Genomic DNA, 72,089 nt, shown 5'->3' with positions numbered 1-72,089 from the left:
TACAAGATTCATACATACTAAGGTCAGAAGGGACCATTATGATCATCTAGTCCGACCTCCTGCACAACGCAGGCCACAGAATCTCACCCACCCACTCTGCAAAAAACCTCTCACCTATGTCTGAGCTATTGAAGTCCTCAAATCGTGGTTTAAAGACTTCAAGGAGAAGAGAATCCTCCAGCAAGTGACCCGTGCCCCATGCTACAGAGGAAGGCGAAAAACCTCCAGAGCCTCTTCCAATCTGCCCTGGAGGAAAATTCCTTCCCGACCCCAAATATGGCGATCAGCTAAACCCTGAGCATATGGGCAAGATTCACCAGCCAGATACCCAGGAAATAATTCTCATTAGTAACTCAGATCCCACCCCATCTAACATCCCATCACAGGCCATTAGGCCTATTTACCATGAATATTTAAAGATCAATTAATTACCAAAATCATGTTATCCCATCATACCATCTCCTCCATAAACTTATCGAGTTTAATCTTAAAGCCAGATAGATCTTTTGCCCCCACTACTTCCCTTGGAAGGCTATTCCAAAACTTCACTCCTCTGATGGTTAAAAACCTTCGTCTAATTTCAAGTCTAAACTTCCCAATGACCAGTTTATATCCATTTGTTCTTGTGTCCACATTGGTACTGAGCTTAAATAATTCCTCTCCCTCTCCAGTATTTATCCCTCTGATGTATCTATAGAGAGCAATCATATCTCCCCTCAACCTTCTTTTAGTTAGGTTAAACAAGCCAAGCTCCTTGAGTCTCCTTTCATAAGACAAGTTTTCCATTCCTCGGATCATCCTAGTAGCCCTTCTCTGTACCTGTTCCAGTTTGAATTCATCCTTCTTAAACATGGGAGACCAGAACTGCACACAGTATTCCAGGTGAGGTCTCACCAGTGCCTTGTATAACGGTACTAACACCTCCTTATCTCTACTGGCAATACCTCGCCTGATGCATCCCAAGACCGCATTAGCTTTTTTCATGGCCATATTACATTGGCGGCTCATAGTCATCCTGTGATCAACCAATACTCAAAGGTCCTTCTCCTCCTCCATTACTTCTAATTGATGCGTCCCCAGCTTATAACTAAAATTCTTGTTATTAATCCCTAAATGCATAACCTTACACTTCTCACTATCAAATTTCATCCTATTACTATTACTCCAGTTTACAAGGTCATCCAGATCCTCCTGTATGATATCCCGGTCCTCCTCTAAGTTGGCAATACCTCCCAGCTTTGTATCATCCGCAAACTTTATTAGCACACTCCCACTTTTTGTGTCGAGGTCAGTAATAAAAAGATTAAATAAAATTGGTCCTAAAACCGATCCCTGAGGAACTCCACTGGTAACCTCCCTCCAGCCTGACAGTTCACCTTTCAGTAGGACCCGATGTAGTCTCCCTTTTAACCAATTCCTTATCTACCTTTAAATTTTTGTATTGATCCCCATCTTTTCCAATTTAACTAATAATTCCACATGTGGCACCGTATCAAACGCCTTACTGAAATCTACGTAAGTTAGAACCACTGCGTTTCCTTTGTCTAAAAAATCTGTTACTTTCTCAAAGAAGGAGATCAGGTTGGTTTGGCATGATCTACCTTTTGTAAAACCATGTTGTATTTTGTCCCATTTGCCATTGACCTCAATGTCCTTAACTACTTTCTCCTTCAAAATTTTTTCCAAGACCTTGCATACTACAGATGTCAAACTAACAGGCCTGTAGTTACCCAGATCACTTTTTCTCCCTTTCTTAAAAATAGGAACTATGTTAGCAATTCTCCAATCATACAGTACAATCCCTGAGTTTACAGATTCATTAAAAATTCTTGCTAATGGGCTTGCAATTTCATGTGCCAATTCCTTTAATATTCTTGGATGAAGATTATCTGGGTCCCCTGATTTAGTCCCATTAAGCTGTTGGAGTTTTGCTTCTACCTCAGATATGGTAATATCTACCTCCATATCCTCATTCCCATTTGTCATGCTACATTATCCCTAAGATCCTCTTTAGCTTTGTTAAAGACTGAGGCAAAGTATTTGTTTAGATATTGGGCCATGCCTAGATTATCCTTGACCCCCACTCCATCCTCAGTGTTTAGCGGTCCCACTTCTTCTTTCTTTGTTTTCTTCTTATTTATATGGCCATAGAACCTTTTACTATTGGTTTTAATTCCCTTTGCAAGGTCCAACTCTACTTGACTTTTAGCCTTTCTCACTTTATCCCTACATGTTCTGACCTCAAACAGGTAGCTTTCTTTGCTGATCCCTCCCATCTTCCACTCCCTGTAAGCTTTCTGCTTTTTCTTAATCACCTCTCTGAGATGCTTGCTCATCCAGCTTGGTCTACAACTCCTGCCTATGAATTTTTTCCCCTTTCTTGGGATGCAGGCTTCCGATAGCTTCTGCAGCTTTGATTTAAAGTAATCCCAGGCCTCCTCTGCCTTTAGATCCATAAATTCTTCAGTCCAATCCACTTCTCTAACTAATTTCCTTAATTTTTGAAAGTCAGCCCTTTTGAAATCAAAAACCCTAGTTGCAGATTTATTTTTGTTAATCCTTCCATTCAGTTTGAACTGAATTAGCTCATGATCACTTGAACCAAGATTATCCCCTACAACCATTTCTTCTATGAGGTCCTCACTACTCACCAAAACCAAATCTAAAATGGCATCCCCTCTAGTCAGTTCAGCAACTACTTGATGAAGGAATCCATCAGCTATCGCATCGAGGAAAATCTGAGCCCTATTATTATTACTAGCACTCGTCCTCTAGTCTATATCTGGGAAGTTAAAGTCTCCCATGATCATGCAGTTTCCATTAGTATTTACTTTATTAAAAACATTGAACAGGGCTTTTATTAGATATCCAAATTAGATCCCGGTGGTCTATAGCACACCCCAAGCACTATCCCAGGGGAGGCTCTAATAGTTTTCTTTCCAAATGTAATTTTTACCCAGACGGACTCTGTCTTATCCATTCCATCACTTCTTATTTCTTTACATTCTATCTCATCATTGATATACAATGCTACTCCACCACCTTTACCTTTATTTCGGTCTTTCCTAAACAGCACATACCCTTCAATAGCTGTAGTCCAGTCATGACTACTATTCCACCACGTTTCTGTTATCCCTATAATATCTGGTTTCACTTCCTGCACCAGTAGCTCTAGTTCCTCCATTTTGTTACTAGGCTCCTCGCATTGGTGTACAAACATCTTAATTTTTGCTGTTTGGCCTCGCTCACATTCTGTACCCTATTAGGCACGGTCATTCCACAGCCAGTATAATCTATTAGACTGGTATCCACACTGCCCTTCCTCCTTATATACATTCTCCTACCCATGGCTGTATCCTTTCTTACTTCATTTTCTTCTCTCTCAATGCTAAAATCCGGAGTGGAGATTACCTGGACATCTCCCCCAAATTCCTAGTTTAAAGCTCTCTTAATCAGTTGTGCCAGCCTCCATTCTAGAAGTCTATTTCCTTCCCTACTCAGATGAAGTCCATCCTGAGAGAACTGTCCTCTGTCCATGAATGCCTCCCAGTGGCCATACATCCCAAAGCCCTCCTTATAGCACCACTGCCTAAGCCATCTGTTGATAGTCATAATCTTGTCACACCTTTGTTGCCCTTCTCTAGGAACAGGCAGAATCCCACTAAAGATTACCTGAGCCTCGATTTCCTTAAGCATCTTCCCCAGCCTCGCATAGTCTCTCTTAATACTTTCCAGAGAGAATCTAGCCGTATCATTTGTTCCCACATGAAGGATAATTAGGGGATTCTTTCCTGCTCCCTTTAGGATCCTTTTCAACCTCAGGTCTACATCCCATATCTTAGCACCTGGAAGACAGCATACCCTTCTATTCTTTGGATCAGGTCTGGTTACAGGCCTGTCTATTCTTCTCAGTAAAGAGTCCCCGATCACATAGACCTACCTTTTCCTGGTGACGGTGCTATTCTCCAGTCTATCCCCTGTTCCCTCTGGCTGCAAGTTCTTTCCATTCCTATTCTCCCTTGTAATCCTCTTCAACCTATCCTGTATCCTCCTGGGGCTCATATTTGGTGTAGTCTCCATTGACTCTTCCCCTTTTCCTATAGGACTAGCCGCTCTTCTCTTCTTCCTTGCCCTTCCACCTTCAGTGACTACCTGCTGAGCCCCTTCTTCGTTTTCCAACTCTTCAAACCTGTTCTTGAGCTCTATTTCTCCTTCACTGGCCCGTCTTTTCCTCTGCCTGGTTCTTTTAGTCACATGCTTCCACTGACCACTTTCCTCACCCAGTCTCCCCTCAGAATTCCTCAGTCCTGATTCCACTTGCAAGTCTGAGCTTTTCCCTTCAGATACCTCATGTCTTTGCTCCATAATCTGCTCAAACCCTTCCTAAACTCAACCAGACTTTCCACCTGCATCTCCAAACCTTGGATCTTTTCCTCCATCAGCTCTATCAGACGGCATTTCATGCAGACAACACTCTTACCAGGTACCCCCTCCAGGATCATGTACATACCGCAGCTTCCACATCCAGTCATCTTCATTGTGTCTTCCACTACATGGGTCACTCCCACTGCTGCCTCTGTATCTGCCATTGCCTTCCCACCTAAATCCTGTTAATCTGGGAAACACAAACCACACCAAAACACCACCACCCACAGCAAACACAAACCCCAAACAAGCACCAGAATACAAACTCCCCTTACAAACTCCCACTGAAACTCCCCTGTTTACAGCTCTGTTTGCTGGCTCCTGTGCCGCTGCAGCTGTCTGCAGAAGATGGATGCTTTACAGTGCTCCAGCAGCAAAAAGCAGTCCTAAACCAGCTTAACCTGGCCAATTAAGAAGTCACCCAGGGTACTGGTATCCCTGGGTGGCATAGCGATGCTGTAGTGGCTCCTCAGGTGCCTTATCACAGCTAATGGGACAGGAGGTATGGCTAGGGAACTGGGGGCATGGCTGGGGTGTCCCTAGGCCCCTGCTATCCGAAAACTGCCAGAACAACCCCTTAAGGCCATGAGCGGCTGAGGTAAAACACAGCAGCCCAAAGTCTGCTCTAATTTACATCAGGAGCTGACTCAGCATCTGGAGGACCCAGGGTCAGGGAACACAAAAGTAGTTAAAGCCCTATTTCTTTAAACCCATTCTGAACTGTGCTGAGCTCATCTCAGCCACAGTTCAGCATCTGGACCTTTACTCTTGAATAATGTAGCTTGAACGTTCCCCCTACTATCACTGAAAGATACTGTTGAGCTATCAGAGGGGTAGCAGTGTTAGTCTGTATCCACAAAAACAACGAGGAGTCTGGTGGCACCTTAAAGACTAACAGATTTATTTGGGCATAAGCTTTCGTGGGTAAAAAACCCACTTCTTCGTGCATTGAAGAAGTGGGGTTTTACCTATGAAAGCTTATGCCCAAATAAATCTGTAAGTCTTTAAGGTGCCACCGGACTCCTTGTTGTTTTTGGTGAGCGATGTAGTTTTAGCCATAGCAGGCTGTCACCATGCCACCCTGGGTCACAACTGAGAATACCAAATTCAAGACAAGCTGCTGAGAAATAGGGCAGACACACCCCAAAACTGGTGGTTATTCTTCCATGAGCTATACCAAACCAGCAAAAATTCTGTCTCAGCACACTGGCTAACAAGAAGTCAGAAATGCAGCCGCCTCAGATATTCCAGTCCTGGATTCAACACCCAGACACTAGACTTAATGTTGGGTGGTTATTTAAAACTAATTTCATTAAATCAAAGGGTTCTTCTGATCCCAAAGGACCAGCCACATACCCAGGTCAATATATAACTCAGATCTTACCCAATAAACATACTCTTGCCAATCCTTTAGTATCTAATATCTAAAAGGTTTATTTATAAAAAGAAAGAAAGGAAAAGGAAGGTGAGAGTTAAAATTGGTTAAAGGAATCAAATATATACAATAAATGCAAAGTTCTTGGTTCAGGCTTGTAGCAGTGATGGCTTGTTAAGTCTCTGGTTGCTTCCAAATCATTTGAAGGTCCTCAGTCCTTTGGTTAGAATGCTCCCATTAGTATAAGTTCATAGTCCAGAGGTTTGAGCGGGAAAGAGGCAAAATGGAGATGTTTCCAGGGTCTTTTATAGCTTCTGCCAAGTAAAGGGAAACCCATTGTCTCACTGTGGAAAATTACAGGTAACAAGATGGTGTCTGGAGTCACATGGGCAAGTCACATGTCCATGCATGCTTTGCGTAGTCATAATAGAGGCCATTAGCCATGCTCTAGTTAGAGCGTTCACAGGAAAGTCCATTAGGTGTGGTTGGGCATCTTCCCTTGTCCATTGTGAGTTAAGTATTCCTTGATGGGCCATTTAACTTGAATAGTCCCTTCAAGATGTGCAGGCTAAATACCTTGTGGTGTTACGTAGAAGCAAACACATTTGAGATACAGGTACATAGTTAATATTCATAACGTCAGATACAAAAATGATACATGCATACAAATAGGATAATCATATTAGGCAAATCATAACTTTTCCATAGACACCTTACTTGACACACTTTACAAGATTTGTTGTGATTATATAACAGTGGTAGCAACAATGATCTACATAGTCATTTTAATCAGATAATGTCATTCCTAGTGTAACTCTGCTGGAGTTGCATTTACAGCAATGATTAATTTAGCCCAGTGGTTTTAGCTAAGGAGTAGGGATATGAGACTCAAATAAGAAACTTGCTGAATTTAAATATCAGTGAAGAAGAATACTCAGCCACCCATCCCTGATCCGGGCTGTTGTATTAAGATGGAATAAATGGGACAAAGCTGTTAACCTAACCTAGTCACTCTCCACCATTAAACTGTGTTAAACAAGGTTCGGGGTCTGGTATGCAGAGACATCTACCTGCTTAGTACCATGGCAAACATACCATTAAATGCCCTTTTAACCTTTTATTAAAGATGCAGAAAAGAAGGAAATACAGTTAAAACATTTGAAATGTAAAGTATTAAATAAGGCTTTCATGTTAATAACAGCCCTCGTTCCCTTTCCCTTTAGCTGGAGAGAGTTTTTTAGAAAAAAAAGTCCCTTCTCTGATGGTGTGTTAGAGAATATCAAAGGTGGTAATAACAGTCTTTTTGGGGAAATGGGAAGAAGATAGTTGAGATGGATTGTTGCTGTTAAAGTCCAGTCCTGTTTCATCCCAGGTGGTGTTTGTGATGCAGCTGGGGCTGATAGAAGTGGTGATATTTTAAAGAAGCCTTATTGAGGACTCAGGAACAAACTATCCTGATGTGCAGAAAGAACAGCAAATATGGGTTACCTAGGGAGGTGGTGGAATCTCCATCCTTAAAGGTTTTTAAGGCCTGGTTTGACAAAGCCCTGGCTGGGATGATTTAGTTGGGGTTGGTCCTGCTTTGAGCAGGGGGGTTGGACTAGATGACCGCCTGAGGTCTCTTCCAATCCTAATCTTCTATGATTCTATGTCATCTGGGTCCCTCTTTCTAGCCCAGGCTGACTGGGACATTCTCAGGATTAGGACCAAGAAGGTCCAGGAGACAGTGGGGGTGACAGCCATGATAGTGAAGCTTGCTCTACTAGTCAATTTTTGATCCCCAACATCTTTTTCTTTCAGGAGTGATGGGTAGAATAACGCAGTGATGAGCTGCCAAAATCTTAACAACTGGTTCCCTATAAAAAGTTCTGATTTAAGGGATGTACCTCTGTCCTGCCCCTCCCACGCCCCACCAGGCTCCATCCTGCCCTCCGGGCTCTGCCTTGCCCCCCCATCCCCCCAGGCTCTGTCCTACCCCCTCCCGCCCCCTCCCCAGGCTCCGTCCTGCCCCCCTGCCCTCCCCAGGCCCGTTCTCCATCCCAGGTGCCTGCTGGTGGTGCAGGAGTCTTGCAGCCCTTGCATCAGTGGGGTCGCTCCTGGTATGTGGGGCAGCGGCTCCCTGCAGGCAAAGGCTGCCATCTGCCCGATTCCCCACCGCAGGATGTGAGTGTCCCCGAGCAGCGGAGGCCGGACAGCCCCACAGCACAGGAGCGGGCGAGACTCGGGGGGGGGGGGGGAGCTCACCCAGCATGCCCAAGGCAGCCCCCAGCCATGGCAACAGCTGGCCCTGCCCTGCTCCTGGGGCAGAGGAGGCTGCACCCAGTCACATGGTGCCTGATCTCCCTGCCCAGTGCAGCTGGTCACGCTTCCTGGGCCGGGCAGGAAGCAGCATGGAGCTCGGCCACGGCTGCTGAGCAAGGCAGCATCAGATCGGCCTCTGTGTTGCTTCCCCTGGGCCCAAAATACTCCAGAGGGGACAGAGAGAAAGCAGGTACATAGCCCGTTCCCCAGACACTGGCCAGCAAAGCTTTCTGGGTGCATGGAGATGGGAGAAGAAGGGGAACATAGTGCATTGAGAGGTAGACCCCTTGCAGAGCCCTACACCATGCACCCTCCCTAGCGCTGCGAGTCGGGGCCCCCTTGGCCTGGGGAGCTGCCCCAGCCAAGGCCCCGCCTGGCTGGGACTTTCTGGGGTGGCGACTGTCTACCCAATCCCCCGTTCCCCGTGACCTGACTGCCCCCTAGAACCTCCGCCCCCTCCAACCGCTCCCTGCCCCTTATCCGACCCTTCCTCCCAGCCCTGGCCCCGCCCCCTTACCATGCTGCTCAAAGTGGCAGGAGCTGCAGAGCTTCCCAGGAGCGGTCCAGAGCGCTGGCGCCCACGGCGTGGCACGCTGAGGCTCTGCGAGAGGAGGGAAGGCGGGGGAGGGGCCGGGGAGCCTCCCCGGCCGGAAGCTCAGGGAGCCCTAACAACCGGTTCTAAAGCTGCTTCTAAATTTAACAACCGGTTTGCATGAACTGGTGCGAACCAGCTCCAGCTCACCACTGGAATAGCCCATCCCCTCATTATATTGTCCTGCAATCAGGCCGAATATCTAACAGATCAATTTAGATTCACTGATTTCCTGTTCCACACTTTTCCTGTTTACCAAGCATGATCTTAACACAGTCCTTGAGTAATATCAGGAGGGCTGAATTTGTCCAAATGAAAAGTCTGTCTTTTCTTTCATATCTTTTCCCATCAACATTTGTTATGGTAGGTTATGGTGACAGTTTATGAATGTACACTCACTTTTCACAGTTGAGCTTAAAGTTAGAGTAAATGTGTAGGCCCAATTATCACAACAGGGCTGTTGCTATTGAGAGACCTGGCAAAGCTAGGAGGGGAGGAAAGCAAGTCAGATTCTCCCTGCTTCAGACCAGTGGCCTGAGCTGCCAGGCCTCAGCTTTGCAAGGGGAGGGGAAAGGGGAAGATTAAAACACAGCCATTATTGCTCTCTCTGAACAGAAAGGGAGTGAAGATACTGACAGCGCTGTAGCGCCCCTCTGGTCCCATGCTGAAGGGAGGATGGAAGATTTCCCCAGTGACGATGGCCTATTTCCCCTTCTTACAAGAATCTTAGGGTATGTCTACACTATGAAAATTAGGTCGAATTTATAGAAGTCGGTTTTGTAGAAAGCGTTTTTATACAGTTGCTTGTGTGTGTCCCTACACAAATGCTCTAAGTGCATGTAGTCGGCGGAGTGTGTCCACGGTACCGAGGCAACCGTCAACTTCCGGAGCATTGCACTGTGGGTGGCTATCCCACAGTTCCCGCAGTCTCTGCCGCCCATTTGAATTCTGGGTAGAAATCCCAGTGCCTGATGGGGCTGAAACATTATCGCAGGTGGTTCTGGGTACATATCGTCAGGCCCCCGTTCCCTCCCTCCTTCCATGAAAGCAAGGGCAGACAATCGTTTTGCGCCTTTTTTCTTGAGTCACCTGTGCAGACGCCATACCACGGCAAGCATGGAGGCTGCTCAGCTAATCATCACCGTATGTCTCCTGGGTGCTGGCAGACGCGGTACTAGATTGCTACACAGCAGCAGTTTATTGCCTTTTGGCAGCAGACAGTGCAGTATGACTGGTAGCCGTCGTCGACGTAGTCCTGGGTGCTCTTTTAACCGGGCGCTGGGGCAAACATGGGAGTGACTCAGCCAGGTCATTTCCTCATTTCGTCTCATGGCGATTCAGTCCTACCGGCAGTGCACTGTCTTTTAATCTGCAGCTAGCAGAAGACAATGGCCAGCAGTCATACTGCACTGTCTTCTGCCGAGCACCCAGGAGATGACGATGGCTAGCGGTCGTACTGCACAGTCTGCTGCCAGCAAGATGTATAAAGATAGATGAAGTGGCTCAAAACAAGAAATAGACCAGATTTGTTTTGTATTCATTTTCTCCTCCCTCCCTCCCTCTGTGAAATCAACGGCCTGCTAAACCCAGTTTTGAGTTCTATCCTTGAGGGGGCCATTCAGTTTCTCGCAAAGCCACCCCCTTTATTGATTTTAATTCCCTGTAAGCCAACCCTGTAAACCATGTCGTCAGTCGCCCCTCCCTCTGTCAGGGCAACGACAGACAATCGTTCCGTGCCTTTTTTCTGTGCAGACGCCATACCATGGCAAGCATGGAGCCCGCTCAGATCACTTTGGCAATTAGGAGCACATTAAACACCACACGCATTATCCAGCAGTATATGCAGCACCAGAACCTGGCAAAGCGATACTGGGGGAGTAGGCGACGTCAGCGCGGTGACGTGAGTGATGAGGACATGGACACAGACTTCTCTCGAAGCACGGGCCCTGGCAATGTGGGCATCATGGTGCTAATGGGGCGGGTTCATGTGGTGGAATGCTGATTCTGGGCTCGGGAAACAAGCACAGACTGGTGGGACTGCATAGTGTTGCAGGTCTGGGACGATTCCCAGTGGCTGCGAAACTTTCGCATGCGTAAGGGCACTTTCATGGAACTTTGTGACTTGCTTTCCCCTGCCCTGAAGCGCAAGAATACCAAGATGAGAGCCCTCACAGTTGAGAAGCGAGTGGCAATAGCCCTGTGGAAGCTTGCAATGCCAGACAGCTACCGGTCAGTTGGGAATCAATTTGGAGTGGGCAAATCTACTGTGGGGGCTGCTGTGATGCAAGTAGCCAACGCAATCAAAGATCTGCTGATATCAAGGGTAGTGACCCTGGGAAATGTGCAGGTCCTAGTGGATGGCTTTGCTGCAATGGGATTCCCTAACTGTGGTGGGGGCCATAGACGGAATCCATATCCCTATCTTGGCACCGGAGTACCAAGCCGGCGAGTACATAAACCGCAAGGGGTACTTTTCAATAGTGCTGCAAGCACTGGTGGATCACAAGGGACATTTCACCAACATCAATGTGGGATGGCCGGGAAAGGTACATGACGCTCGCATCTTCAGGAACTCTGGTCTGTTTCAAAAGCTGCAGGAAGGGACTTTATTCCCAGACCAGAAAATAACCATTGGGGATGTTGAAATGCCTATATGTATCCTTGGGGACCCAGCCTACCCCTTAATGCCATGGCTCATGAAGCCATACACAGGCAGCCTGGACAGTAGTCAGGAGCTGTTCAACTACAGGCTGAGCAAGTGCAGAATGGTGGTAGAATGTGCATTTGGACGTTTAAAAGCACGCTGGCGCAGTTTACTGACTCGGTTAGACCTCAGCGAAACCAATATTCCCACTGTTATTTCTGCTTGCTGTGCACTCCACAATATCCGTGAGAGTAAGGGGGAGACGTTTATGGTGGGGTGGGAGGTTGAGGCAAATCGCCTGGCTGCTGGTTACACACAGTCAGACACCAGGGCGGTTAGAAGAGCACAGGAGGGCGCAGTGCGCATCAGAGAAGCTTTGAAAACCAGTTTCATGACTGGCCAGGCTACGGTGTAAAAGTTCTGTTTGTTTTTCCTTGATGAAACCCCCCACCCCTTGGTTCACTCTACTTCCCTGTAAGCTAACCACCCTTCCCTCCTCCCTTCGATCACCACTTGCAGAGGCAATAAAGACATTGTTGCTTCACATTCATGCATTCTTTATTAATTCATCACACAAATAGGGGGATAACTACCAAAGTAGCCCAGGAGGGGAGGTGGAGGAGAGAAGCACCAGGAGGGGTGGTGGAGGAGGGAAGGACAAGGCCACACAGGACTTTAAAAGTTTAAAACTTTAAAACTTATTGAATGCAAGCCTTCTGTTGCTTGGGCAATCCTCTGGGGTGGAGTGGCTGGGTGGCCGGAGGCCCCCACACCACATTCTTGGGTGTCTGGGTGAGGAGGCTATGGAACTTGGGGAGGAGGGCGGTTGGTTACACAGGGACTGTAGTGGTAGTCTGTGCTCCTGCTGCCTTTTCTGCAGCTCAGCCATATGCTGGAGCATATGAGTTTGATCCTCCAGCAGCCTCAGCATTCATCACGCTGCCGCCACCTTTCAGCTTCAGCTCTCTCTTCAGCCCGCCACTTACTCTCTTCAGCCCACCACCTCTCCTTCTTGTCATTTTGTGCTTTCCTGCACTCTGACATTGTCTGCCTCCATGCATTCGTCTGTGCTCTGTCAGTGTGGGAGGACAGCATGAGCTCAGAGAACATTTCATCGCGAGTGCGTTTTTTTCGCTTTCTAATCTTCACTAGCCTCTGGGAAGGAGAAGATCCTGTGATCCTTGAAACACATGCAGCTGGTGGAGAAAAAAAAAGGGACAGTGGTATTTAAAAAGACACATTTTATAGAACAATGGGTACACTCTTTCACGGTAAACCTTGCTGTTAACATTACATACATAGTACATGTGCTTTCGTTACAAGGTCGCATTTTGCCTCCCCCCAGCGTGTGTCTAGCCCCTCCCCCTCCCCGTGGCTAACAGCGGGGAACATTTCTGTTCAGCCACAGGCAAACAGCCCAGCAGGAACGGGCACCTCTGAATGTCCCCTGAAGAAAAGCACCCTTTTTCAACCAGATGACTGTGAATGATATCACTCTCCTGAGGATAACACAGAGAGATAAAGAACAGATGTTGTTTGAACGCCAGCAAACATACACTGCAATGCTTTGTTCTTCAATGATTCCCGAGTACGTGCTACTGGCCTGGAGTGGTAAAGTGTCCTACCACGGTGGATGGAATAAGGCTGTTCTCCCCAGAAACCTTTTGCAAAGGCTTTGGGAGTATATCCAGGAGAGCCACGAATGCCAGGGCAAATTAATCATGCTTGCTTTTAAACCATGTATAGTATTTTAAAAGGTACACTCACCAGAGGTCCCTTCTCCGCCTGGCGGGTCTGGGAGGCAGCCTTGGGTGGGTTCGGGGGGGGTACTGGCTCCAGGTCCATGGTGAGAAACAGTTCCTGGCTGTTGGGAAAACCGGTTTCTCCGCTTGCTTGCTGTGAGCTATCTACAACCTCATCATCATCATCTTCCTCATCCCCAAAACCTGCTTCCGTATTGCCTCCATCTCCATTGAAGGAGTCAAACAACACGGCTGGGGTAGTGGTGGCTGAACCCCCTAAAATGGCATGCAGCTCATCATAGAAGCGGCGTGTTTGGGGCTCTGACCCGGAGCGGCCGTTCACCTCTCTGGTTTTCTGGGAGGCTTGCCTCAGCTCCTTAAGTTTCACATGGCACTGCTCTGGGTCCCTGTTATGGCCTCTGTCCTTCATGCCCTGGGAGATTTTGACAAATGTTTTGGCATTTCGAAAACTGGAACGGAGTTCTGATAGCACGGATTCCTCTCCCCATACAGCGATCAGATCCCGTACCTCCCGTTCCCATGCTGGAGCTCTTTTGCGATTCTGGGACTCCATCATGGTCACCTCTGCTGATGAGCGCTGCATGGTCACCTGCAGCTTGCCACACTGGCCAAACAGGAAATTGAAATTCAAAAGTTCGCGGCCTTTTCCTGTCTACCTGGCTAGTGCATCTGAGATGAGAGTGCTGTCCAGAGTGGTCACAATGGAGCACTCTGGGATAGCTCCCGGAGGCCAATACCGTCTAATTGCGTCCACAGTACCCCAAATTTGACCCAGCAAGGCCAATTTCCGCGCTAATCCCCTTGTCGGGGGGGGAGTAAGGAAATTGATTTTAAGAGCTCTTTAAGTCGAAAAAAAGGGCTTCGTCGTATGGACGGGTGCAGGGTTAAATCGATTTAACGTTGCTAAATTCGACCTCAACTCCTAGTGTAGACCAGGGCTTACTCTACAGTGGTAGTCCTAGGCTTCCCACAATCACATGGTGTTTAATAAGAAGGCAGGGCAGACTGGTCACCAGTTTATGGACCCCCTTTTTATCGGGTGCCTGGTTCACTCTCCCCTTCCTCCTGGGCTGTTCAGTGGAGTGGAAGAGATCTGGGTCTTATTTAGTCTTAACCCAGTCCTGTTGATAAGAGCCTCCTTCAGCTGGTATTCCTTTGCTGGGTCCTTCTGCTTGTTTCTTTTATCATATTCATCCTTTGTACTGTGCTGTGCTGTGCAGCTTTAAGAGCTTCAGTCTCCAGCTGTTAGAGAACTATCTATGCCTGCATCCCCACTTCTGTTTCTTTTATTTCACAGATCCAAATCTTCCTTGACAGCTGGGGAAGGTCCTATGAGAGACGAAGGAGAATCCTTGATCTCTGAAAGGATTTCTTGATGCAAGGGATTAACACGCCTAGAAATTTAACAGTGATTTTTCACAAACTCTGCACAGTGCTAATTACTTTGGAGCATTGTAACTCAAACCAGCTGGCTTTCGATGTTTTCTGTACTGCCCACCCACCTATTATGTGCAGCACTTCTGTCTCACACTTCTTTAATGTAGCCTTGTCCAGTTGTGCATCATTGTTAAATACATTTATTAGTGTTTCCCCTGTTGGACTGAAACATTTTGGTGTTTATATTTGATTGATAGTATAGAAAATGGAGAGGAGATAACCATACCTCTGGGGTGAAATCTTGGCCCCAGTGAAGTCAATAGGAGTTTTGCCATTGACTTCGGTGGAGTCAAAATTTCATGCTGTAGTCTGGAAGGAGATAACAAGGCTCTGAGATGATGTCCAATTGGCATGTACTGTGCTGTCTTTCAGCTGAATTCCAAGCCAAAAAGCAAGGCTGTCACGGCACTGGGAGCTAAGTAATGAAGAACAATACATCACTACAAGTTCCAGACCTGCATATTTCAAACAAAAGGAAGTTTTTCCTATCAGCAGTCTAGGATACAATTGCGCTACCATATGCTGCTACTGCCATTGGAAACTAAGCTAATACACTTCTTAATAATGTCTTAGTTGGCTCCCTATAATGACTGAGTCCTTCAAATAATAGTTAGAATTTTCCAGATCATTTTAGCTAAGCAGTCTGGACCATCATCCAGCTAGAATCGGGGCCAAAAATCACTTTCAAGATGGAAGCCTGGCTGACTTCTTGTTCCATTCATTCACCACCAGCCTAACAAGAAACACAATCTGAGCCCCATGCATATGGCTAAGGAATATTTGGGATACAAACTCAGAATGACTAGAGCATACATTCTTAGAAATGAGTGGGAAAGTGCATGGAAAGGGCACAGCCTCTACAAACTGGGACAAATTCTGCTCTCAACAGTGTAACTGCTCCATTAAGGTCGACACTGGCCATTGTGTCTGACTGTATATTTCAAAGACTATGATTCGTACACTCTATTCCATAGGTATTACTACAGTTCTGATATTACAACTTATTCTGATGAAAGGTGTCATTATTGTGACTAACACGGCATGTCACGGACCAGAGATGATCCTCATTTGATGCAATGCTTGGGTTTAGCTCTTTGCCTGGACTAGACAGTTTCCCACACAATAAAAATACTATTTCACAATCTCGATTCTGTTCTCGTACAGCATCCCAACATCATAGTATCTGAGTCTGGTTCAACTAGTGCCCTACCTCACAAGAAGGGATACTGCTCCAGCTAGATGATGTGGTAATTATTATATATTTTGGTCCAGATCCCAGGCTAAGTCCAAGCTGTGCTTGATGCACCTCTAGAAGGAGGTGGGGTATAGCAAATTCTAAAGGCAACTGATTGCCCCAAGGGGCTCTTCGGCAGCCAGACACAATGGTATCCTAGCCATGCCCATCTTTCATAGCCATGCCCTATACACTAGGAGCTTCATGGGGCAGTGGTGATGGTGGCAGATTAACCATGACAGTGGCCCTATGCCACTAGAAGATTCCCCCATGTAGGGCAAAACCTCTATTTGCCATTTAATCTGTCTTAAAGGCTGCTTTTCATCACTGGATCAGTATAAAGCAGTCTTTGGGGAAGCAAGGATCTGACCTGTGTCTGTATCGAAGCACAAACTTTGTTTTCTTAGGAATGGTTTTGGGTAGTTTTGCTTTTGTTATTGCACTTATCTTTGGCTCGGAACAAAGATAAATTTACTGCCTTGGTGAATCTGTGAATAAAGATTCTCTAATTACTTTCACATTTGTTTACTGGATTGCTAATACGATATGGTGGATAAAATGGAGTGAATTGGCCAGGTGGAAGCAGGATAACTTTTTGAAAAAGTGTTGATGACATGTCAACGTTGCCTACCTTGCCAGTGTAGGAGGCTACAGGGGTATCAGATAGGCACTGGCAGTTAGGATTTCCTAAGACAATTGTAACTGTTAATGCAGATTCCAGGGCTATGGTATGAATTTGGCAGTGAAAAAAATTCTAGCACTGGTCCTGAGGGAAAAGTGTAATCTTGCTAATGGGCAACTCAAGAATGCTTGAATAATTTAGCCCTAGCCACTTATTTCAAGACATTTTTATTAAAGATGCTATTGAACAAATCAGAAAGTTGGGTAAACTTTATTTTCCAAGGTATCAGCAAGGAACAGCATCCTGACCCACAGAGTTGCCTCGATTAAAAAATAGGTTATCTGTTGTGGATCTCTGCTCACTTCACCATTACAGCGAAGATGTGGGTCTGATTCTCCACTGCCTTGCACCTTATGTAGCCATTTATACATGTGCAAAGAGAGTACAATGAGGGCGTAAACCACCACTACATCACAGTAGTGTCTTGCTCCCATTTTATATTCTTACTGCACAGATGCTTAATGACTACAGAAGTTGCAAGAATCGGGTCCATCAATCTCCATGATGAATCCTTCATCTATTTTTTTATCAATCAACTCCCCCTGTAAATGCTGTAGCTTGCTTACATAGCCTAGATTACCAGCTTTGGTTGGGATGAGTAAACTGCTGATCCTAATAGAAAGAGTGATGACTTTGATGTCTAGTTACACTGCCATGTTATATAATGAACATAGCTGAAAGTGAGGCACAGTACTTGCTACTGATATAGTTAGTATAAGGCTGGCATGTACCTGGAGATCCTTCTTCAGGATGACACAAAATTTCACCCTAGCAAGTTCTCTTGCATTGCAAAGTAAATATAGCTACACCATAGGAATAGTGTAGGAATGTACTAGTCAACTCAAATGTTAAAGGTGTGTAGAGGGCAGGGGCTGTTAATTAATTAAATATCTTTCTTTTAAAGTCTAGGTCCTGGGAAGTTAGCAAATTGCAGAACAGCTGGTTTATGAACACGTAAGGCCAGATCCTCAAATTATGCAAATAGGTATATCTCCATTGAAGACAGAGAGAAGCTATGCTGAGTCAGCCCTTTTGTGAATCTGGCCCAAGATACTGACATGTTCCACTGCTGATTTCTGTAATACTAAGGGCTTGCTTGTGTTCTCACACTGTTGTAAAGCAGGAACATCTCCATTGCATTAAATAGAGCCAAGTCTGGTCCACATGCGAGAAGAATCAGAAACTAGTTAAATGTTAGTGCTTAGATTTTAAAAATATTGTGCACTTTTTATGCTCCTAAGAGTCAGCATTTAGATGTGTAAGTAAGTGTATTTTTTTGTCTGGTGCCAAGAAAGCAGATGTGCGTGTTATTTCCCAATAGTCCTGGGCAGGGTCACACAGCTAATTCAACACCTCTCAAAAATGGGTGGATGTCTAGACACATAATGGAATTTTGAAATAAAGTTGTTTGGGTATGTTTCATTGTGGTCAGCTAAATTTAGCTGGGTGACACCCATGACTAACAAACACTGAAGATTCTAAAATTATAAAATCACAGCAGCATGAATGCTTCCAATAAGCTGTTACAAAGTGCCTCTAAAGTCTGGCTCAGAAGGGACTGTAATAAAATTCAGGGAGCAAAATTCATGGTTGTCAAACAGAACACTATCTATAGTGGCAAAAATCATCTCACTTAAATATACCCTGCTAACCGAAGAAGTAGTACAAAGAAAACCAAATGACATATCTTTTCAGCTACACACCATGAAACCAAAACAAAAGTTTTCCTCCTGCCTTTCCAATCACTCCTTCAGCGTTTTCTTCAAAGGATCCTCCTCATCCCCCCTATAACTATCTGTGGGGGGTTTCACTGGGTTCTGTCCTCGGTCTCCTTGTCCTCTCATCCACAAACACAAATTCAATAGTAATCTCTATGCTGACACCTCACACATCTCTCTCTTTACTCCAGACCTATCTCCTTTCATGCAAACTGGAATCTCAGTCTGTTTCGGACATCTCCTCATGCATAGCTAATAGTCAACTCAAGATCAACAAGGCTAAAACAGAGCTCTTCATCTCCACCCCCACCCCTATCCAAGCCTTCCTCACTATCTCCTTTCTTGATCACTGTGGATAACACCACCATCTGTCTGGTCACTCAAGCCCATAACCTGGGCATCATCTTCAATTGGGACCACCCTAGGTTCTCACATCCAGACTATGGGTATGTCTATACTACCCGCCGGATTGGCAGGCAGCGATCGATCCAGCGGGGGTCGATTTATCACGTCTAGACACTGAGGTGAGAAGATCTAAGTATGTTGACTTCAGCTACATTATTCACGTAGCTGAAGTTGCATAACTTAGATCGATTCCCCCCTCCCCCCACAGTGTAGACCAGGCCTTAGTCTAAATCTTGCAGGAGTCTGTCTGCATAACATCTCTAAAATGCAGCCTTTTCAGCTATCTGCCCAGCTAAAGCTCTTGTCCGGTCTCTCATCATCTCTAGTCTTGATTGCTGCAACATCCTTCTCTCGGGCCTTGACAAATACAAACTTACCCCGCCGTTATCCATTCAGAACCCTGCTGCAAAGATCTTTTTCCTAGCCCATTGCTTTGACCATGTCACCCTTCTCTTTGCAGTCCTCCACTAACTCCCTTTAGTCTATCGTCTCAGACAGAAGCTACTTGTCTTCACTTTCTTCCATGCTGCCCCTAACATTTTGGGAGGAGCTCCCCATAATCATTTGCAAAAGCTACCTCGTCCACCTGCAAATCCCTCCTTGAAACTCTCCTGTTCCATGATATGGAAAACGTTAATATGGCTGGGCTGCTGGTGTGCTGAGACCTCTGCCTATCATACTGACCAATATTGTCTCAGTGTTTCCTTACACCCCATCTATCTGTTTGAATACATATACTGTCATATTTTATACTTAGATTGTCAGCTTTTTGAGGTGGGGACTGTCATTTTTTTTTGTTCTGTGTTTGTACAGCACCTAACACAATGAGGTTCTGGTCTATGACTAGGCTTCTAGGTGCTACGGTAATAATAATACATTGCTATTAATGCAGTTGTAATTAATGCCTCCAATTCTCATGACAAACTAAGCAGCAGAATTTTGGTGCTTTAAATTTGCTGAGAAGAAAATATTTCCCCCACAGAAGCTAGCCCTTGCAAGTCTATTCTATATAAGTTCCTATATCATACCCATTACCAAGGTATATGGGCACAGAGCATCTCAGTGTAATAAAACGATGTAATGCACTCAACACTTCTTCCTTTCTTTCTTTCTCATTGAAATGTTAGTTATATTTCCAGAAGCATGAAATACTCCTATTTTGGCCCAGCAACTCGTATAGCATAAACATTTTTCAGTTCAATTAAAAAAAAACAACCACACTGCCACCTTATGCGTTTCCTTTTTTTCCGTAAAACCATTGCAACAGCAAAAACAATTTTATAGCCATATCAGCCTATAAAGACCACAGGTCCATGTTTCCATACCAATGACTTTCAGTAAAACACCTGTTGACCTGGTTGGGAAATGTGGCTATGTGCTATACTTTTGTGAGTTTCTCCAATTTAGTGTTTCTTACAGGGGAAGTGAATGCGAGTGTAAAATACCAACCTACACCTGTTTATTCCCAAGTACAAGATAAGTGATAGAAGTAGACTAAGAAATGCCAGACTGTCTGCAGTTCCCCTATTGCCTTAATGGCACAGACACAATTGATAAGCCAACAGCATACATCATTATTTTGCAAATCTGATCTGTTGCAAACGTTTTTTGCAAACGTGGCTGCTTAAATCTGTTGCAAAGATTTGCAAACGTGGCTGCTTAAATAACCTGCACACGTTCCACAGCTACTTGGGCAAACAGGCAGGTAAGCAGCGCTAAACAAGAGTGCTCTTTTTGTGCCACACTCTTACATGCCCACCTGTAGCATTTATGTATGCAGTTTGCCTGACCACTTTTGAAAAATGAATCTGTTACGGTACAGAAGCTGCCATCAGTGAAAATATTTTATACTGTAGAGCAGTAAAAATCAAATCCCACCCACAACATACAAGTCAATTTGTCTTCTAAGTAGTAAGGAGCCAAACCAAATGGAATTAGCCATTTAATGTAATCTTCCTTTGTGGCTGGACTCCCTTTGTGGCATATCCTCAGAGATGCTGGATCAGGGAATTTGGGGGGATGGGAATAAAGGTGGTTTCCCACCACTTTCCCACCCCTTGATCCCTGGGGGGTTTATGCATGTCCTATCCCCTCCCCTTCTGATGCTATATATGCTGCTAATACTTAGATGGATGGATGATGGGAGACACTATGAAGTTTTTATGGCCATGAATTTGGTTTGACCTCATGAGTAGTGGTGCTATAAGTTGGGGAGGCAGATCTTCCCCAAAACAACCAAAGAAAATTCTTTGACACATGCCCATCCATCAGATATTTTATTATGGCTCGCAGTTCAGTTTTACACTCCCTCACTTACTTCTCCTTTAAAATTCATTAGTAACCATGGAAACAAGAATGTCAACAGTATGGACAGTTGAATGACACCCAAAAGTGCAGTATGACATGAATTTATACTAGGGTTTGGAAAGATTGCAAAGATTTTGGAGCTACAGGAATTATGACCCCAATTCTCAGTCTGCATTTTAGACAGGAAGGGAGATGGGGTGCAAAAGTGGCTGTATTTTAGAGGCTATTATGGCTCTGTACAGTCCTCTGTGGATTTTGGGAAGCAGATAATAGCCAAAACATATTGTGTCCTGACCATACTCTGCCCTTACATCTGACTGCTGGCCTCCCTCCTTCTCACTGCTCCTTCCTGAACCTGTGCACTGGTGACTTGGCGCTCTACACTGGCCAGGGAGGCTCCCCACACAAAAAATATTTTCTCAAGGGTCTGTTTCTACCCCTTTATGCTGCTAGAGTAGCATAGAGGGGTCTCCATGGAACTGAGAATTCGGCCCTATGTGATGGTTATCAGGCAGACAGACAAATAATGAATTAATTAGTCAGCCCAAGGATGACAACGTTTTTGCCCGGAACAGCATGAATGAGAGAAAATGAGGCTCTCTAGTAGGACACTTCCAAGTGAATAATAATTAACCATAGCCATTGTATTTTACTAAGAAACAATAAATGTTAATCATCCAGAGCAGCGACAGCCAATTTATAAAGAAGCCTGTTTCTATAACATGGAATTTCCTGATGTCGTTCATAATATCCAGAAGCAGCTCCCTCTTTGGATGGGCAACACGCTCCTTATGGATGATATTTAAGACACCTATGTAAAGGTACTGCATTTCATTCTCATGTTACAGGTTTTTCCAATGTGTTTCTTCAAGACATTCCTGTTCTCACTCACCATTTTTCACAAAACACCCTCATCCAATTATCATAGCTTTAGGGTCCTGAAGAAATGAGCGCAATCACTCACTGTAGTTAAATGTTTCATATTTTATTAGGACCTGCATACAATATGCAACGTGGAGGTTTCAAATGAAACACTCCATATCTTTATCTATACATCACACACACAATCAAATCCACCAAGACAGAGATTTCTTTCTTGTGCAACTTTTGTATTGCAGTGATAGTTTTTGGAAGGCTGCTTGTAGTCAGATGAGCAAATCATTTGCAAGAATGACCTATTCTGTGGTCAAGAATGCTCAGCTAACAAGATACAAAAGTCATATTGTATTGGCAACATCCATATCTTGTTACCAATATGGAGATAATAAAAAAGGATGACGCTGCAGGGTCTCACTAAGACAGGGACCTTTGCAGAGCATGTAGGTATCCCCAGCCGCCCTCCTTCAGGGCTTTGAACTTCACTGAAAGGGAACTTTGTTTCCTCGTCCAGCGATCAGTCAGCTGTGTTAAACAATTAGAAGGGTTTGTATAAGGCCCAGCAAGCTGCCAATAAGATAAGAATTTCATATTAAATGGCATCATTAAAAGTTCAGTATTCCAGGATTGATTTGTCTCAGCTTTCAAAAGCTGAGGTGCATTAGTAAATGTAAAAGGTACTTCAGATGGCAATTTTCAACATGGAGGCATAAATTATTGAGAGGCATAAAATTAGCTACCTTACAAATAAACCACTGCCAGAATAATGGCCCCACACTACCTATGCTTTAGGGATTCTTAAACTTCATTGCACCATGACCCCCCTTTGATAACAAAGTTACTACATGACTCTGGGAGGGGGGGTAGAACCTGAGCCTCGCCTGAGTGGAGCTTGGGCTTCGCCTTCAGCCCTGGGTCCCAGCAAGTGTAATGCTGGCCCTGGCAACCCCATTAAAATGGAGTCATGACTCACCCTGGGGTCCTGACCTACAGTTTGAGAACCACTGGCTTAAAGAAAGGCGATGGAGAAAAGCTAGCACTAAATGTAATTGTTGTTTGATCTCCCTTGCCTGTCCTGAGAAACTGGAGCCAGAGTTACTGGGAAATGATGCTGCTGATCCATTGGGGAATAAGGCAGTTGCCCACATTTACTGAAGGCAACACCTTATACCATTCAACCATCCTGACAGCTGCATTCCCCACATTGACTTATCTCCTTGGATGTGCGCTGTGGTTTTTAGCCCCATTTCTCCTCATCCTCTGGGCAGATAATAAAAAGGAGAAACATTAAAAGAGCAATATAAATGTATTTATTGAAACCCTGATCTCCAGCGACAGATGGAGGAAACTATTTAAGTAGCTTTATAAGACAATATAATGTAATAAGCTACAACACAGAAGGGGAAAGAGAAAAGGGCCACAACCATAAAAAGCAAGACTGAAACAAAGGAGCCATATAAAATTCCTATTCAGGCACAGAAGAAGAAATAAAAAGAGAAAGAACAACAATAAAAGAGACATATTAAAAATGACCTTAAAATAATGTCTATTCTATACCGTTAGACTTGGTTGCTTGGGACCTATATTTTGAGACATCAGCACATTAAACTCCGGATATTGTATTGGAAACCTGAGCTTGCATGGTTAACAGGGACAACTGTCTCTGAATAATTACCCCCAAGATACTGGCTGTCTTTCTCAGACTACTAGCACTTTTGTCCATTTCCACTGTAGAAGAAGTTATTGTTTGTGTCACAGTGGTTAATTCCTATAGGATGTAAATATTTTAACCAATAAGCTGGCTCATTGTGATGTTAAGAGGCATAGTCCAGTAGTTAGGGCACTGCACTAGGAATCAAGCAGCCTGGGTTTTATTCCTCGCAATGCCACTGATTTGTGTGACTGTAGGCAGGTCACTTCACCGCTCTTAGTAGTAGTTGTTAATGGTGTGTGTGTGTGTGAGAGAGTGAGTTAAACTCAGCTCAAAAGTTATTATAATTTGTGGCCTTCCTGAAAATATATGCATAATATGCTAGTTAATGAAAACAAACCTAATGGTTAGCCATTTTCTTGAGACTAATAATACATAAATAACATTTCAGTGGTAGACTGTATGGTTATTAAACGGTTACTGCACGTGCCTCAAGATGAAACCTTGTCTTGCCCGCCCACATAGGGTTGCCAACTTTCTAATTGCACAAAACCGAACACCCTAGACCCTTCCCCGAGGCCCCTTCCCCTTCCTCACCCCTTCCCCGAGGCCCAGCCCCCCCACTCACTACATTCCCCCTCCCTCGGTGGCTTGTTCTCCCCCACCCTCATTCACTTTCACTGGGCTGGGGCACGGGTTTTTGGGGTGTGGGAGGGGATGAGGACTCTAACTGGGGATGCAAGCTCTGGGGTGGGGCCAGAAATGAGAGGTTCAGGGTGCAGGAGGGGGATCTGGGCTGGGGCAGGGAGTTGGGGTGTGGGAGGGGGTGAGGGCTTCAGCTGGGGGTGAGGGGTTTGGGGTGCAGGAGAGGGCTCCAGGTTTGGGGGGGTTCAGGGCTGGGACAGGGGGTTGGGACACGGGCTTACCTCGGGTGGCTCCCGGTCAGCAGTGCAGCAGGGCTAAGGCAGGCTCCCTGCCTGTCTTGGCACCCTGCTACGTCCCAGAAGAGGACAGCAGGTCCAGCTCCTAGGCAGGGGAGCCAGGAGGCTCCGCACGCTGCTCTTGCATGCAGGCACTGTCTGCCCCCACAGCTCCCATTGGCTGCGGTTCCCGGGCAATAGGAGTGCGGAGCCAGTGATCGGGGCGGGGACAGTGTGCGGAGCCCCATGGCCCCCACCCCTTGCCTAGGAGCCGGACCTGCTGCCCGCTTCCAGGGCGTAGCTTGGTGCCAGGACAAGTAGGGACTAGCCCACCTTACACCCACAGGGCCACCTACCGGACTTTTAATGGCCCGGTTGGCAGTGCTGACCGGAGCTGCCAGGGTCCCTTTTTGACTGGGCATTCCAGCTGAAAACTGGACACCTAGCAATCCTACCCCCATAATAGCAGCCAGCCAGTGCAGGGTAGAGCTGCGGACTGTTTCCTCAGCTCCACTTGTAAGCAGCTGAACACAAGGCCTGCTTACATGGGTTGTGCACTCACTTGCAGATTTTCATTCTCAATGAACAGCCAAAAAGGTCTTTCCCAGATGAAAAACAAGCCTTCTAAAGCCATGCCCAACAAGAAAGGGGGGGGGCGGTAATTAGTCAGTTCAAATTCCCTTCACCATTAATGGGACCTATACATTCATATCAAATAAAGTTTAGGTCCTTGCGTTTGGAAACTGACGGGCTCTATTAATACATTCTCAGCCTAAATGTGAATTCTAACAGTTCATCTTTCTTCTAGATATTTGACAAATACAATTGGGGTGGATATTCTTGTTCTTGAGGGAGATTTTTAATAAAGACTACAGATATATAGTTCTCAGCTCTTTTGGTAAGCAGGCAGGTGTCCCTGTGTAGCGTCTGGCACTTATTATTTCTTTCCGAGGGACAAGCACCTAAAATCAGGATATTGTATTGGAAACCTGAGATAGCTTACTACACCTGAACAGCAATCACTGGATAATTCCTTCCAGAAGGATGTAAGGCCAGTAATGGCAAAGCAGTGCAAAGGGCATGACGAATACTCAGGTATTTTTTTCCCAATAATATATATTATATTACAACAAAAAACTACATTAAAAGAACATTATTCAGGTTTGAAAGTCAACCACTCAAAAGTTAGGAAATGCCAGAATTAAGGTCGCCGGTGCAAGTGTCCCGTGTGTATGCATTATGATACAATACTTATAGTCTGTAGTCTTTATACGATCACATAAAAAGCAAACTGAAAAAAAGAAACTTTCTCAGGTGGCATCGTATTGACACATGCATGGTTCCTCAGCAGGGTTGGAAACTATAGATCCACTGCACAGACCTCTGCCATTTAAGCTACTGTAATAAATGACACCAATAGTAAATTGTCATCTTTTAGCTGGGCCAGAACTAGATGGGGATGCGAGAGACATTTTGCCAGCAGATTTCACAGATATTTGCTGACAGCAGACGAATGGTGAGACTCGGGAATCTTGGGTTCCATTTTAGGCTTTAAAGGGGAGTGTACTCTAGTAGGCACAGACTCTTCTATTTCCCCAAGCTTGACCCCCGTCTTTCCTGTCCCCTCTAACCTGGTCCTGTCCCAGTCCTGTCTCTTCCTGACCCAGGCTCCTCTTCCCAGGCCCATTCTCTTCACCTAGCCAGTCCTAGTCTTCACTCCTCAGGCTTCTCATCACAACCCCAGTCTCCTTGCTCAGCCAGTCCTAGTCTCCCACTCTGGGCTCACTGTCTGAGTTCCAATCTTCCTCCCTGATCCCAAGTGATTCCCCCTCCACACGTCCAGTCCCAATCTTCTTGCCCAACCAGTCTCAGCTACCCACTCCTGCCCCAATTCCCTTTCACCAGTCTCCTTGCCCAGCCAGACCCCAGCCTTTTCTCCATCTCAGAGTCCCCTGCCAGACAACTGGCTCTCAGATACCCCACCATTTTTATCACTGGCTCCCAGTCCTAGTCTCTCCCGCAGCAGCTCCCAATCCCAGCATCCCTGCACAATCCGTCCAAGCCTTCCCTGTCCTCCTGGCTCCCAGTCCCAGTCTTCTTGCCCAACCAGTCCTAGACTGACTTCCTCCTGCAGCTCCTAGTCTCCTTCTCAGGTCCCAGTCCCAGTCCCCTTTCCCAGCCAGTCCCAGTTTCACTTCCCCCTCCTCCTGTCCCAGTCTTACCAGATGCCTCACCCCAGTCTACTCCTTTCCCTCCCCTTGGTCTGACCTTTGTATTCTAATCAGACGGCTTCCGCCCATGTGCCACCAATGTGGGGGCCATTGTGAGCATAGGAGAGGCAGGCTGCTGGCTCTCCTTTCCAATGCCCAGCTTTAGAAGGAAAGTCCTTTTTGAGTCCCTGTAGCCCGAGGCTGGAGCATGCTCAGTTGCTCTGTGGGGATGGTTCACGTGCAGTCTGGTCAGTACGAGGTGCTGTGAGAGGCTCAAGCATGCTCAGTGAGGATGGAACCTTCAGAGATTATAGCTGTTAAAAATGATCATGTGCAAACTGATTTTTCAAAGGATTATATCTCAGCCAAATTTGGGCAAATTTTCATAGGGATGGCAAAATGGAACTCAGACACAAAGGCCAAATTTTCTTTCCCTGCTCCAAGGTCTGGGGGGTCCTAAACATTTGAAAGAAAAGGGCTTAATTTTTTTTTAACAAGGACAAAAGAGCATCTTTTCCCCTAGCCTCATTCTCGGAAACAGCTGAACAGTTTTGGCTAAATTTCCCTCCAAAATATTCAGCTTGAAGCAGACACCCCGCATGGAAAATTTTAGCCCAAATGGTTTGGTAAAGTTAAAAGCAACTGAAAACAGGGTCTTACAATGGGAAGTGTTGGGCAACCTTAATAGACATTGCTACCGGCCTGCCTATACTATTTAATTTCACCACAAAGTGTGCAAAAGATATTTTGAATGTTGTCAGTCGTTCTGTCACACTCTTAAGCACCAAGAAGCTCTTAAATACCTTATATGGTCAAATGAATGAAATTTGAAATACTCACCTGCACTTGATTCTTCAGAGGTAGTGTGGCTCATAGCGGGTCCTGTTAAAGGTACTATCGTTCAACAGCTGTTCAGTGCATCAGACCTTTATGTGCATGGAAGGAAAGTGGAAATATTTACCAGCTGACTGATTGCACTGCAGCCATTGTAATGCATGCTGGAATGCAGCAATGGCTTATGAATCAACTCATCTGTCTTTTCCATTAGTGAGGCCTTCTGTCTCATGCGTGCCAACTGCAGGATCTGAACATTCATCTTTCCTCTTCCCAACTCCTCCGAGGTGAAATTCACTCTGACAGTCAGCACAAAACCCTTCGCAACATTTAAGCTGCCCGCAGTGGGGGCTGCATGGAAGGCGCAGCCAGTGTAGCCATACAAGTGGGCCTGTGCACATTACAGAGGGAGTCTCCATGCTCAGTACCGGGTTTATAATGGCGCCAGGCCCATGCTCAAAAGGGACCCTGGCCTGGCCTGATGCTTCACTTGTGCTGTGGCCAAACTGGCACTGGCTGCTCTCCACCCCCCCCATCCCCTTCTGCCACTGGCCCTCTTGGCAGCCTGGCCAGCCCAGGGTTTCTCCCCACTCCGTGACCTGACCTGCTGGTTCCTCCCCACTCCCTCCCCCCTCCCCCGCCCACTTGCTCCTCTCGGCCAGCTGGCTGAGGGCTCCTCTCCGCCCCCTGTCATCAGCTCCTCACCGCCCCTCTCTGAGCCCTCAGCTGCTGCCGCTCCAGCCCCACCTCCTCTCCCCAGCAACTCGTATCACTTAGTGGAGCAAGCAGGGGTGTGTGTGTGGCTAGTTCAGCAGGCCCAGGTCAGGGGTTTCTAGCTGTCGTGTGCTGCAGCCAGCTGGGTGCCCCTGTGGTGCCTGCACACCGATTGCGCGGCCAGCGCCTCCTCCCTGGGCTCTCAGATCCCACACCCCGTGCACTTGCCCTGGCCTGGCCCTGCCTCGGCCATTATTCTAATGCAGAGGCCAGGGAGCATGACTGGGGATTCAGGTTGCGGGAGGTCTGGTTCAGGAATTGAGGTTTGGGAGAAGCCCTGGTCTGGTGGGCAGTAGGGAGGTTGAGGTCGAGAACGGTCAGTTTATAGAGGAGTCTGATCCAGTTTGGGCTGGAAGGGGGAGTCTAGTCCATTTTGAGGGTTTCGTCTGGAGAGGGATGTGGGCCTTGTCCGGTTTGGGGGTGGGGTTCAGTCTGGGGAGGGATGTGAGTCTGGTCTGATTGGAGGGTTGGCTCAGTCTTTTGGGGGCACAGCTGGTCCAGATCCTAGGCTCTGTGCCTCTCTGCTTGGAGGGAAGGACTAGCAAGACGAATGTGAATAATGACCCTGTAAATAAAATGTATTAAAGTTTTTCATATTTTTTTATTTTTAAAATGTTTTCAACAGTTTTTTAAATCCGCCCCAATTTCATACACTGATTTAATTCAAGCCCTGGTAGTTCATATGAGAAATGTGAAGGATGAGATAGTGTGATGGTGGCTGGTGTAGGGTTGCCAACTCTCTAACTGCACAAAAACCAAACACCCTGGCCCCACCCACTGCCCCTGTCCTGCCCTGCTCCTTCTCTGAGGCCTCACCCCCACTCATGCCATCCCCCTCCCTCCGTTGCTCGCTCTCCACCACCCTCACTTACTTTCACTGGGCTAAGGCAGGGGGTTGGGGTACAGGAGGGGGTGAGGGCTCCAGGGTGGGCCAGAAATGAGGGGTTCAGGATGCATGAGAGGGCTCCAGACTGGGGCAGAGGGTTGGGGCATGGGAGGGGGAGAGAGTTGCAGGCTCTGGGAGGGAGTTTGGGTGTGGGAGCGAATTCCCACATGAGGCAGGGGATACAGGCATGGGAGGGGGTTCAGCGTGGGGACTCTGGCCAGGCGGCACTTAACTCAGGCAGCTTCCCAGAAGCAGCTGGCATATCCCTGCGTCCCCTAGGTGGAGGGGCCAAGCAGCTCTGTGCGCTGCCCTTGCCCGCAGGCACCGGCCCCGCAGCTCCCATTGGCCAAGGTTCCCAGCCAGCGAGAACCTAGGGGCCGCAGGGACATGCCAGCCACTTCTGGGAGCCTCGCAGAGCCAGGGCACGCAGGGAGCCTGCCTTAGCTCCGCTGGACCACCAACCGGACGTTTAACAGCTCGATCAGGAGTGCTGACCAGTGCTACCAGAGTCCCTTTTCAACCGGGCATTCCGTCAAAAACCTGACACCTGGCAACCCTAGGCTGGTGTTCTGGCCAACTTTGGATTTTGTTAGCTGTTTTTACCCACTGTGTTTTATTTTGTATTTTTTTCTTTTAGAATTTTTTTTATGTGCACTTTTGTGTATTCTTTTCACCCTAGGGCTGGTACCCTAATGGCAGCCACTTCCATCTTCACCTTAAACTTGTAAATATTGTAAATAAAACCTGCGCAGCTGTGTGCTGTGTCAAAGACAACTCCTGTGTCGATTGCCTGTCTTTTACAATCGTTCCCCATGGGGCCCCACAAATATGTTTAGAGCTGAGCCCACAAAAAGTTAATCTGGTCCTGTCCCAGGGTGACTTTCATTGGGCCACCACATAGAGGACTACTGGAGGCAGGCCCAGGGAGAGGCCATTGGAACCACTCTTATATGTATTTTGCCCCCAAACTCCTGTTTTGGGGGACCGACCAACCTGGCCTAGAAAAGGCCCAGGATTGGGCTGGAGGCTGCAGCTGTGGCTTCAAGCAACCTTTGTCAAGGGGTGCTGGAACAATTTGTATAGTGGGGGTGCTGAGAGCCATTGAACCAAACTGCAAACCCTGTAAATGATGGAAACCACTTCAAGCCAGGGGTTACAGCAGCACCCCCAGCACCAATAGTTCCAGCACCTATGCCTTTGTCCCATCTCTCACCACTCTTGAGTTTCACTGAGAGATGTTCAATCATGGAACTCATTTTAAGTCACATGGGCAAGCACTGGCCAGATACTTAGACGCATGGGGGACAGCCGTCTGTGAAAATATCCTATAAATGCTCTTTTGAGATCAAATCAATTTTTTTCCACAAGTGAAGTAAATCAGGTTGTGTTCCTAGTACAATTAATATAAATATACCCTGAACAACATGCATAGTATAAGCTATAAATCCATAACCTAACAGAAAGATACTTTAAAGCTGATTTCATAGGACTCTGTTAGCCATGACCTAACATAAAAGGGAATCCGTTCATCTAATCTCACCAGGAAAAGCATTTCAGTATAAAGGCACATAAAAATGAATGCTTGGCCCTAGTCGGAGACCATTTTCCATAATGGGAGGTGGAGGGAGATCATGCAGAAAGACAGCACCTGATGATGACTGGAGATAAGTCTCGGATAAAACTTGGAGACAGGCTGAGAGTTTAGCCTTGTGGTTTATATTAGAGTCTTATCTCTCCTGAAAGAAAATTGAAATGATTATTTAGTCCTTTGAACTAAGTGGAAAGACGAAAGCTAGCAAATGGTTGATTAAATCTCTTCATGAAGGCATTCAGGCATAGGCTATCACCCATTAAATTACTGCTTGGGCAGCATTAACTGGCAGTGAGATAGCTCAGACCCTTCTTTCTACCCTTCACCAGCAAAGATTACCCATGTCACATCAGCTGCGTTGGCCCTCAGAGAAGAGAATATAAGCGGGAAATAAAAGGAATTTTCCTCCTGTAAGAAATTCTGATATTTCTGTTTGTTTTTGTTGTGAATTGGGATGAAAAACTGAAATATCAAAACTTTTGGGGAATGAAAAGATATGAACAATTTTGACATGCTGTTTTGACATTTCCAATCAAAATAAAACATTTTGAGGTTCTGAATCAAAAAGTTTCATTTTTGTTTGTCAGATCAAAGCATAGTTCTGACAAGCTTTCTGACAATAATCTGCTTCTGCCTGATCCAGGCCTCACAAGAGAAGTAGTGCCTCATGTCTCTGTCCTTGCTATGGGGCAGGTTCCCTGGGCAGACTACATCTTCCATATGCAGAGCCTTGAAGGTGAGATCAAGAAGTCAAAATGGAGGTGGTGACAGGATTTGATTGACAGGTGTATTGTACAACCTGGAGTCATGTGATTATGTGAAAAGCTCAGCTTTGATATTTGCTATTTAAAAAGTTTCTAGTCCTCATAGTTTCAGAGAAAAAATTGAAAACATGACTCCTAAAGACTCAGAAGTGAGAAGGTAAATTTATATATATATATATAGCCAAATTAAATATTCATGGTAAATAGGCCCAATGGCCTGTGATGGGATATTAGATGGGGTGGGATCTGAGTTACCCAGGAAAGAATTTTCTGTAGTATCTGGCTGATGAATCTTGCCCATATGCTCAGGGTTTAGCTGATCGCCATATTTGGGGTTGGGAAGGAATTTTCCTCCAGGGCAGATTGGAAGAGGCCCTGGAGGTTTTTCACCTTCCTCTGTAGCATGGGGCACGGGTCACTTGCTGGAGGATTTTCTGCTCCTTGAAGTCTTTAAACTATGATTTGAGGACTTCAATAGCACAGATATAGGTGTGAGGTTTTTTGCAGGAGTGGTGGATGAAATTCTGTGGCCTGTTTTGTGCAGGAGGTCAGGCTAGATGATCATAATGGTCCCTTCTGACCTAAATATCTATCTATGATAGCTGGGTTTCTTGGGTACCTTAATCAAAGGTGAGTCCACATCCTGTCCTGGCAGCTTGTTTCATTTCTTATATATTGAAAAAATCTCATGATTCTTGGGGACCAGCTCATGATTTTGGGTTTGGCAATACTGTAGTATTTGATATAAATATTAGAAATGTAGTGGTAGTCACATTACCTAGTGCTCTGCAGGAAGGCACAGAGATACTGCAGTATGAAAATTACTAAAATAGAATAAGAAAAATGAACTTCAACCACAGGAAAGAAATGAAACAAGCTGCCAGGACAGGATGTGGACTCACCTTTGATTAAGGTACCCAAGAAACCCAGCTATCATAGATAGATATTTAGGTCAGAAGGGACCATTATGATCATCTAGTCTGACCTCCTGCACAAAACAGGCCACAGAATTTCATCCACAACTCCTGCAAAAAACCTCACACCTATATCTGTGCTATTGAAGTCCTCAAATCATAGTTTAAAGACTTCAAGGAGCAGAAAATCCTCCAGCAAGTGACCCGTGCCCCATGCTACAGAGGAAGGTGAAAAACCTCCAGGGCCTCTTCCAATCTGCCCTGGAGGAAAATTCCTTCCCAACTCCAAATATGGCGATCAGCTAAACCCTGAGCATATGGGCAAGATTCATCAGCCAGATACTACAGAAAATTCTTTCCTGGGTAACTCAGATCCCACCCCATCTAATATCCCATCACAGGCCATTGGGCCTATTTACCATGAATATTTAATTACATGGCTGTTCCGGAATAATTATCAAATTAATCACTTAAAAATATTATGATCCAGAGGAATGAATGAAGAGATGGGAATCCAGAAGGCCTGAATTCTAATCCTGGACCTGTCACTGACTTCCAGTTTGGCCTTGAGCAAATCATTAAACCTCTCTGCCTTAGTTTGTTATCTAAAAGAGGGATAATGCCTCCTTACTTTGAATATAAGCATTATTATTAGCTACATCGTTACTGCAAGGAATACCCTTGATGTCCACTAGAGGTCCCCTCCGTGAGCCTGTGAAAGGTTTTGTAGGTGAACACTAAGCATTACCAGGGCTAGGAGGCAATAAAACAAAAATGTGTACTGAACTTCAGTTAGCTAAAACCAAAAAGCCACACAGAATACCAAAATGGGGAAATAAACAGACTTCATGCTGAAGCAGACAAAAATACTCGGTGTTGAAGCCAGTGCCTAGAAATACATCAGTCTTTGGTACCCACAACAACAGTGAAGCAAAGAGCGGCTGTGGATGCATTTACTTTAGCACCAGAATGAAAAAATAGCCTTGATCCTTTTAACATTAGGTTGTACCATTTGTAATTGACCTCAAAGTTAATAGGCAGGCAGCAATGTCCTGCTGTCATTCAGACCTCCCATTGCTCTGTATCTCATTATAAAATTAGATCAACCAAGGGAACAGTGCAGAGACTATTATTATTGTTCCAGGATAGAAATATATCCAATAGAACACTGGCCCATTCTGCAAATAGATTAAGTCTGTGCTTATCCAAAGCAATCACATGCTATTGCATTAATAAAACCAAATCAGGAGGAAATGACAGCGTCCCTGCCTCATTCAGAAATACGAAACCACTTTAAACTGGTGCACTCATGGCCTACCTGTACTCACATGTAAGTCCATGGGAGCAGGAACAGGCCCCCAGTGCACACAATTGGAGCCTCATAAGTGAATTGTTTAATAGTTACTATGATGGAGGTATGATTTTTTTTTGTGCATCTAACATTTGTGTTAGTCACTTGTGCTCCCTGTAGAATTCTATATTTGTATGTTCCTATGTCTTTTTTTATCTTTTAAATGTAAATGACATATTTTATTGCCATAAATTGCATGCGTAGGCATTTAAATATTCAAGACCCATTTCTATCCTGCTCAGGTGCAACTCCCATTGATGATCGTGTAAGTGAAAGCAAAATCTGATGCACATTGTTTAATATGTCAGTTTTCTGGTATTACAAAAATCTGTTAGAAATTGTCACCATTAAAAAGTCAGCCAACACCAATAGTTACCATAAAATGTTATTTCCTATTCCAATGAATTTCCTATTCCCTGAAAGGGGCTATTCCAGTATTTCATATATCACTGCCTGGTAACTGCGAGTGAATGTTGACTTTTTACTGGTGACCATTGGTATTTTCATTAATGCATCTATATAACGGTAGGTGAGGATGTGCCATTCAATTACCTGGCCTCATAATCATGAGAAATTCATTTTGGGCAGTTCCTTCTGTGACTTCAGTTCTATAGCCAATAAAAGTTGGCTATTTTCCATCCCAAATTTTTTGTGCAGTGTGCTGGTGCCAAAGGCATGCCTTATTCCACCTCCAGATAGCTGCATTTCAGCTGAGAAATAAGGCTGCTGCACCAAGATTTTAAAATACTTTGAGAGCATATGTGGGTGGAGGAGCAATATACAAGCAAAATATTTTTGTGCCCAGAAAATCTGATCATTGATGATTTGGTCAAATTTTGCAGTTTAAGTAGCTCCTTAGTTACTAAAATAGTGATAAAAGTAAACAGCTTGGCATTCTGCAGGAGCAACAGAATTGTCCACAAAAGTGAGCTATCAAATACAGCCATGCTTCACGCTTTTTGTTATAAGAAGGGGCTAATTCTTTGAGAGAGGAAGAAAATAAATATATGTGTTTCTGTGCATGGGATCAAATGATGGGCTGTCAGATACAATAACAGCTTCAATATGAGGTTGACATTGAGGAAAAAGGAAAAGATGGGCCCAAATCAAAACCCTGGTTCTGGACACTTTTGAACTTTGTGGAAGTGCTAATCCAGATCTAGATCCCAGTTCAAACCTCACAGCTAGCCCTATAATAAGCCAAATCAAAATCCCAGATCTGAACATCCATGAACTATGGAAATCTTGAGATCTAGATTGGAATCTCAATCTGAACTTTGTAGTGCAGGCTCATCTCTGAGTCAAGGGGACTCTTTCTGTGTGAACATGTCTGTGCTCTCACCCTTATACAGACGCTTATGTACAATGTAGAGACATATTGCATTAGCAAATCTTGTCTCCTTTCAAAGAAAATGTGTCGCATGCCAGTGGCCCATATCTCCTGTTCAGCAAAGAACAATGCACAGAAACTTCAAACGCCAACAGTTAAGCCCTGTGCATAAGGCATCACAGCAAAACACTGTGGAAAAACACTGTTGATAAAAAGGCTCCTCAAATATAACAGGGGGAAAAAATTAAAACTAAAAGGTGAAAGACAATGCTCCACTCACTGTTAGCACCAACTTTTTGGTGAGTGTGTAACCCACACACCTCCTGGGTGTGGTGCTCTGTCCCATCTTGTGGCACCAAGACCACTTAGGGAGAATTAATGAGTCTGCTCTACAGCATTAGCTAAGGGTATGTCTACACTACGAAATTAGGTCAAATTTATAGAAGTCGGTTTTTTAGAAATCGTTTTTATATATTCGAGTGTGTGTGTCCCCACAGAAAATGCTCTAAGTGCATTAAGTGCATTAACTCGGCGGAGTGCTTCCACAGTACTGAGGAAAGCGTCGACTTCCGGAGTGTTGCACTGTGGGTAGCTATCCCACAGTTCCCGCAGTCTCCGCTGCCCATTGGAATTCTGGGTTGAGATCCCAACGCCGGATGGGGCTAAAACATTGTCGCGGGTGGTTCTGGGTACATATCGTCAGGCCCCCGTTCCCTCTGCTGATGAGCTCTGCCTGGTCACCTCTGCTGATGAGCTCTGCATGGTCACCTGCAGCTTGCCATGCTGGCCAAACAGGAAATGAGATTCAAAAGTTCGCGGTTCTTTTCCTGTCTACCTGGCCAGTGCATCTGAGTTGAGAGTGCTGTCCAGAGCGGTCACAATGGAGCACTCTGGGATAGCTCCCGGAGGCCAATACCGTCGAATTGTGTCCACAGTACCCCAAATTCGACCCGGCAAGGCCGATTTAAGCGCTAATCCACTTGTCAGGGGTGGAGTAAGGAAATCAATTTTAAGAGCCCTTTAAGTCGAAAAAAAGGGCTTCATCGTGTGGATGGGTGCAGGTTTACATCAATTTAACGCTGCTAAATTCAACCTAAAGTCCTAGTGTAGACCAGGGCTAAGAGCCTTATGGCTTTTAGCTCATGCTGTAGAGGCTCATGCACTGAGGTCCCAAGTTCAATCCCTCCCACCGACGACCAGGGTGTGTCGGTGTTACAAGTGCAATGGCACTCCTGTAAAACAGGCCATGCTGTATTAGGACCTGATCCTTTGGCTCAGCCTCTCACCATGCAGTATTGTACACCTTTAATTAAAGCTGTAGCTGATATTTCCATCTTAAATATTTTTACTTGTGATGGCTTTGTCTTCACTATGTTTTTCCTCCAATGTCTTGATGTGGAATCATTTTAATTCTAATTGTGTATGCCGAATCTCACCGCAAAGAATAACTTTTGTTAATCTAATCCAGCTCCTCCTAAACTGCTGAGGAGTTCAGAATTTGGCAACAAGGAGGTAGCCTGGCTCACCTATTTCTTTTTTTTAATTCACATCATCCAAAACCTGCAGGACAGAATCCAAACACAGAGGGCCCTGTTATTGAAATGCAAATGGAGAACATACATTGGAGTGTAGTAACTGAGGTCCTTTATCAAACCAGTATTCATAATTACAGCATCAAGTCATTTCCTAATGTAAGTATGATGAAAGGCAAAGCAGCAGAGTTAATGACAAATTAAGGTTGAGAAATCAAGCGCTAAAAAGAGATTCCAAATGTTAAAGTTGCTCTCACAATGTTAATTTAAGTATATTGATAACCTCTGTGTTTTTGGTAGATACTGATAAATCAACATGTAACAGAGGAAAAAGACAGCTAAATGTGACCATTATAGTTGTGGAAGTCACTTTTAACTTTTGGGATTTCCTTGATGTTGGAGAGCTTCATTTTTTAATCTTAATGCTTCTTGTTTACATTTATTTCACCCCCTTTTTAAAGAAAAGAAAAAGAAAGAAATCAATATCTGAACTATTTGGCTTTCACAGTCTATGAGCTCCATGGGCTTCACCAGGGGAAGTCATAAATTCCTTGCAACTGAGCTATTCTTAGATTGTAAACTTTTCTAAATTTTAAACTATTTCAGGCAGGGACTGTCTTCCTTTGTGCGTGTGGTGTTGAACACGTTGTGAGCGTCTTTGGAATACAAATGGTGATGATAATTCTGACTACAGCGGTTACAAGCTCCACAGCTGTGCCCGCAGAGCTTCTAAGATTTGGTAAATCAAATGGCGTTATTAGTAGGGCTGTCGATTAATCACAGTTAACTCATGCGATTAACTCAAAAAAATTAATCACAATTAAAAACATTAATTGCACTGTTAAATAATAGAATACCAATTGAAATTTATTAAATATTTTGGATGTTTTTCTACATTTTCAAATATATTGATTTCATTTACAACACAGAATACAAAGTGTACAGTGCTCACTTTACATTATTTTTATTACAAATATTTGCACTGTAAAAGTAATAAAAGAAATCGTATTTTTCAATTCACCTCATACAAGTACTGTAGTGCAATCTCTTTATCATGAAAGTGCAACTTACAAATGTAGTTTTTTGTTGTTACATAACTGCACTCAAAAACAAAACAACGTAAAACTTTAGAGCCTACAAGTCCACTCAGTTCTACTTCTTGTTCAGCCAATCGCAAGGAGAAAAATGTTTGTTTACAGTTATGGGAGATAATGCTGCCCACTTCTTAATTACAATGTCACCTGAAAGTGAAAACAGGCGTTTGCATGGTACTGTTGTAGCCGGCGTTGCAAGATATTTACGTGCCAGATGCGCTAAAGATTCATATGCCTCTTCATGCTTTGGCCATCGTTCCAGAAGACATGCTTCCATGCTGATGATGCTCATTAAAAAAAGAATGTGTTAATTAAATTTGTGACTGAACTCCTTGGGGGAGAATTGTATGTCTCCTGCTCTATTTTACCTGCATTCTGCCATGTATTTCATGTTATAGCAGTTTCGGATGATGACCCAACACATGTTGTTCGTTTTAAGAACACTTTCACTGCAGATTTGACAAAACACAAAGAAGATACCAATGTGAAATTTCTAAAGATAGCTACAGCACTGGACCCAAGAATCTGAAGTGCCTTCCAAAATCTGAGAGGGATGAGGTGTGGAGCATGCTTTCAGAAGTCTTAAAAGAGCAACACTCCGATGTGGAAACTATAGAACCCAAAAAAGAAAATCAACCTTCTGCTGGTGGCATCTGACTCAGATGATGAAAATGAACATGCGTCAGTCCGCACTGCTTTGGACCATTATCGAGCAGAACTCGTCATCAGCATGGACGCATGTCCTCTGGAATGGTGGTTGAAGCATCAAGGGACATATGAATCTTTAGGGCATCTGGCTTGTAAATATCTTGTGATGCTGACTACAATAGTGCCATTCAAACGCCTGTTCTCACTTTCAGGTGACATTGTAAACAAGAAGCAGGCAGTATTATCTTCTGCAAATGTAAACAAACTTGTTTGTCTGAGTGATTGATTGAACAAGAAGTAGGACCGATTGGACTTGTAGGCGCTAAAGTTTTACATTGTTTTATTTTTGAATGCAGGGGTTTTTTGTACATAATTCTACATTTATAAGTTAAACTTTCATGATAAAGATATTGCACTACAGTACTCGTATTAGGTGAATTTGAAAAATACTATTTCTTTGGTTTTTTTTCTTTTACAGTGCAAATATTTGTAATAAAAAATATATATAAAGTGAGCACTGTACACTTTGTATTCTGAGTTGTAATTGAAATTAATATATTTGAAAATGTAGAAAAATCCAAAAATATTTAAATAAATTGTATTCCATTATTGTTTAACAGCATGATTAATCATGATTAATTTTTGCTATTATTGTTATTGTTTGTCTTATTGCCATCCCATTATGTTGGTACATATCAAATTGGTGTGAATTTCTTTCTGGAAATCTTCCATTATCCAGAAAGATCTCAATTGCTTTTTGAACTGTATCCACCCTTCACTCAGGTAAAGCTCCTACTGAAGACAATGGACCAAATCCTGAAACCCTTCCTCAGTTTTTTACTCAGTCCTAAGAAAGACAAAAGTCCCATTGTTTTTACAGAGTTTTGTCTGAAGAAGAACAGCAGGATTTGTTTCAGTTTAGAGTTCTGCCTGAGAAAACCGTCCATAATTTAGACCTTCATCAATCTCCCTTGAGTATGATGTGAACACTGGAATACTGTACACTCACAGATGTATTTTTACAACTTCATTTTAGTTGGTGGACCACATTGTCCAAACGACTTTTTCAGTGACCATCACCAAACAGAAATACCTACTATGCAATACCTTTCCTACCCTCAGTCAAGCTGATCCTAGATATTTAGGAACAGGAAGAAGGGATAGCAGTGCATTTAAAATAGTTTTCTCCCAAATTAAAGCCAGACATTCAAACAATTTCAACAAGGCTAGTATTTTTTTAAAGAATAAACAGCTAGTCTGATACAGACATTCACTCACTCACTCACTCACTCACTCAGAGGATACATTATCTGATAAAAAATGAGACTGGCTAGTTCATATCTGGCTTGCTCACATTAAAGAGTGTTCTGGTTCTAAAAAACTTACCATGTGCCCATTCTCAAATATAGGAACACACCATCTGAGAACAATAATAAACCAAAATTCCCCTCTTCATTTCTTTATAGCTCTCCTAAATAGCTACACCTGTATTCTGATGGCAGAGATATAGTATAAATTAATCTCTATTGTTACTTACAGTACAGCACCCTGTGTGTCCTTAGCAAACAAAATTTAACTGAAAAGAAATTGCACTAATTTTAGATTCTATGAATACCTGTCTGAGCAGGGGGCAGGTTTGCAATCTATAGCTATGGCATTGAGTAGCACTAGTGGGAATGCTCAAATATTTACAGTGCTCATCTGCAAACTGTTATATGCAGAGTTGTTGTAGCTGTGTTGGTCCCAGGATATTAGAGAGACCATGTGGGGGGAGGTCATATCTTTTAGTGGACCAGCTTCTGTTGGTGAGAGAGACAAGCTTTCGAGCTTACACAGATCTGAAGAAGAGCTCTGTGTAAGTTTGAAAGCTTCTCTCTCTCACCAACAGAAGTTGGTCCAATCAAAGATATTACCTCACCCACCTTGTCTATTCAAACTGTAACATTTTCATATATGACATCTTCATATGTACACAGGATGTGTTCCTACGAATCAGAGAAGCCACGCTTGAAGACAGTTACCTGCAAACTGTTGTAGGCAGTGTTGTTGTAGCCGTGTTGGTAACAGGATAGCAAAGAGGCCCTTGAAGACTTGCCTGAACCCATATGTGGTGAGGAATTCCTCTGACAATGATGATCTATTGAGTTGAGATCCCTTAAAAAGTATTGATTCCTACCATGCTTGTCTTTTCAACCTCCTACAATTTAATACTTTAATACAAACCCACTGTAACTTTTGTACAGACGCATGGGTGCTGAATAGAAATTAGTTAATGTCAGTAAGTGTAGTAACAGGAACATCAGAGGCTGTGCAATTAGTTATTCCACCAAAGAGTGGGATACTACTTTTTCTTACTGAAAATGGCTGTCACTTAAGACAAGGTTGGAACCAGACATCATGGTGCTTTATATTAACAATGCCCCCTATTGGTCCAATTGCCCCTCTTTGTAAAGATCTCAGTCCCAAAGATGCTGATCTGATGAAAGACACTAGAAAATGAAAAGATTCCACTTTGATGCATTGCAGCTCAGATAAGATATTAGGTGAGGTGAGATTAGATTAAGCTGAGGTGAGATCTCGGCTATGGAACTGATGGAAGAATTTAGTCCTGAAGTGATTATCGCTCTGCTGGACAGATGGAGCACTCGTGACAGCCTGCAATACTGTTACACACAAAGGACCCTTATTCTGATCTCACCTTGCTGTAAATCTGGAAGGAATGACTTCAATGGCATTACACCAGTATTGAGCCAGTGGCCGGTCAGAATCAAGCCCCCAAGAGCTATAATCTTCATGCTATTAAGAACCAAGTGCAGAGTGAGAATTTTCTTTTCCATATATGTGCCGCTTTAAAAGCTGACAAGTCTCCCTCACATGATTGTGCTCTACTGCAGCTATATGCAGAGAAGGGAGCAGCGATGTTCAGTACAAAAGCAGAGGCTAGATGCATGCAGAATATTGATGACAGAACAATGCTAGATGGTAGAACAGGGGATGTATGGCAGTGAATCTCTGTCTGATTCACACATACTTTGAGATCCATAGGGTGCAAAGTGCTATGCAAAATATTATTGTTCAGGTAATTAAAAGCTTGTCAGTTTGACACTGATCCCAGGCAAGATAATGGAGTGCTGATACAGGACTCGATTATTAAAGAATTAAAGGTGGGTAATATAATTAATGCCAGTCAACATCGGTTTATGTAAAATAGATCCTATCAAACTAACCTGATTTTTTTTAAATGAGATTACAAGTTTGGTTGGTGAAGATAATAGCTTGCTCGAATATACTTAGACTTCTGTAAGATGTATGACTTGGTACTGCATGACAGTTTGATAAAAAAACTAGAATGATATAAAATTAACATTAAGTGGACATTAAATGGCAAGCATTAAATGGACTAAAAGCTGGCTAACTGATAGGTATCAAAATATTATTGTAAATGGGAAATCATCACTGAGCGGGTGGTGTTTCGACAGGTACCCTGCAGGGATTCGTTCTTGATCCTATTCTATTTAACATTGTTATCAATGACGTGGAAGAAAACATAAAATCAGACACAAAAATCGGGGAAGTGGTAGACAATGTAGAGGACAGGTCACTGATACAGAGTGAGCTGGATTACTTGGTAAACTGAGCACAAGCAAACAATATGTATTTTTAAATACAGCTATATGTAAATGTATATATCTAGGAACAAAGAATGCAGACCATACCTACAGGATGGGGGACTTTATCCTGAGAAGCAGTGACTCTGAAAAAGATTTGGGGGTCATGGCAGATAATCAGCTGAATATGAGCTCCCAGTATGATGCTGTGGCCAAAAGGACTAATGAAATCCTTGGATACATAAACAGGGTGATCTCGAGTAGGAGCAGAGAGGTTATTTTACCTCTGTCTTTGGCACTAGTGCAACTGCTGCTGGAATACTGGTGTCCAGAATTCAAGAAGGATGTTGATACTTGGAGAGGGTCCAGAGAAGAGCCACGGGAATGATTAAAGAATTAGAAAACATGTCTTGTAGTGATAGACTCAAGGAGTTCAATCCATTAATCTTAACAAAGAGAAGGTTAAGGGGTGACTTGATTTCATCCAACTACTTACATGGGGAACAAATATTTGATAATGGGCTCTTCAGTCTCATAGAGAAAGATATAACACAATCCAATAGCTGGAAGTTGAAGCTAGACAAATTCAGACTGGAAATTTGGCATATATTTTTAGCAGTTAGGGTAATCAGTCATTGGAACAATTTACCAAGGATCATGGTGGATTTTCCATTACTGGAAATTTTAAAATCAAGACTGGAGGTTTCTTTAAAAGATACATTCTATGCATTTGTTCAGGGAAGTTCTATAACCTGTGTTATACAGAAGGTCAGACGAGATCAAGGGTTCTCAAACTGGTTTCTTCACGGATGGACCACTTGAAAATTGCCAAGGGTCTCAGCGGACCACTTAATGATCTTTCCAAATGTTGTTTGTACTGTTAGCGAACTATTGTAAAGCACTTTGGATAAATGAGCTATATATAAAAAAACCCTTAATAATAAACAACTATTTTTTGTTCTACAAATAAAAGCACACAACTTGTATTTTATCAGTAGTCTTACCTTTCTAATGTGATGGATGTGCCTTCTCTCCTCCACCGCGGCAGCTCCCAAGCTGGAGCTGGGAAGGAGCGGGGTCTGTCCCTCTCTCCTCCACTGCAGCAGCCCCAGAGCTGGGGCTGGGAAGGAGGAGGGTCTCTCCCCTGCCACAGCAGCCACAGAGCTGAGGCTGGGAAGGAGGGCCCATCTCTCCCTGGCAGCTGCAGCCCTGGAACTGGGGAAAGTCGGCTCTTTCTCTGGCCGCCGCAGCCCTGCACATCCCAAATTCCCTCCACCCCGTCTTCTCACCCGACTTCTCCCTCCCACCTACTGCCTATTCCCCCCAAGGCCACCACCTCACCTTACATGTGCATCTTCTCCAAGGTCCAGACACCTAATTAGTAGAGCCACACCTGCACGGCTCCACTAATTAGGTGGATGGCCCTTCATTCTCTCGTGTCCAACCGCCCAGGCACACACCTTAGAGGGAACTATCCATGGACCACCTGAACGTAGCTCGCAGTAGTCTGCGGACCACAGTTCGAGGTCCTCTGGACTAGATGATCTCAATGGTCCCTTCTGGCCTTGTAATCTATGAATCACTCAATCAAGGCTCCAGTTTCTTTCTGGGTGTGCAATTCTTTCAGATCCACAAGACTGACTGAATCATGGCATATGCCAGAATATCTAAACAAAGCTGCGAAATCAATATGAAAATGAGAGTCACTTTTTAATATTATTCATAGATGCATTATTCAATGGACTGAGGGAAACCATGCTGTCTCAGAACTGCTAATGAAATTCACAGTCCTAGCAACAAAAGCATTAGATGCAGTATGAAATGGTCAGTATAGATCATTCTGAACAGCCCTGGTATAACACGACAGCATCTCCCTTCTTGCTGCTGTGGACAATATTGTCCAATGTTTATTTATTTTAGGACAATCTTGCAAAATTCCTTCCCCCCCATCCTCCTAGGATGTGTCATTTTTGACAGTTCATTCCACTAACATTCATTTTTAGATTATCATGGGGAGATGAGTAGATTTCATGCCTGGGCTACTAAAATTTCATGCCATTTTTTAATTCTGCTTTAGGAATTCCCAGTTCATGAACATTATTTTCTTTTGTTAGGTGAGATTTCAAATTTGGCAGCTGGGAGATTTTGGGAAGATTTTGTTCTCTTTGTCCATACTTTTCCCTTACTTTTTCTCTCAAAGGTTTAGGTTAGGCTTCCCAGGGAACCCTCTTTGGAGATTACCAAATGACACATACTGGGCCAGATTTTCTTCCTCTGTCTCACCAACTGAGACAGCTGAGAATTCCCTTAGCAAGAGGAAGCTCTTTGCTGGTGTGAAGCTGGTGGAGCTGGCCTCGATACCAACCGCCTCATTGTAGGGCCCTCTGGGACCAAAACCAACATGTAAGAGTCTAGAAGTTGCTCTAATGCACATTGAGACTGTGGTTTGCACAGGCCTGGCTTGAGAATCAGAGGGCCATAATCAGCTCTCTGAGGCCCTTTCCCTTTCCCTCCGCATTCTGACCAGATGTTGGTGTAGGAAAGAATGTGGCCCTTGAACCTATTTAGGTTCACTGTACCATTTTGAGGGATCAGTGATACACTCTATTATTATTAAATTCCAGAAGACTGATAAACGATTTAATTTACAATATTAATATGTATATGTGGTGTTTTATTTGTCTTACTTATGCTGCATAGTTTTTTATATTTTCAAACTGTTGTAGAACAAATACCACCCAAATGCAAACTCTAATCAAAATTCAGGAAGATCCGTGAGGTAGGAAAATATCATCATCCCAATTTTATGTAATGGGAAACTGACAGAGAGTGGATATAGGACTTGCTTGAGGCCCCATAGCAAGTCAGTAGTGCAACCAGAGTTATAATATAAGAATTGCTACCTTCTAGCCCTCCTGGATTCCAATCCAGTCATGCCTACTTCTCTAGACTATAACTCTCTACAGTCCCTATTCTGCAACCCTTATTCACATTGGCTTTCAATGGGACTACTTAATGCTTCTCAATGAGAATATTCATGTGAGTAAGGGCTACTTAGCATGGTAAGGGTTGAAAAAATGAGCTCTGAACCAACATATTCTCAAAGACTGGAACTGACTTCCACATTCAAAATATGGATGCATTAAAATCGTATGTACACAAATATTGCAAAAGTAGACGCAGATTGGTATTTGCCAGTATCTGATTAGTTCACACACATGTGCATATATGCACATTTTTTGCAGATGCAAGTTACCTTCCAGATTTAAAAAAATTAGCCTGTAATGTATTTCCAAATAGTTATAGCAGTTATTTTTTCTGGAAATTAGTACATAAGGAAGAATGACAGAGCTAGTAAACACAACTTCAGTCGTCAAACGAAATGCCAGCAGGAACAATTACCCACTTTCTGCTTCTGGCCTCTTGCTAAAGGAATGGTATCAAATAGCTGTTGACTAAACTTTCAAATGCTACAGTATCCACACCATTTTTCATAATTCTGAAAAGGAATGTAAATACTGCTAAGGACTTCCATTTATCTAATGAACATGAGCTTTGATTTTTTTAAAAAATCATGGTAAAAAAACCACATCACCCATATGAAAATGTGTAGGTTAGATTTAGAAGAAACTGAAAGACAATGATGGATTGTGCTGAATTTGTCCAGGGCTTGACATGTGGAGAGGTCAGTGTGCATAGTGGTAGTTTTGTTTTTACTAAGAGGGAGGGGGCGCTAATGATTGAGGTCTATAAAATCATGACTGGTGTGGAGAAAGTAAACAAGGAAGAGTTATTTACTCCTTCTCATAACACAAGAACTAGGGGTCACCAAATGAAATTAGGTTTAAAACAAACAAAAGGAAGTATTTCTTCACACAGCGCACAATCCACCTGTGGAACTCTTTGCCGGAGGATGTTGTGAAGGCCAAAACTATAACAGGGTTAAAAAAAGAACTAGATAAATTCATGGAGGATAGGTCTATCAATGGCTATTAGCCAGGATGGGCAGAGATGGTGTCCCCAACTTCTGTTTGCCAGAAGCTGGAAATGAGCAACAGGGAATGGATCACTTGATGATTACCTGTTCTGTTAATTCCCCCTGGGGCACCTGGCACTGGCCCCTGTCGGAAGACAGGATACTGGGCTAGATGGACCTTTACTCTGATCCACTACGGCCATTCTTATGTTCTTATGATTCTTTGTAACAATGTACAATGAAAATGGTTGAAGGATGAGGCACTGATTTATTTATACTCGTTCCAAACCAGAATATTAGCTCAAACAGGGCCACGGAGAGAGGGGTGGATGTGGCTCCTACTGCAAGTTCAGGGGCCCTAATAGACCCTGTGGATCCTGCAAAATGAACAAAAAAAAAACCAAAAACATGTGGAGTAGTAGCCAGGCAATCTCTTGGCAATCCTGATCTCAGTCCTTTCAATCTGATAAATACTGTAGTCCAATAGGGGCCCCAGAAGTGATTATTATACTCTTCTCAGCCACTTATCTTTCACAGGTTTTAGATGATCCTTTTTTAAATCCAGAAAGTTTAAAGTATATTGAGCAAGGAGTCTGATTTGCTGCTGGGAAAGTTTTTGCCTTTAGGAATACTGATTTATTGGTTTGGCTTGACTAAATTTAAGGGGCCTGAGTTAGCTTTTCGGACCCAGAATTTTTATTTCATTTTTCAAAAACAATCTAGACCTCCAACAAAGAAGTTTCAGGGATTTGCTCTCCTTAACAAGTCCACCTATGCTAGGACACCCAGTATTTTAGCTTACAGCTTTTTGTCATTGTTGCTATCATCAAACTTTCTGGCTAGTACTGATGATGACATAAATAACAGATTTACAGTACTGAGAATAGTCATTTTAGACAGGAGATTCCATTAAAAAGTCAAGAATAATCATTCCAGCTATCTGCAGTAACTAGTTTCTTCCTGGAATTACAATACAAGATACTCTGCAAAGTGGTAAATATCGGGTTTTAATGGCACCCACTGTAAGTTACTATAGAGATAATCATAAAGACATCTCTGATATTAACTCCAGAGCCAAGCTACAATGTTCTCTTTGTAAAACCTTCAAGTACCATCAATTCTTATTTGTCTGCCTTGTGGTAACATCCACACATAAAGGAAAGCATGGTCCCTGCCCTGAAGGTCTCCAATCTAGCCAGGCAACAAATCAAGGATGAGGGAGAAGGATAAAGTGTTGTTGTCTGTTTGTTTGCTTATTTAATAACAGCAGTAATATTATGGCACTACATCTCTGCTGGTGTTTTCCGAACACTTTAGGCCTGATCCTGCTTTTAAGAAAATCAGCTGTATTTTCACAAATAAAGTTAATTTTCCACAATACAAGGTGATGCAAAGCACATAACACAGGGCAATATAAAGCCACCAATTCGCCTTTCGTATATATACACTTTACTGTATGGAAACCTCTCTGACTCATTTTCCCTGTTTTAAATATGGGTGATCATTTCTACCTACCATACAGCACCATCACCACATGAGTGTTGTAAGGATTAATTTGTCAATCCTTAGCTAGTGTTGTGAAGCATTTTGAACACACAAAGTGCTAGATAAGTAACAAGTGTTAAAATTATTTCTTTCTTAAAGGATTGCAACAGTTTGATAACATTTTTAATATATAGCAATATAAGTGGCTCTGTGCAAAAGGCGAGTCAAGGTCCATAGCTAACAATGCCTCAGCCCCAGAGAGTTTATAACCTGAGAACATGACTTGGTACAAAACAGTGCACCAGAGTGCAAACAGAAAGAGCACAGTGTGTAGTGTAGGCTTTTTTTAACGTGTATTTCACAAAACATAGTAGGTACTGATTTTCCATCATTAGCTGTAGCAGGATATTTTATATTATTTCTTGTAGCATTACTTAGATTATATTTAATCTAATTTGGAGCAGGGAACATCTCTTTGCTATGTGTGAGTACAGTGCTTAACACAATGGAACCCCAGCCTTGTTTTGGGTCTCTAGGTGCCACTGCAACACAAATCAAATAATCATTATAAAATAACAATAAAATATGGCAAAAATACCAAACACCAGGAGGCTATTCCTTACTGGAACTCATTTTCTAAACAGACTATTGAGCTCAGAAGGGAATGAAATACCAACCTATTTCCTTTCGTTTAAAGATTTCAAAGCAAAGTTACTGCAGTGACTCAAAGGTTACCAGGTTAAAAATATCCCAACATGAATTTTCATAGAACTCAGTGGAGATTTTAAATCATGCATGGAAGGCTTTGTTCTAGAGGGCAATATGGCATTTCTTTCTATTGGGCAGGAAGGGGGTGTTTGCCTACAATAAAGGGTATAAAAGAGCAAGATTTGATCAGAATTAAGATGTATACAGTGCTTTACACTTTCAAACCATTGTATATACATTAAGCTAACCAGCTGGGTCCAATCCTAGTCAACTTTTGCATGGGTGTGCAAAGGGGGAAGATGTGAAGAGCCCTTGCATGTCCACCTATGGGGCTGGCCACAGTCGAATCTTTTGAATCCCCAAGAGCTAACCACAGTTTGAAGCCCTCTGAGCTCAAAAGCTGCTCAAGGCAGAGCCAGATGCCCCTCTGCCTCTGCACTGACTAGCAGAGTTGGCCAGTGCATCCACTTCTTAAAGGATAGCTCAATAGCTCTGCTCCCCAGGAATTCTAGGAGATATTAGCGTTGCCTCGCCAAACTCTTGCTGGGAGGGTGCACACCTGCACCACTCTTCTATTTAGGACTGTTCCTTCATGGCACACTCTAGCTCTTAATTGGAGACTCCATATTTTAATGCAATACTATTGCTGAAGCCAATGTAAATAGATAGAAATGTTTAATATAGAATACTAAATATAGATCAAGATTTTCTTAAGTGGGGGACTAAAGCAAGGCACTTAAATACTTATATAGGCACAGATAAGTGTCCTGATTTTTAAAATTGCTGAGCACCTAGTAGCTCTCACTGAAACCAGTGTAGCTGCACCATGGGTGATTTTGACTTATTGTGCAAAATAAATGTAAACTCTTCACTATCCAGCTGAAATTACTGTTTGAAAAAAATCATGGTTTTAGAAAAAGTAAAAAACTTGTGGTCTTAATAAAGACACTGGGTTTATGGCTTATTACAACAATCTGTAACCCACTAACCCCCCCTTTTGCCCTATAACTGCAGAGGTGTTAAGGGGTTACTTCACCTTGAACAGTCTCTTACAACATGTGTTAACTACTTATGCTAAACAATCTGTGCCACTCTGCATTTAGCAGTGACACTCTCAGTACCTTTCCCAGACCTGTATCAGGGGATAGCCATGTTAGTCTGTATCCACAAAAACAACAAGGAGTCTGGTGGCACCTTAAAGACTAACCAATTTATTTGAGCATAAGCTTTCGTAGGTAAAAACCCCACTTCTTCTGCATCTGAAGAAGTGGAGTTTTTACCCACGAAAGCTTATGCTCAAATAAATCTGTTAGTGGTTAAGGTGCCACTGGACTCCTTGTTGTTTTCCCAGACCTGAAGAAGAGCTCAGTGTAGCTCCAAAGCTCATCTCTTTCACCAGCAGAAGCTGGTCTAATAAAAGATAAAAAGAAAAGGAGGACTTGTGGCATCTTAGAGACTAACAAATTTATTTGAGCATAAGCTTTCGTGAGCTACAGCTCATAAATAAAATAATACTAAAAAATAAAAGATACTAACTCATCACCTTGTCCATTTGAAAAACATGCAGAGGGAGATTCTACTTTAACTTTGTCTTCCACTTGGGGTCAGTATTTAGACAAGTTCAGAAAGACCAGCTACTTGATGGGACTGGAAATCACTGAATTTCCACCTGGGCTCAGGGGCTAAAACAATGAGATTTGGTGGATCTCAGCTCTCAGAAGCGGCATTTCTGTTGGCATCATAGTAATGGATGACTAATAATATTGACAGGTGTAGCAGTAAGGAACAATGATGATGCAAACCATACAGGTTTGGGGAATTGAGACAAAGCACGTTTTGGGGAGGTGGTGATTTTTTCTTCATTCTATTAATAATGAACTTTGAAAGGCTTTGAATCAAATGTTTTCCCACACTTTCCAGCAGTGCCAGGAAAAAACTGTACTGCTAGTCATCCTTAAACCTCAAAGCAAATCTGTCCTACTTTAATTGGCAGGTAAAACCTAAGGCAGTGATGACACTGGCTCCTTTGAAGATAACAATGAAAACCATAGCTCTCTGTGCTTAGCCAGAGCCCTCCTCTTTACCTCAGCATGACTTAGTTTTGTTTGAGATGACAGGAATGGAGAATAGGAACCATGCCAATGAGAGAGCTCTGCTATTGACAGCTAAATCCTAACTGCATCCCATGCTCCTCCCTCTGGAGCTGGAGAAGGTGCAGCTGCCTGCCAGTATTCGAACTGCCTCGAAGCAAATTAAACACAAGAAGTAAACTTCCATATCTCAGGCCCCAGGTCCCCATAACTGAGTAACATGTTCCCTAGGATGAAGAGTTCTGAACGCTCAGGACATTTTTATAAAACAAGGGCATTCAATATATGCTCACTAAATGCAGAGATTAATAGGGGGCAACTTTGATCATGCAAATGTCCTGAAAACCTGGAGGGAGAGGCTTATAAAGAAGCTACTTGGTATGCAATTTCCAGGAGAATTAACCATTGTTAGCATTAACATCACTGATAGGATTAGTCATTGATTACAAGAGAATTAACCATTGATATGTGGAGTATTAACAATTAAAAGCTAGTGCCCTTTATTTACTTTGGATTTCATTTATCTCACCTCCACAAAATGCAATCAAAATTCTTTCTCCTATTTGAGTATTCAGTTTCAGCTTTCTTGTGGACTATTCTGACTCGAAGGTAAATAGTGCAGCTTCTAAGCATGCTCACAAACCTTAACGCTAGTAATCCCCAAAGTAGACTTGTTTCAGAGATTAGCAGAGGTTATCTTCAAAGGAAAGACAAGAAAAAGAAAGATTTCTTGAAGCACTAAAAGTACTTTCACTCTAGTGGCATTCTGCTACTTAAAACTACTTTAACACAAATATTTTATTTTAAAATCCCGGTTACAGTCCAAGTAAATAGCTCAGAAGACAGCTCTTAGATGTAAATGTATTTAGTTTCATAATCTGAGTGCACTTTAGCTGCAGAATAATCCGTTACAGGTATGGTTAAAATTTTAGGTGGGCCATTGTAACCTCTCTTACCTGCACACATGCTCATTAAGGATCTGATTCAACTCTCATGGAAGTCAATAGAAACATTCCCACGGATCCCAGTCAGATTGGATTGGGTTCTAGGGGTACGTCTACTCTGCAGTTAAAGCCTGCAGCTGGCCCATGTCAGCTGACTTGGGCTTGCGGGCTAAGGGGCTATTTAATTGCGGTGTAGATGTTCAGGCTTGGGCCGGAGCCCAGGCTCTGGGACCCCATGATGGGGGAGGGTCCCAGAGCTTGGTCTCCAGCCTGAACCTGAACATCTACACCACAATAACCCCTTAGCCTGAGCCCTGTGAGTCCAAGTCAGCTGACATGGGGCAGCAACAAGTGTTTAATTGAACTACAGACATACAGTAGGGGGGTCTAACCTGCATCCAGTGATGTCAATGGAAGCGTTGCCATTGACTTCACTGGGTGCAGGATCAGGCAGTATTCTATTCTATGTGGGTTCTTATACTGTGCTCATCACTCTCGTATCTGGGGCCCAGATCTGCAAAGATACTTAGATGTCTAAACCCCAGACCTAAGCATCAAAATCCCATTTTGGCTCTACTGCGATCCACAGAACTTCCACTGAACCCTGAGGCTTCTAAACTCACTCGGCACCTAAGTTTCTCAGGGTAAAATTCCCTAGATGCCTATGTTTCTTCTTCTGGGCATGTGCACAGCTGCCTCATTCTAGGCATCTGGCCACCTATCTCCCACTTAAACCTCAGAGCGATTCATAAACCAGGGGAAGATAGGCAGATATACAGTTAGGGCATGTGCAAGGCCTGATCTGGTAGGTGTGCTCAGAGGCCACCTACTCGACTGGATTCCATTTAACAGGCGTCTGGAGGAGAAGGAGGTGTGGTGGTGGTGTTATAACTTTCGTGCCACTGTTTCAAGTGCTCACCTGGGAGCTGGGAGACCAAGGTTCAATTCCCCACTCTTTGCCAGAGGCAGAGATAGGATTTGAATAGGAGTCTCTTACTTCTCAGTGGAGTGCTGTAACCACTGAGCTCTGGAATATTCTAATATGGGGCTCCCTCAGACTCTTCTGCTGAAGATGTTCCACTGTCAATAAATAATGAAAGAGTCATTGGAGCAGGGGTGGTAATGATGCTTCTCATTAACAGGGGGACTGGACCTAAGGTCTCCCATCTCCTGGGTAAGTGGCTACCGCATCACTTTCTCCCATCCAGGGACAGTTCCACTGTGGATAAATATTTAAATAATATAGAATGTTAATTATGGCAAATGGATTTATATTTGGTTTATTATTTTTCACTCGCAGTAACGTGCTGCAACCATATTACTTAGGCTGCATGACATACTGAGGAGGTAGCCACTGTTTTAACAGTGTAGCTGTTTTACACTTTGTCATTTCTGAAACAGAGAAGAGACAGGTTTCAGAGTAGCAGCCGTGTTAGTCTGTATCCGCAAAAAGAAAAGGAGGACTTGTGGCACCTTAGAGACTAACCAATTTATTTGAGCATAAGCTTTCGTGAGCTACAGCTCACTTCTCACAAAAGCTTGTGCTCAAATAAATTTGTTAGTCTCTAAGGTGCCACAAGTCCTCCTTTTCTTTTTAGAGAAGAGACATACACACATATATGTTTGATAAGCATTTTATCCCCTTTTATTCCCACCTTGATACAGTACACTTTGTAGTTGCTATTGTATTTCTATATCACAGTTAAAGGAGGGGGTAAGTGGCTGATGCTGGGTTCAAATGCCCTCAGAGGCTGGACAACAGAAGAGTATCTAAGGATTCAGTGTATGAGTGTTTATAAGAATAGTGTCTTATTCCCTCCAGGATCCTCAGCTCCCCCATCCAGTCCTCTTACATCTTAGCGAAATGCACTAGCGCTACTGTAGCGGTCAGATTCCAAAATTAAATAGTTCATTTACCAGCACGGGCCTCTGCAGTTCACTCTGCACCTCTACCACAGGTGGAACTGTGAATACCTTTAATCATCAACAGTTTTAAACAGTGAAAGGAAATTTCAACTCAACTTGTTCTGCCTGGGTATAGAATGAAAACATTTTCTTTGCTAATTTGTAGTGAATGTTTATTGTTTAGTTATTTTGCACAGTGCTGGGTTGGGGCCTGCAGACTGAAGTAGTCTTCAGACTCGTGGAACAGTGAGAGCATTGGCAGAAGCAACAGCACCATAGATTTGCCCCTCCCACAACATACTGCCAATGGCCAGCAATTGTACTTGTTTACATTAACACTGTTACAAATATTATTGATTATACACCTTCTGTGGTGATCACCGAGTGCAACCACAGATGTAAAAAAGTCTGATCCTGAAAACCATAGTCACATAAAATTGGCATTGACTTCCTTTGGGTCTGCATGATCAGACCAAAGGTCACTGGCTTGAAGTTACAGTCTAACTCAAACAAAAACAAGACATGAGTCAATCATTCAAACTGAAGAGGAACAGATGAATTATTGGCAAAGAGAATGCAACATTCTTGGAATTACAATTGCTGACAGACTGCAATATCATGAAACTTTAATAATACTTAAACTCTAGCTCACCTAACTGCCCAAGGCAGTCAAACCTTAAGCACATAGGAAAAACAAAACAAGGTTTTACAGACAATAGTACTGTATGATGGCATGTTTTACTCTGCATTAGCAATCTACCTGTACCCAAGTGCATATCGCTCCCTGATCAGAGTATAAGGGTGTGTGGAGTTCAGCGGTTGTTATCTTTATCAGCAAGACTTGTTTTTAATTTCAGTGGAATGCTTATTATTGGTTCCTTTCGAAATTCTGGTACAGGAAGAACACTGAAGAATAAGAACTGATTTCTTAACCTTATGGAAGTCTTTTGGGAAATTCTCTGGCTTTCAGATTAACTGCTGATTCTTTTGTGTTACATGCTGAAAAAAAGGAATTTGCTGATCTTCTGCTGTGCTCTTGAAGTCAATGGAGCTATGATGCATACACCAATTTAGGGTCTGTTCCTGAATTTTTTAAATTGCATTTTAAAGCATGGTCTTCTTTTAAAAATATACTTCCTGAGTTGGATCACTGACCTTGGTAATTCAAATCTTATTGCAATTTAAACCCTTGCTATCTCTAAGGCAGTTAGCTAAGCTAAAGTCACCCCCAGCTGATCACTGGCCTCCATGGGGAATCCCACCCTGCTACTTTATTCTGTTCTTAAAAAGCCAGGTCAAATAGCTGTTTGAATTGTAACGATCTCCATGTGAATTCAGCTTTTGACCAGAATAAGTGATATCCTCTTAGCTCTCAAGTGATCATACTAATTTCATTCTTTTCAGCTATATCCAGTGCAATGCTTTCTCTGCTGTTTCTGACAACCTTTTCAGACACTATATTTCCTTTTTTGGGAAACAAAAAAATTTAATTTCCAATCGACTGTGTAGTTCCATGGTCAGACGAAGCTGGCATAAAGATTTGTCAGTTCTCCCAATGCAAGGTAGTAGAATGTTAGGTGTAGAGATCTGATTACTACTGAAAGGTGTCAGCTCTCACTTGAAAATAATCAGCCAGAGGTTCTTAGTCATTTTAGCGGCAGTTTATCTGAGTGAGATCTGATAGACAGGTGGTGACATTATAACAAGGGTCCCAGTACAATTATGGAACTCCTAAAGTGCTCCCCAAATTGTCCGGGGGGTGAGTGTGCTTTGCGCCCTTGTTATTTATCGCATCTGCCCATCCGTACCTTTCATAGAGGAAATCAAGCAATGCAGGATGAATGACTAAAATGTTGGGGGAAGGAGAATATTTTTCTGAACATGATGTCATTTTTACTCCAGGGGGCCAAAACGAGGCCTCGTTAAAGTTAGTTGCAAGTCCATTGAAGTCAATGGAGTTGTGACTGCTTCCAGCAAGGTGACAATTGGCTCCCGGCCTTTTTTTTAATCATCCATCTATCTACCCTCAGTGTTTTCTACAGCATCTATCACTATAATATCTAAGTGTTAGATGCTGTTCTATTGATCTAGAAATAATAATAATGAAATCTTTGTTTTCATGAGCAAAATTATAATTCTGAAAATTATGTTTAGTGATTGAAAAATTAAACATCCTCTCTAAGTTTATTTTGGTGGCTAATAGTCTATGAAAAGTTACTAGTCCTTCTTTGTGTATTATTTTGTGAAACAGTACACCTAAAAAAATACAACCAACAACCCTACCTCAGATCCTACAAACAATGGTAGTACTCACGTGCTTAAGTTAAGCAGCTGCTAGTCCAGCAGCTAAATGAGTCTGGATAGTCTTCAGGGAGAGGGTAAGAGTCCGTGATGTTATTATGTAAATTTCTGTAGGCAGCCTGGAGCAGAAAGTTATAGGGCATCTTTACACCACACAGGGGGAGCACTGAACTGGAACTAGTACAGCAGATGTGATTAAAATCTTTACTGCAGTCTGGTACTTACCTCCACCGTGGTATTTTCTGTGTTTTCTTTCTTGGTATTTACTCCAATACGGGAGTAAATGTAACTCCTGCACACAGTAAATGGAAAGATGGGAATAGCACCCACTGTATTTGGAAATGAAATCTTTCTTTAGTGCAGCAGTTCTCAAACTTTAGCAACCCGAGGACCTCCATTTTTATTTTAAAATTTTCACGGACCCCCAAGCCCCCAACTCAACCCCAGGCCCTGCCCTCACTCTACCCCTACCCCCAAGGCCCTACCCCACACCTCTTTCCACCCCTGCCCCTCCTCTTCCCCTCCTCCGTCCGCCCTCCTCCCTGCTCCTCCCTCCCTCAACAGCTGTTCGGCAGCGTTCAGGAGGCACTGGGAGGGAGGGGGAGGAGTTGATCAGTGGGGCTGGCAGCCCCGGACATAACTCACAGGCTCCCTGGAGTACCCTTGTGGACCCTCAGGGGTCCAGGGACCCCAGTTTGAGAAACCCTGCTTTAGTGGATTTACTCTCTCTCTCTTCACTTGTCTTTGTTCCTAAGAAAAGCTCCAGATCAGGACACATACACCTACTCTGAGATCCATCCTGAGTGTGTAAAGCTAACCTACTTAGAAATGTACATGCTGGGCATTTTCATAGCTCAGTGCAAATGCGAGGCTATTTGGAGTGAATTCTATGCAATTAAAAGAAAGAAAAGAAAAGAAAAATGGACACGGAGAAAGAGAAATGTATTGCAATTCATTGCTGCTTCACCTGTAGCAGCCTTCCAGTAGGAACGAATGGCTGAACTGCCATGGATGTAGTGTTGAGCTGGGTGAAACCTTGTAATGGGTTGAGGTAGAACCTCATTCAAACCGATGTGCGAACATGCCCTTAAGAGGCCACAGCTAAAATAAGGTTTAACAGAGTCTGCCAAGAAACTTGCTCCATGTGGGCGAGGGGATCCACTGGTATTGTCACCAGATGGGTATGGGGTGGATGGAGGGGAGGGAAGAGAACACATAGAAACTGAGGCAAAAAAGCAAGAAAGCCAAGCAGTAGCCTGTGAGCAGGGTGTGACTCTGGAAACAGTCAGAGGGAGAACTTTTGGTCTGTTGACTAAGGAGCCATTGGGGTTGTAAGCTAAGAAACTGCTCCTTTTGTTCTTGCTTCCTCCTGTGTTCAGAGAAGCAGGACTTCATACATCCCTTGGAAATAAACAAGATTGCATCACAGAGAATACTGGACTCCATCAATTTCTACTTCCAACTGGAACATCCCCAGGACCCCAAACTTTGACTAGCCACTTGGGTCTAAAAAGGGCAGTAATAGCATGCTGAAGGATCATGAGACTAGGAGACCCACACAAAGAGACAGTCCAAAAACACAACCTGAGGGAATGGAGAAACAATGAGACAGTGTCTGTTTCTAACCTCTTAATTACATTTGAGCAATACACACTCCCCATGGTATGCATACAGGCACACTGGATCTCACCTCCCACCTAACAACATTCCCTAGCTCCTGCTAAGCATGCATTTTTCAAGTAGTCTTAATGTGGCTTCAAACCAAGCAAAAACACTAGTTCTAACTGAGAAGCAGTCAAGATTCAAACTTCAACGGACATCCTCAGCGGGATCTGACCGCAGGTGGTTTTGACATAGCCCTGTTCAAAGGAGCATCTTCAATTTTCCTAACACAGGAAAAAAGTATATTTTTCTATTCCCATAAGTCAAAAACAACTGAAGGAATTTTACTCAAACCTTTACAAAAAAATCTCTTACGAATGGAAAATTTCAGCCCCTAAAATGAATGTTTTATAAAGTTCTGATGTGAGGAAATTGAAGGTTATGTGTAGAACTGGCAAGTGGTTTGCAATCTTTACTTACTTGGTTACTACCAGCATGACTGCTATTATTGCAGAGATTACAGAGACCCAGGATAATTATGATGGTTTAAACAATCCCATAATTCCTGTGAAATACCACTGCCAGGAGCTTAGGAGGCAGGAACCAAACTGTGCTGTTACTCTTAGTTTTGTTCCTTTCCATTCATAGCATGCTACTGCTAATTCACCAAAGGAGATGCACGGGCCTGCTGTATTTTGGTAGGTAAACCTACTTCAGAATAGCAAATCTCCTATAGATTTCAGTAAGAATAGGATCAGGCTGCAAAATGCTGCCTTCACAGTTAATCATCATGGAGTCATAATATACCACTCTGTTGGTTGAATATATTCTTGACTGGATCCCCTCTATAGTTTTAATGCAAAACAGAGTCATGGGTTCAAATGCAATTTTGGACAGAAGTGAAATGTGCTTCATGGTGTCACTCTAGCTCTTAGTGGATTTTCTCAACCTTCTAAAAATCACCATACAAATTGATGTAATGGGAAGTCTCTAGACTTGTATGATCTAATGAGGAGAGGGACTATGGATGAGGATGGAATTACTTTGGTAGAGCTATTTAGTGAAGTTTTGCTCAGCATACATACAGCTCAGTGTTATCATAATCATTATAATGAACATTAAATACTTGCCAGAGTCATTCCATCTTCCCTCCAAATGACCACTGATAGTTTTCATGGAGCTATTTTTCTCTTCCCTGTGTAACACGCCCTTATATTTTAAGAAATACAACGGTCTTGGTCCAAGCCAGACCTTCATTGGTGACTTGTTTCTGCCTCCTCTTCAGGTTTCCAAGCACATTCTGTGTGGAGCAGAAAGATATCATTTTAATTAGATCCATAGAGTGTTTTAGCTGATGGTAAACGGCACAATCCATTTTCATCTGAGATCAGCGGAGTACATTGTGCTGATGTCAGAATGATTAAAAACAAACTTTGGCTTAGCAATACAAATTATTGCCATCATTCTCTATATCATAGGAGACATCCAACACCTGCCTCGAAGACTTTGTCTTCACTTCTAAAAAATAGGTGTGTTTTTAACTGTGGATAGCTAAGGTCCATTAGCGATTTAAGGCTGTAAAATCCTAATGGGAACATGGAACTGTATTTTAATGGAAAATAATCTTGGCAGGGTGTATCGTGTGGCCCTTGCCTAACTACCACATAATAAAAAGTGCCTCATCTCCACTGCAATCTTACAGTGAGATAATATTGCAGGATAGCTATCTCACTATCAAAAAGCCACCATAGCTGAAGTATATAAATGTATCGTGTAGTAACGGCCAAGTTAACCAGTGTAGCAGAAGCACAAGGGTTCCTGACATTTGTTTTCTTATATGTGGATTTCTGTCATGCAGATTTTGTCCAAATTAAAGAAACTTATTGCTCACCCAACCGTTTCTGCAGAATAATAGTGGCAGATGGAGAGAACAAAATCTGGATTTCTTGCTTTCAAGGAATCGCCGCTGAAGCTAATGAGGTGATGGTGACTGTTCTGCAGTTTTAATTCAATCAGGTCTCTGTACAGTCACCATGTTTCGTTCTCTTTCTCTCGGGGATGGAGAGAATAGAATATGAAGGGAGTGACCCGAGTCACTGTATTAGGCGCCACCAGTTCAGATGCAAAATTATACACTGGGGATGGGATCGGGGGGGAAACAATTTTTATTGTGATTTGTTTCCATTGGACTAGACTGTACCACTATGATAGGTGCCTTAGAAGCATTCACTGAGGTTGAGACACTGAATTACAATATAATAAGGTGCTTTATTGAGATCAGATAAATATACGTTAGTAGTTTTGTAACAAGTCTGCCCCCTCAAAGTCTAAGGGGCATTGACTGAATGCCCAGTCTCTGCACACTTCTCAACTGGAACAATTCATTTGTGAGACTCAGTATTTTTCTAGCTGAGTACAATGGGCGGGTGTTATTTTCTCACTGGTGAAAATATTAAACTATTTCCATTAATTTCAACAGACATTTTGACATCTCCAGGATTTTATTGAGGGTTCTGCCAGAGGAGTCTGAGAAACAAGCCTTTACCTTCTCTAAGGATCAGACAAAATAAAAATCCTTCCTGTCAACTGTATTTGACATGGTAAATAACTAAGACAGACGGAAAAAGAAAAGGAGGACTTGTGGCACCAAATAAATTTGTTAGTCTCTAAGGTGCCACAAGTCCTCCTTTTCTTTTTGCGGATACAGACTAACACGGCTGCTACTCTGAAATAATACAGATGGGTGTGTTTAAAGCAAGTTTTCCTTCTCCATTCTGTCATTTTCTGACCTTTTGGGGGCCTGGAGCTTTATAATGGATGAAGCCTTCACGATTAATAAGCATTTACTCTGTTGTTTCCTAAAAAGCCATTCATTAGATTAACAAAACAACAGTTACGAGCTAATCAAGGTCCTCTCAGCTCAACTCAAGGGAAGGGCATGTGCCCTTGTTAAATGCCTCTAGGCAAAACATTATTTAAACCCTAGTGTCAGAATTGGTCACAAAGAAAGACTTTGACCTATAATTGTGTCCAGTGACTTCAAAGAATTGAGAGTTTACTATGGGTGTGGGCAGGTAGATTTTCAAAAGTGTTCAACGCCCACAATTGGGGCCAGATTTTCCTAAGAGCTCAGCACTCAACAGCTCCTATTGTTATGAATGGGAGCTGCTGGGAGCAGAGTACTTTTGAAAAAGAGGTATTATTCTGTGTGCCAAGGCAGGCATTGAAGATGATCTTTGGGGACCTAGGTCTAGATTCACAGAGGACTAATAGCTAGAGATATTTCACTTTCCCAAATTTATAGAATAATAATAATCCTATTTCTGATCAACTTAATTTAGGATTTTAAGTTTAAGGGTTGGGGCAAGTGGTTCCCATAAAATAAGCACTGACCTGAATTTGCATCCAAAATGACAAACAAAACAAAACCTTCATTATATTTTAAATTACATAATGCCTATGATCCTAGAGCACTTAATTGTAAATGATTCACTTCACCACTGAAATGTAGCCAGCTCTGTCTGGGGTGAAATTTGGCATGCAGTGCACACAATACTACACCAGTTTTAAGAAAGAAAGAAAGAAAGAAAGAAAGAAAGAAAGAAAGAAAGAAAGAAAGAAAGAAAGAAAGAAAGAATGTTGGATTCCATTGAAATGAAGGAGAAAATTCTGGTAGAGAGAATTTGAGCCCCAATTCAAATTTAGCCTGCGTACTCATATTCTCATTGAAAGTACCACAGTTAATTACTACAAGGGATCAGGGCTTTAATGTTACTTCATATGAAAGATGACACCTCCAGCACAGTACCCTGTCAACCCCATGCTGGTATTTTTGTTCAATATAAATTTCAAGAGAACGGCATCATCTACCGAGTTATGAAAACAACTTCCTGCAGCAAGAATCTTGCATCTTCACTGGAAGTCTTCCATCCATGTCCATGGTCTTATTATTGTTCTTCATTATTGGGATTTTCCTTTTTAAATGGTCTGTCCCATTACCCCTCTCTTAAAATCTTCATCAGTACAGAGTAATTTTCACAACTTCCACCTTTTCCTTTTGTATTTTCTTTCATTGCCAAGAGGATTAGGTTTGTACTCCTGTTTGAAGGGTGACTGACTTTTTAAATCTTTGAATTCTCTTCATACACAACTTGCGGCACTACAGAAAGATTTGTTGATGGATCCTTTTCATTGTGCAGGTTTGTATCTGCAAACCAGCCATGAATAAAGCTGGTCAGCCTCCCGACAGCAAACTCGGGCTCAGATTGTTTTCTAGCTGCAGTGTTTTTCCTTAATCCCAATGAGAGAGTGTTAAGGAAGGAGGCATTACAAATACAAATCATAGTTCATATGTTTTGCAGTCTTGAAGGCTAGCGAGATATGGTGAAGATAATTTTATCGCTCTCCCTGGCAATTATTGCAGTAAGACCAAAAGGGATCACTCTCCAATAGGCTTTAAAGATTTCAGTCCATCCAGTCTGTTCTTTACTCCCAATTTTGTTAATTAAAGTTGTCCCTCAGTAGCTACAGCAGAATGTTTAGAATTATGGGCTATAGTTGCTAAAATGGTAGATTGCTCCCTCCCCCCAAATGTATGGGGGAAGAACAGGGAATTGACATTAAAGAACAGATTCAGTCATTTGTGAATGCATAATATTATACAACTGCATCCAAGTCAATTCAAGGATTTACTTTTAACCAAGATCTCTGGCCTGCAATAAAATCCTTTGTGGGGCTGTGCCTCTTGAAGAAACAAAATGTCTTCAGTGATGATGAATTGATTCACTAAAAAGCAAACTCATACATAAAAAGAACCCTCCTGCTCTGGCAATAGAAGTGGTAAAATGGGCCATGTAGTATAATCCACATACATATGTCGACAATGAAAATGCTTGCATTAGTACATCATAATCATAAATATTCTAACTCCAAAGCCAAGCCTGGATGCAGATTCCATTTTTTCCTTTGTATGCTTGCCACTGTGAAATGGTTCAGAAGTTTTATTTTCCCTCAGCCCCCTTCCAGCCAAATCCCTGAACACAAGCAAATGACATTTGAAAACCTCCACTTTTCTGTGATTTCTTTCTAAAGAAAATGGAGCATGTTTTCTATTGCATGCCAGATGGTGTTTGTGAAGACTGGACATGCAGAAGGTTCCTAATTAAAGCACTAAATTTGGGGATAAAAAAAGTCAGTCACAGATTTTTTGATACCCTGATAGTGGACATGCAGGCAGCCTGCAAAACAGCCTTTTCAAGTGCCTTCCTCTCATTGATCCTTGGGGAACACATAATGGCAAGCAGCAGTTAATTTAAAGCTAATTGAGAAATCTCTGTCCTTTCTTCACACAATAAAACAAGGTGTCAGGCCTCAGCTGGCATTTGCACCTTGACAGGAAGAAAATGGCCGAAATCAGAGTGGAAAAGCTGCCACCTCATTTTCACTTCACACAAACAAAGCTTCCTATGTTTATTGTTTCAACAGCACCTCAGCCCATAAATAAGAACCGCCAAGAGGAGTGGCTGCAGCTAGGGATGAATCCTGGCAGTAAACAAAGGCTGCTACTTTAACAATACCACCTCACAGAACCAAGATGACAAAAAGTCATGGCATTCTAAACCAGTAACTCACTGAGGCAGCATAGTACCAGACCCTATATCCCCACAGGTGAGGGAACAACCAAAAGCCCCAGGTAGTCCATTCTCATGAGAAACTAACCACCAGGCAGATGCAATATCTTCATCCACTGAAAACAGTTGCATCTTATCCTACCAATGCTGCTCCCTGAAGCTTTCCCTAGCATATATCAGGAGAAGAGCTATACAACCCAGATAATCTTCTGAATTCCCCGTTAGCATCAAGGATTGCTGTTCCAACTATAAGATAAATACAGCAAACACTTGCTGTGATAAGGCAATGGAGGAGGAGGAGACATGATGAACATATCAACAGACAGAAAACAAATAGCATTATGTCCTGGGAAAAATATACTTCAACAATCCACCTAGCACGCAGAGGGAAAAACAACCTGAAAGTGACCTAAGGTATGTTCTTACTCCAAGTGGGCAAAAGGTGAGAGTACCATAGAAGCAGCAAAGTAGAAGAGGATTTCCCCTGGAAGTACAGTAACAGCAGTCCCTTTAGGGGTCAAGTAGTTGCCAAGCAGTGGACACTTGCCAGTCATGGTCCACAACTGTTGATCTGCTTAATCACAGAGCTAGTAACTGATTGCTGGCAATGATTCCTAACTGTGACCGGTGACTTCTGAGCAAGGTCCTGGGGCACTGAGTGAACCAGCCCCATTATTATGGAACCAAACATTCTTAAGCTCCACAGCGTTCCTCACTCCCCAGCGAGCTTCCCAGAGTCCTCTCTGCTGTTAAGCCTGCTTCCACATATTCTACACCTTGGTACCTGTCCCCATCCCAGCTTGGCCTTCCTGCAGACCTTCTAAATTCTGCATGACTTGCTGTGGACTTTAGTTAAACATATGGCTGATGATGACGACTTTAAAAAGTCTATATGTAGCTCCATTGACTCAGAAGACCTGCTGCTCATGTAGTCCCTCTTAGTCAACGGAGCTGCTCCAGTTTACGCCAACAGAGTATCTGGCCATAAAAGTTCCCCATGAAAGCACAGCTGGGACAGGGCACAAGATTCGAGGGCACAGGAGAGGATTACTCGAGAAGGGTTGCAGAATTCATTAGCCTTGAAGAGCTTATGAGTTCCACAAGCACTCTGAGCTGTGAGGAACAGACCATTTAAAGGTAGTCAGACTTCTAGACAACCTTCCAATGCCCTGTAGAGTCCCCAGTGTTCCTTAGGAACCTGATGGGCCATTCCAATGTCTTTGATTTGCAGCTGAATAGATTTCCATTTACGCCTTTCCCCATTTTAGAAATGGCCCCATGCACCAGACTTCGCCACTATATTTAGAACAAACTTCATGTCAAATTTTTAGGACAAACCATTTAAAAAAAATAAGACATAGCAAAACCAAAAAAACCCCACAAAGGAATGTTCAAATGATGACTAATATCTATCTGTTGTCTATGAAGCAGAATGAACCTTTCTTGTCAATTTTAGGAAGAGATGGTAAATTGGCACCAAGTATCAACCTTAACTATGGAACAGACACTACTGCTGAATAATGTATGGTTTTGATCTATTGTTACTGTTGTTTAGTCCAGCAGTGGATCGGTCAGTGATCAATATTTCTGCTGGTTTTGCCAACAGTGAGGGTTTTTTTTCACACAACCCTAAAGACAACAAAAAAGGATCCAAATTATGGGCCAGCATCTTAGCTGGTGTAAAATCAATGTAAACTATTCAAGTCATTAGAACTAGGACTTAAACTGTTATATCAGTTGGGTAACAGGCCCTCAGACTCAAACACCCCCTTATCCCAAATAATGATTCTGGATATTGACACAATTTTGCAAGCTGCAAGGAATAATGTAATAAAGAAATCAATTCTCTTATTCTTCTTTCCAGGTGGATATGTTGGTTAATACTACAGAGGCGCAGAAGTAATGGTGATCTGGAACTACATATTATTTCAACTTCTATATTTCTACACAAACATACCATAAAAATAGGTGTTAGCAATTCATAACCTTTGGGAAATCGACTGAGGGATAGGAGCAGTTTATTTTTTTAAGGGACAGTTTGTAAATCCCTGAGATCATTATAAAAAGGATTTGCAAAGTTGTCGAATTATCAGAAGTCCTCCTGTGGCAGAGGAAAGGGAAGCAGCCACAAAAGCAATATCACTGAAATGTAGAAAGAGCCTGTCTCAGCAGAGAGCTGTGGAAATGAATAGTAACCTAATCTGCAGTGTGCAGAAATTGTGAGATTAGCTCATCTGAACAGGAAGCTTTAATTAAAAGACATATCCAGCCAAATTGCAAAGTAAGTATTATTCTACTTTTGAAGACCCTGGGAAAGAGAATCACTGGGGGAAGATGGGAATGAAGGCTGTCACCAGCGCATCCAAGCTGGAGAATAGTGGGGGCTGTCAGTCAATTGCAGTGTCAGGCACTGATTGCACTCAGGGGGAAGGTTAGAACTGAACAGAAAAGGTTTTGGGGTGGATAGTGGCAGCTGGGGTGAAGGAGATTGAAAATTCAGATACAAATAGATTCATCAGTGTCACTGTGGGTCTGTTCCAACTCCCCTGAGGCCAGTGGAAAGACTCCCATTTGATTTCAGTGGGAGCTGGCTCTGGCCCCAGCTGAGCAAACAGCAGAGAGCATCAGGAACAGCACTTTGCGCTAAAAAGACAAATGACTAAGGGTCATATTCTGTTCTCAGCTACACCAGTGCAAGCCCATTGGCTTCAGCATAGTCAAGGGCAACATTTTGCCCATACCATACAATTATATGTGTAAGCTGAGCACTCTGAAAGCATGAAAGGTTAGCTGCCAATTCCTCCTAGTTTATTAGAAGCGGAAGGTCATGCACTTTGTCAATCAAAGGGAATTTTCCTTACATTTACAATAATGCTCCTATTTTAACCTATGGCTTCAGTGTTCCAGGGATCTCCATACATGTCATATGCTGGGAAAAAAAGTATAATTTTGAGTAGCTATGCTAGTATTTGATTAATTTACAATACCACATTTAGCAGAGCTCATCAATTTCAAAAGGCTCAATTGTGCCTTTAAGGGACTGGCACATATTGGGGGTGGGTGCCAAACCACACTGACCTGCAAGAGCTCTGTGCAGGCATTCGAACACAGAAGCACAATGCTTCTTCAGAACTTCCAGGAATTCAGGACGAGCATGTCCACTCCAATACACTGAGGCAGTGCATTCAGCGTACAGTACTCTGTAGCTAGCCAGCTTTTCTGGTTGATGGTGAAGCTGGGTGGGTTCATGGTCTCTTCTCCTTCCTGCCCCTTTTGGTGTGACTTGCACCACCAGAGATGTTAGCAGCGACTGAGCTCAGGGGAGATCAAGGATGGCTATTATTGCCAGATCCTGTGCAGGAAAGTTTGCATACTCATATAGGGGCCAGTCACAATCGGATTCTAAACTCTTATTTATTTACATTGGTTAATTCTTCAGGTGGGCACTGTAGCTCAGAAACAACATAACTAGATATTAGCGGTCGGAGAAACTGGTGAGAGAAAACAAACCAGCTGTTAATCAAAACTGGGATTTTGGTGGGGGGGGGGATGAGAAGTTGTTACTTGTTTCACAAAACAAAATCACATCTATTGTTTGAGCAGTGAATTATTATTTATTATTATTATTTACTATTCATAAATATAGTGGCACATAGAAACATGCCATCTGGGACTCAAGAGCTATGGGGAACGAGGTACTGTGCTTTGGCCTGATTATCAAAAATGTTTAAACGAATGAACATTTGATCTTTGGGAGATTTTCAGTGAACTGGATTTTTGTTTTGAATATTTTGCAAATTAAATTAATTTCCCGAGAAGCAGAGTATTTGAGAACAAGAGGAGGTACCAATAATCTTAGTTTCCCCAATACATTGAATTACATCCCTCAAGGAGGAGTTTGATTTCCATTCTGCTATGTTATTTATCTGTTATTGCTTTCAGTCCAACCCATTCCTGTTACTGCGGGATGGGTCACATTTTATCTTATTGCACAACTGTGAGAGTTCACCTTAAATGGTGACCAATGCAAGATGGAGAGAGAGAGAGAGAGAGAGGGAGGGAGGGAGAGAGAAAGAAAATGAGGTAAGGAAGAATAAATAATACAGATAAAAATACTAGACCTTTTTGAAAACAACTCAGAGGCAGCTGGAGGGGCTCATGCTGGTGATCAGCAATGTGAGCGGATGGGACACCATGTGTCAAGCAGAGGAAGTGTGAGATGGGAATATACTACAGTGTCATTCTCTGAAAAGTAGCAGGCGCATATGGGACAGGAGCAGAATTTATCTCTGCCTTGTAGGCATGGACTGTCCACAGGGAATAAGGAAATGCTGCTCCTACCCTGCAAGTCCCAGCTACTATGTTTGTGGCTGGCATTGTGCCCATGGCCAAGCTGTGATTTTGCACAGATGCAGGAGGTACATGCAGGCAGCAGGCTGTGCTGGGCATTTTAATACCCACCAATCTGCAATTGAAAGGGCATGTTTTGGTGCTCAATTCATCCTCTCTCTCCTTTCCTTTCTCTTTCATTCTGTTTGACACAGTCACCTCCAGCCTCAGGCTCATCTCACACACATTAAACAAAATCCTGCTCCAAATGAGTTCAGTGTCAGCAGCTCTGCTGGCTCATACTCTTGAAGACGTCTGAATTTTCTGGCAGCTTGTATATGCAGTTTTCTGTGGCTATATATATGACGGGATAGAAGTTCTTTCTTTGTAGAAAGGCTGCATTAAAGATTTATGGCAGATGAATAATAGAAACAGTACAGACAGTACTGTGTAGATTTCATTTCTTATAAAATTAACATGAATATTTCCAGGAACCCAGACATATATACAGGCTATCTATCTATGAATGAGCTACTAAAATGGTTTTGACAAAGACCATTTTAATCCTGCAAAACATGCATATAGCTTTATTTCAATGTAAAATTTCCCCCAACAGCATAGAATGCCTCGTTTCTTCTACTCATGTGGGTTTCTTGTTTGTATACCAGAGATGACAACTTTATCTTTCTGATATACAAACCTTGTCTCCTACATCAGATATTGTGCCACTTCCCTCAGCAGTTGACATGTAAAAGAAGAATTACTAATACTAATCAAATACAATACAAAATCATCATCAATGCAAAATGAACTCTTCCACCCCCAAATCAAATGAAATAAAATGAATTGTGCCAATCATTAAAATAGGGAGAGGAGTCCTACAGAAGGGCTAACATTAATGTACCACCTGGAATAAGAGATTTCAGATGATTTTTGAAAATGGCTGAGGTAAATGTCTGGAGGGAGAGAGGTTCATATGTTGGGGGTCATCGCAGCAAGACTACACAAGACAGGATGGAGTAATCTTATAAAATGTGGTTGTTGTCACAGTTAAGTTCCCTTCTACAAACATGTCTGTTCCTCATACAGTATATGGCAATGTCTGGATAAGGATCTGGATTAGGTACAGGCTAGAGTTCAGGTCTGAGGCCAAACTGGGACTAGGATTCAGGTGTGCCAAAATCTCATGACCTATGCTTGTCAGATTTCATCCCAAAATAGCAGAAATCCCATGAGAATAATTGATCTTGCAATAAGTCTGCCATCTTGAATAGTGGAACTCTCCTCCATTTTGAGCTGCATCTGAATGAGATCCAGAAAATAGAGAGAAATGGAAGCCACAAAATCTGGTGGTGGGTCAGAAATTCCCCAGAGATACTATTTTGGGGGAGCAGAATGGGAAGAGAAGAAATATTTTGAATCTGGAGTTTTGTTTTAGCTCATTATCAACAAAGACGACAGCTGTGAAATTCAGAACCACATTTGGAGTTCCCCAAAATTAAGTGCATTCAGGATAGTGTATATCCTGGGTTATAGTTCAGGAAGGTCCCACTTTATGGGGGAAAAGAGTTACAGAAAAACGGGATGGGGCGTAATACTACAAAAAATGAATAAACGTGTGTGTCAGCGCATGTGTGTGAGAACATACATGGATCTCCCCATAAAATAAACAAAAATATATACGTTCACAATACTTCTTATACTACAGCACATTATTTTCTGACATCACGTAGTCAGATGAGTATACCCGTTTCTGGCATGTGTGAGAACACTATCCTTCTTGTCTTGAGCAAATTGTTCTAAATCTAACTTTCAGGAATATGTATGTAACCATAAATTAAACCATTGATGATCTTCGATGCTGCTGCTAAGAGATTATCATGGAGGGCCCCCAGCATTAAGGGCAAGCTTTCGAATGGCTTTGAGTATATAAATTGCTGGCTATATCACAGAGTACATGATTTCTTTCATTAAAAACCACATCATTTTTAGGCTCTCTTTTGATTTAGGAAGAAGAGCAAACTTGAACGCTACCAATACAATTAGTTTAACCAAAAGCCTTATGTCTCAATAACAATTTAGTTCCTTAATGCCACTGAAATATTGGTTCCGAGATGATGTAAAATTAATTCTCTCCCCTGCAAGACGCCTTATATGTTTGGTTTTGATGGCTGTCACACTGATTGGCTATTGAGCTCTTTATTGTGGAAGTTTGGCTAGGAGTTCGTCTGGCTCCATTGGAAGAGCTCTTGCCCTGGGCTAGCTGCCAATCTCAGAGACAGTGTGCTTTAGAAAAGGTCAAAATTACCAAAGGTTGATTGAGGGCACACCGCCCTTAATTGAACTGAGAAAGGCACTGACTAGAAGAAGAATAAATGTTATCTGAATTTCCTTCCACCGGACAGATATCCAGTGAATAAATACAAGAGGCAGTTGACCCATTCTTACCTGTTTTAGGGATTACCACCAAAAAATCATGGCTCACAGGAAAAAGGGCAAATCTTTGCAAGAAGAGAAAAAAACTGAAAGTGGCTGGAGCAAGTCACTAGCCCAAGCCTGCCGTCCCTGGCACCCCCCTTCGAGCCCATCTTGCTGTCCCTGGCCCTTTCTTTCCTGTCTGAGCTCATTGGCACCTTTTGCAGCTTTTTGGAGGCTCAGCTCCCATCCCCCATGAACCTTTCCACAATCCTAGCTCCTCGGCCCTGTGCAGCTTTTGTCAGGTCCAGCTTGCCATGCCCTCATGTAATTCTCAGCCGGGCAAACTCTCGGTTCCCCTGTTCTCCATGAGAAGTATTTCCGAATGCCTTGTAATATCCTTCATCGTTCAGATGTATTTTCTTCTGAGCAGCTTTCCACAATGCAGATGATCCATTATAGTCTGCTAATTCCAGCTCCTTTGAAGTCTACCGCATGCTCTGTTTAGAAAACAGCAATACTATGCATTTATATAGCACCTTCCATCAGAGGCTTTCAAAGGTGGGAAAGGAGTAGCACCCCCTTTTATGAATGGCAAAAATGAGGCAAGAGAAGTTAAGGCTTAATTTCTGGGACGTCGTCTCTCATTGTGGGTTCTTCTGTTTTTGGATGCCCAACAGGAGACACCAAGCCTGATTTTTAAGAGGTACTAATCACCTGCAGCTCCCATGGATTCAACTGGAGTTGTGAGTGCCCAGTGCCTGTGAAATTTGAGTGCTAGGTGCCTGAAATTGGGCATGCAAAAACTGAAGCACCCAAATTTAGAGGTCCTTTTTAAAAATGTGGGCCTAAGTAACCTGGCCAACATCTTACAATACCTGGTAAAGCTGGTGAGCAGAACCTCTCTGCCAATTCCTACTCCCCTGCTCTAGCTACTAAACAATGTTGCCTTTGAGCACTTTTTGGATTGCAATTACTTCATTTACCTGTGAGTATTTCTATCCGCTTAAAATCTTGAACATCAACCCAAACCATTCTACAACAAACAGTAAAGCATCATGTCAAGACAAAGCACATAGGGAAACTTTGGCTCCCAGGACCATACTTTACTGAAAATATATGTTCAGTTTAAATACACCCTGTGCTTACATCTTACCTTCATATTTCATCAGATGTGGTCTCCAGAGGAACTTTCATACTCCTCTTTACAAATGACTGAGTTCTATCCACAGAAAGATTTCAGCGGCATGTTCAATAGTCAGATCATTTCACAGATAATTCCTTTGACCTTTTAGGCTGGGTAAAGGAGGGGAAAATGTTGACTTCATTGTGTATTCACTCAGCCCTCTGATTTTCCATTACCAGCATGGGTTGGTTTTTTCACTCTGTTGGACCCCTTATGAATAAGCAGAAGACCACAGTTAACTTAAAAGAGAAGTAAAAGCAGATGTCTGCTTAATTATACAGTCAGCAGGACAAAGGGTAATTATAAAAGACCTAGCTGAGCGATGGTTCAGACTGGCCAGAAGGATCCCTAGTAAATCTGTGGATAATCTCATCATTTCAAGTTTCAAAGCAATCTGTGGTAGAACAACACTCTGAGCTGATTTCCAATTAGGAGTGATTCTATTCAGTTATACCACACACCGTTGTTATTAGATATTTTTCATGGTTCTAAATATTTGATTCTGTCACTTGGATTCTTTTTCACTTGAAGTCTTTAAATCAAGATTGGCTGTCTTTCTGAAAGAGATACTCTAGCTAGCTCAACTGGGAGTTATAGGTTTGATGCAGGAATAAGGTGGTGAAATTCTGTGGCCTGTTTTAAGCAGGAGGTCAGACTAGATGATCGTAATGACCCCTTCTGACCTTAAAATCTTTGAACCTATTTGTGAAAAACTGTGATAGTTAAAATAATCGTGACATTAGGCATTGCTAGAGCAGACTTTGAATGCCATGGTCAAGACAAAGTAGAATTAGTAATACTTCCTCAAAACACAGCTCTGCATCTATCGCAGACAAATTTATATTTACCATAGTTTCTCTGACACAGCCTCAAAGATATTTAGGTACCTAACTACCTTTGAGGATCTGGGACTATGTGACTTGCCCAAGGTCACACAGGAAACCTAGAGCATAATGGGGAATTGAACCGAGGTCACCCAAGTCCCAGTCTAGCTGCCTAACCACTGGGACACATTTCCACCGTAGCGCTATGGGCACCTAAGATGAGTCTGAAGACTGCACTTCACCCAGTTTTGGCATTTGTGTCTTGAATTGCTGGTCCCCCACCTCAGCCCCACTAAGGCTGCTATATGCTGTTTTGGTCGTGCAAAATAGCCGTAAACCCACTTTAAAGGGTATCCCCCAGTATAGAGAGACCTCCATTAGCATACAGCTTTAAGCTCCTAAGCCATCCCATCCCCATTCACAGGGGATGTAGCTGAGGTGTCAGCAGCACCTTAAAACTGCTTTACATTAAGCTGGGGACTGGCCCAGTGCATGGTGCCTCCAGGATCAGGTAAAAGCAAAAGGTTACATAAATTTAGCTTTCCACACCTCTCCCTCTCCTCAGATTGTGTTAGGCACTAAAAGGCTGGATCCAGGATCTGACCCAGTGACTTTAGCCCAGGGATTCTCAAACTTCATTGTGCCATGACTCCCTTCTGACCACAAAAATCACTGCAAGCCCCCAGGAGGGGGGACCGAAACCTGAGCTCGCCCTGCTGCCCCGGGCCGGGGGGCCAAAACTGAATCCCAAAGGCTTCAGCCCTGGGGAAGGGGAGCTATAACCTGAGGCCCAGGGCTGAAGCCAAAGCCTGATCCCTGCCATTCCAG

The 72,089-nt window shown here is 43.0% G+C and overlaps 1 long non-coding RNA gene across 1 annotated transcript; it reads right to left on the bottom strand.

Annotated features, from left to right (window-relative positions):
* Window positions 1–12,067: 12,067 nt before the first annotated feature.
* Window positions 12,068–58,034, bottom strand: LOC141988146 (uncharacterized). The gene is made up of 3 exons (XR_012639673.1): window positions 58,008–58,034; window positions 27,381–27,466; window positions 12,068–12,533 (listed from the first exon to the last, which is right to left on the bottom strand). It is a non-coding gene; the product is annotated as an uncharacterized LOC141988146 (long non-coding RNA).
* Between the last annotated feature and the right edge of the window lie 14,055 nt (window positions 58,035–72,089).

Source organism: Natator depressus, chromosome 5 (assembly GCF_965152275.1).
Source record: "Natator depressus isolate rNatDep1 chromosome 5, rNatDep2.hap1, whole genome shotgun sequence".
Taxonomy (NCBI): Eukaryota; Metazoa; Chordata; order Testudines; family Cheloniidae; genus Natator; species Natator depressus.
The sequence above is the reverse complement of the archived record's forward strand: the minus strand, read 5'-3'. Positions and strand labels throughout refer to the sequence as shown.